Here is a 70,070-nt window from a genome sequence, read left to right as displayed (position 1 = left end):
AGAGGGAGAGAGAAACAGACTCCCCTCCAAGCAGGGTGGGAGGAGGGGCAGAAGGAGAGAGAGAGAAACAGACTCCCCTCCAAGCAGAGAGCCCGATGCGGGCGGGGCTCGATCCCAGGACTCTGGGACCATGACCTGAGGCAAAGGCAGACACTTAACAGACCGAGCCCACCCAGGCACCCCTCCAATTGCTTTGTTCCACTCCTTTCTGTGAGCTTAGATGGGAAGAGGGATGCTGTGTGTGTGTGTGTGTGTGTGTGTGTGTGTGTGTGTGTATTTCATACTCTTCCACAAAGGATTTGAGTAAATTCGTAAAAAAAAAAAAAAGTAACACACCAATACAAAAGTATAAATAGTCAAAAATAGAATCTGGGAAATCTAAGAATAGAAGGATGAGACAATATAAAGGCCATAGAAGGAATACTTCTTTCTAGCAATTTGTCAGCCTTCAGTATCCATTCATTTGAACAATATGTATTGGACAGCTACTATAAGCTAGATGGCAATGATACCAAAAAATGTAAGATGGGGCCCATGGATAAAGATGCTCCCAATCTAGAAGAGGGGAGCAAGGACACAAAGTATAGTGATGTGCAATAAAGGGTTGCAGACATTTCAACAAGTCTTTGTAGGTTAGTAGGTATACATATAACCAGAATTGTGTACCCATGTTCACCAAAGGACAGGGTTCCCTGCGGTACTATCCGTAATGGCCCCAAACTGGAAACTACCCAAATGCCCATCAACAGTAGAATAGAGAAAGAAACTGTTATCTTCCCACCGTGGAATACTATACAGCGGTGAAAATAAGCAGCCCATAATCACACTTAGCAATATGGAGGGATCTCCTAAACATGATACTGAGCGGGAGAAGGCAGACATCGAAAGGCACCTACCGTAGGATTCCACATATCCGAAGTTTAAAACTCGCCTTGGCAGTTAGAGGTCAGGATAATGACCTCTAGGAGGATATGCCTCTAGGAGGAGGGCATAGTGACCAAGAGGAGGCACAAGGGGCACCTCCGAAAGACCAGGAAAGTTGTGTTCCTTGCTGTCTGCACCACCAGTATGACAAGTCTTTTTGGTTTATGACACTCCATTGAGTGATACACTTATGATACATGTGCTTTTCTGGGTGTGTGCTCTCCTTCGATAAAACGTGCAAAAAAAAAAATCCACCCTTCCATAGAGTGGGTGGGCCGATGGGGGAGAAAAGTGGTTACTTCATCTTAGGGTGGAGAGCTTAAGAAAAGCTTCCTGGAGAAAGTGATGCAGGCCTCGCTGGTCTTCACAAAGGTGCGCGCATTAGCCTTGGGGATGAATGCAAGAAGGTGTTCCCAGAGGGTGGATATGGAAAAGCAAACCCAGGGAGGCTGGAACCAGCCTGAGCACTGGGGAGCTATAAGGGAAGTGTTGCGAGGAGAGAGGAGTCTGCTTCTGGCATGTTTTTATCATAGAAACGTGTCTCCCCTTTGCTCATTGGGTCGACTTGGGAGCTGGAGAGGACAGGCTTGTATTTGTGGTCTAGGAAGCGCCCCCGTGAGCAGGGCAGTGGGTGGGTGGGAGCAAGCATGACTGAAGACTGGAAGAACCTTCTGTGTGGTCCAGGCCAGGGGCCCGGTGTGTGTCGGGGGGGGGGGGGGGTGCGCTGACCGGCTGGTTCTGGGGACGGAGAGGAGGAGAGAGCACTAAGGGAGAGCGAGAGCTGCCGTAGAAGAAAAATGAGAAAGAACATCAGAAAGTGAGAAGAATGAAAAACGGGTATTTTTAAAGCTTCCGGTAAAACACATTTAAAAATACAGTCTGTTCAGCTGTCTATAAAAGCAACTTCACTGAATTCTTAAGAAGGACAGAATCAGTCATCAAAGGAATGCCCCGATTTCTCTCTGAAATAGGGTTTCTTAACTTGGGATCTGCAGCTAGAAATCCAGCGACTTGTGAACTTGGACGGGAAATCTTTTTTTTGTTCTTATCGTTCGTCTTTAACTGAAAGTTAGCATTTCCTTTGGCCGTGCGTGTAGGTAACGATTACAACTGTCTTAGTAGCATCTGTGACTTGGTCACCAATCAAAATCACAGACACTTTCATATCACATTACAGCTGATGCCAATATCTCAATATATTGATTACACTCATCACTAATGCGAAATTATGGTATTTGTTAGACCTGCTGCTAGATCTCTTTATTTAATTCCTAATTAAAGAGGCACATCAATTAGTGTTCTGGTTATCTTTGCTATGTAACAAATTGCCTCCAAATTTAGCGGCTGAAAACAGCAACAATCATTTCTTTTGCTCTCGAACCTGAAGTGTGGGCAGGGCTTGGCGAACTGTCTTGTCTCTCTATTCCAGGTAATGTCAGGGGCCTCAGATAGGATGATCCAAATGACTGGGGCTCCTTGGGCATTTGTCTGTGCCTCAAGCAGTATCCTAGAGTCTCCATGTGCTCTGTCCAAGCGAGCTCTCCATCATAGCAACCTCTGGTACGGGGACTTCATACATGGTGGCTCACAGCTCCAAAAAGAGTGCTCCAGGGGCGCCTGGGTGGCTCAGCCAGTTAAACGTATGACTTCGGCTCAGGTCATGTTTCAGGGTCCTGGGATGGAGCCCCATGTCAGCTCTCAGTGGGGAGTCTGCTAGTCCCTCTTCCCCACCCTCCCTACCCCCCTTCTCTCTCTCTCTCAAAAAAAAAGAGTGTTCCAGAGAATAAGGAAGAAGCTGCCAGGCTTCTTCTGACCAAGCCTTAGAATTTCCAGAATGTTGAGTGGGCGAAATGGGCCAAAGGGGTCACAAGATACACACTTCCAGTTATAAAATAAGTAAGTCATGGAGATGTAAAGTACAGCATGGCAACAGTAGTTAATAATACCGATAACTGTATTACATATTTGAAAGTTGCCAAGAAAGTAAATCTTAAAATTTCTCATCACAAGAAAAAAACAATTTTGTAACTATACAAAATGTTACAAGATGTTACCTAGACTTATAGTGGTTTCACAATATATACAAGTATGGCATCTTTGTGTTGTACATCTGAAATGAACATAATGTTATTGTCAATTGCACCTCAACTAAAAAAAAAAAAAGTTCCAGAATGTCCCTCGGGCCATGTTCTATTGCTCAGGCAAATCTCTTTAGGTCAGCCTGGTTACAGGCTCTCAATGAGGGAAGCATCAAAGAATTTGTGGTCACACTGACTATATCACAAATTTGTGGGGTTTTGGTTTTTTTTTTTAATCTATTTATTTATTTGAGAGAGAGAACGCAAGTGGGGGAAGGGGCAGAGAGAGAGGGTATCCAAGCAGACTTGTGTTGAGCACAGAGCCTGACACAGGGCTCCATCTCAGGAGCCGTGAGATCAGGACGTGAGCCAAAACCAAGAGTTGGATGCTTCACCAACTGAGCCAGCCAGGCGCCCCATGTCCCCTTTATTCTATTCACTAGAAGCCAGCTACCAGGTCTAGCCCACAGACAAGGAAAAGAGAATTTGGCCCTACCTCTCCAAGGGAGAGGTCTTAAAGAATTTGTAGACGTATTCTTTAAACCATCACAATTACCTACATGTACCTGAAAGCACATATTTTTAAAATAATGTATCAGTTGAGATGGTTTTGCCTCTTCAACTGTCACAACCCAAAACTCTCTTATTCAAATTTCCCACAAATCTTTGACGTTGGTGATTTCGTCTGCACTACACTGCGCCCATGACCTGACTCAGCTTCCCAGAGCATGGAGCGCCCCCTGCCCAACTGGGTAGTTTGAGACCCTCCACGTTCTGTGCGGAAATTTTATGCAAAGTTACTAGTACTCATTGCCCAACCGTTAGGCTTTGTCTTTCATGCTTTCTTTCTGTGTGCATTTGTGACCCCCACAATCGACCCCCCAACTGTTGCTTTCGAAAGCAAGCTTTAAAGGGCTTATTCACGACAACGTCCGATATTCGTACCTTAACCAGGAATAATGACTAAACCTTGGTTAATCTTCTTTGCCTCTGCAATGGACTGACTGTGTCTCCCTTCCGCCTCCTCCCGCAAATTCCTACGCTGAAACCTGACCCCCACGATGATGCCATTAGGAGCTGGGCCCTTGGGCAGCAGTTAGGTCCTGAGGGTGGAGCCCTCCTGAAAAGGATTAGTGCCTTCTTTTTTTTTTATAATTTTTTATTTGACAAAGAGAGACAGCGGGAGAGGGAACACAAGCAGGGGGAGTGGGAGAGGGAGAAGCAGGCTTCCCGCAGAGCAGGGAACCCGATGCGGGGCTCAATCCCAGGACCCCCGGGATCATGACCTGAGCCGAAGGCAGACGCTTAACGACTGAGCCACCCAGGCGCCCCGGATTAGTGCCTTCTAAGAGAAGCCCCCGCGGCGCCCTGTTCCCTTCTGCCGTTTGAGGTCGCAGTAAAAACATGACCACTGTCTATGAACCAGGAAGCAGGTTCTCACCACACTCCGAGTCTGCCAGCGCCTTGATCTTGGGCTTCCCAGGCTCCAGAACCGTGAGAAGTGTTTATAAGCCACCCAGGCTATGGTATTCTGTTAGAGCAGCCCGAGTGACTCGATGGGATCCGCCTTTACAAAGAGCTCTCAGGAAGCAGGATGGATGGAGAAGGAAGGAAGGAGACGGAGGGAGGGGGGAGCCGTACAGGTGGCCGGAGGAGACAGAGTGGGGGTGTTTAGGAGGGCAGGACAGTTGGCCATCAGTTGGACTGATTATCTGTGGGAGAGGACAAGCCCCTGGTTTATGGTGCGCACAGCTGGGAAGGTGGTGCAGCCGCTCATCAGACAGGGAGCCCCGGCGGAGGAGCCCTCCAGGAAGTACTACCATGAGGTCGCTGTTGACCAGTTGGGAGTCTGAGTTACCTGTGACCATCCCAGCAAGTCTTACAGCAGCTGGCGTGCCTTGAGCACCGAATCCGTTCATCATGCTAAGCATTGTCCTAAGCCATTTACTTACAGGATCCCAATTAATCCTTCAGGCAACCCAGGGCATTATTCTCGTTCTAGTCTACAGAGAAGGCCATTGATTTGAACTCAGGTCAGACCTGAGTTGAAATGCAGATTTGACCATATTCTCTTTGCCTTTTTTTCCGCTCCTATTCATTTCTTTTTTTTTTTTTTTTTTTGAGTACTGTAACAATGTTACTGTAGTTTCAGGAGTACAACACAGTGATTCAACTTCTATATTATGTTACCCTCACCGCAAGTGTAGCTACCATGCAAAATAAAATGGGACACTTCACGAATTTGCGTCTCATCCTTGAGCAGGAAACATGCTAATCTTTGTATTGTGCCAATTTTAGTATATGTGCGGCCAAAGCGAGCACTCTGCTACTCATTCTTAAGGTAAACTGCTGTATCAGTTAGGATTAGGGTCGGTTATGTGGCACAGAAAGGCTATAATAATAGTTGCCTGATAAGAGAGATGCTTATTTCACATAATCCATGTCAAACTTTGAAAGTTTCCTTGCTTTCTTGTGTAAGATGTTCCAGACTCAGCTTGTATTTTCTGCCCCAGGTCTGGAATCAGTCAGTTCTCCAAAAAGCCCTGATTCTTTTCAGTGGAAAATGGTATCTAGAGGCCACAGTTTAGAGACACCTGGCTGGCTCAGTCCGTAGAGCATGCGACTCTTGATCTCGAGGTCGTGAGTTCAAGTCCCATGTTGGGTGTAGAGCCTACTCCCAAAAAAAAAAAGAATAGAGGCCACAGTTTGCACAGTTTGGACACTATGTTTTCTAAAGAGGCACAGAATGCCCAGAATCAGGGCTGTATTTCCAGCCTCCCTTGCACCTAGCTATGAGTGTATGACTAAATTCTCATCCATGGCACATAAATGGAGCTGTTTGTGATGACTTCTGGGAGATATCTTACAAGAGGCAGGTGTGACTTGTTCCTTCCTTCTCCCTGCTATCTGGAATGTGGCTATGATGGCCAGCACTCTGGCAGCTTCACAGAACCATGAGGTAAAAGCCGTGTGTGGAGAGAGAGCAAAAGTTGGTATGGTGACACAGCACTGCTTACCTCTAGACTTCCTTATTGTGAAAGAGATTTAAACTTCTATTTTGCGGGGCGCCTGGGTGTCTAAGTCGGTTAAGCGACTGTCTTCAGCTCAGGTCATGATCCTGGGGTCCTGGGATTGAGTCCTACGTCAGGCTCCCTGCTCAACAGGGGAACTGTTTCTCCCTCTCCCTCTGCCGCTCCCACTGCTTGTGCTCTCCTGCTCTCTCTCTGCCAAATAAATAAATAAAATCTTTAAAAATAAATAAAAAAAATAAAAAATAAAAATAAATAAACTTCTATTTTATTTAAAAAAAAAACCTTCTATCTTATTTAAGCCACTATTATTTTATTCATGTGTTGTTTTTGTTCACCCTTTTGGTTTTGGCCCTCAAATCCAAAGCTGTTCTTTACTGGTAGAGCAGAATGTTGATTAAATACATCCTAGGACAATAAAATACCATGTCAACCATCAAAAATATTGACAAAGAAGTATAGTCATTCACATTGAAAGATGTTTGCCATATATTGCTTTAAAAGCTGCTTATAAAGCACGTGAAAACAAAACAAAACAGAGAGATGCACAGAAAAAGAAAATTGAAAGCATAATCACCCAAACCTTGCCTCCCCCCGTCCCCCCGACCCCGGCGCCATGGGCTTGCAGTTCATTTGTATAATAAAAAATTTAAAACTTTTAAATTAAAAGAATTTTTTAAACTCCTGCCGTACACTGGATTCACTTATTTATTTATCAGGAAATTAACCAAGACCCCAGGCTCGCCGGCCTCACTGCACTGTTTCTCTGGGGAACATTTGAGCCGGAGGCTCTTGAAGTGGTCTCTTCGCCCCCACACAGGGGTTGAATCATCCAGACCCGGCACAATTCTGGAAATCCGTGTGCCGTATTTTTGTGCGAGTGAAAAAAATCTCCAGGCCATACACTGGAGTTTGCAAACTGGTGAGCCCCGGAGCCTAACCGGGGTGGTTTTATTTGGCCTACACAGCGTTTTTATCAAAGTCATGAACGGCTGTGAAGGCTCACATAAAACCCGGATTACTGGCTTCTCTTCTGGAAAGTCCGAAGACGTGGCCATGGTCTGACCCAGGCAGCACTGGCCCCTTTGCACGGGGCCCTGTTCCGTCCGCGGGTCAGCCCAAGACAGGGCATGGATGGGCAGCGGGGCCCGAACTGCCCGCGCGGGTTGCTCCGTGAAACATCACAGCCCTCCCCAGGCACTTCAGTGGGGTTCCTTGGTTTCCACGCACTCAAGGATTTCCCGCCTGTAAAGATTTGGAGCATGTGCGGGGCAGAGGAAGCATGATGGCTTTAAAACATGCCTCCAGATTCTTTGACGCTCTTCCCACACAAGATGGAACCTAAACCATCTCTTTCTGAATACAGCCGGTCTCAGCTACTCGCTGGTAGCAAACAGAACGTGATCAGCAGTGGCATCGTGGGTCATGAAAGGAAACAACTTCTTTGTTTTGTTTTGTTTTTTTAAGATTTATTTATTTATTTGAGAGAGAAAGAGCACAACCAGGGGGAGGGGCAGAGGGAGAGGGACAAGGGGACTCCCCACTGAGGGCAGAACCCAACGTGGGGTTCAACGTGGGGCTCGATCCCGGGACCCTGGGATCATGACCTGAGCCGAAGGCAGATGCTTAACCGACTGAGCCACCCAGGCGCCCCAGGCAATCCCGCTTTTAAGGGATGCTTGCCTTTGGAACCCAGCCAAACCAGAAGTTCCTTTTTGACAACTTTATTGAAATATAATTCACATGCCATAAAATTCACTCACTCAAAGTGTATAATTCGAGGGTTTTAGTGTCATCACAGAGTTGTGCGACCATCACCGTGATCAATTTTAGAGTACTTTCATCACCCACCAAAAAAGCCCCATACTCCCCTCTCCCCACCCTCCCCCAGTCTCTGGCAACCACTAATCTACTTTCTGTCTCTGTAGACGTGTCTATTGTGGACCTTTCGTACAAATGGAATCGTACAATACGTGGCCTCGTGTGTCTGGCTTCTTCACTCAGCATCATGTTTTCATGGTCCATCCGTGATGTAGCAGGTGCCACTCCTTCCTTCCTTTTAATGGCTGAATCATATTCCATTGTGTGGAGAGACCTCATTTTCACATTTATCCATTCATTAGTTGATGGGCATCTGGTTTCTATCTACTGCTTGTCTCTTAGGAATCACACTGCTACGAATGTCTACAAGTTTTTCTCTGGACATATGTCTTCATATCTCTTGGGTACACATCTGGGAGTGGAATTGCCAGGGCAGGCTTACGGGAAATTTTCTATTTAACAATTTTTTTTAAAGATGTTATTTATTTATTTGACAGAGAGAGAGAGCACATGCACAAGGGAGTGGCAGGTAGAGGGAGAGGGAGGGGGGAAAGACAGGCTCCCCCCCCCACCCAGCAGAGAGCCCAACGCGGGGCTCAATCCCAGGACCCCAGGATCATGACCTGAGCTGAAGGCAGATACTCAACCAATTGAGCCACCCAGGCGCCCCTCTATTTAACATTTTGAAGCGCTGCCAAACTGTTCTCCAAAGTGGTCACATCATTTTACATTCCCATCAGTGGTGCACAGTGTTCCAATTTCTCCATATCCTCGCCAATACTTGTTATTGTCCGTCTTTTGATTACAGCCATCCTAGTGGGTGTGAAGTGGTAGCTCACTGTGGTTTTGATTTGCATCTCCCTGATGACTAATGATGTCGAACATATTTTCTTGTACTTATTGGCCACTTACATATCTTCTTTGCAGAAATGTCTATTCCAATCCCTTACTCATTTTTTTTTAAGTTTTCATTTATTTGAGTAAGCTCTCTACCCAACATGGGGCTTAAACTCATGACCCCGAGATCAAGAGTCGCACGCTCCTCCAACTGAGCCAACCAGGTGCCCCTCCTTTACCCATTTTTTAATTGGGTAATTTAATTTGTCTTTTTATTATTGAGTTGTAAGAGTTCTTTATATATTCTGGATATAAGTCCCTTATCAGACATATGATTTGTGAATATTTTCTCGCAGTCTATGGGTTGTCTTTTCACTTTCTTGATGGTATCATTTGCAGCACAAAAGTTTTTAATTTTGAAAAAGCTCCATTTCTTTTTTCTTCGATTGCTCGTGCTTTTGCTGTCATATCTGAAAAAGCATTGCCTAACCAAGATTCACTCCTGTTTTCTCCTTAAAGTTTTACCGTTTTGGTTCTCACACTTAGGTCATTGCTCCATTTTGAGTTAATTTTGGGGTACAGTGTGAGGTAGGGGTCCAACTTCATTCTTTGTGCGTGGATTCAGTTTTCCCAGCATCATTTGTTAAAAAGAGTGTCCTTTCTCCCATTGAATAGTCTCGGCACCCTTGTCAAAAGTTGGTTAACTATCTATGTGAGGGTTTATTTCTGGGCTCTCTATTCTATACTCTTTCATTGTTCTATATATCCTTATGCCAGTGTAAGCCATAACACTTGGGGGTGACTTTCGTTTTATTCAACCAGTCCCCGATTAAAGGTATGTGGGCTGCTTCCAATCTTTTGCTATTACAAAAACTTCTACAGGGGCACCCGGCATCCTAAAATCTTTTTTAAAAAAACCTGCTACAAAGTATAGCTTTCTGCATCCATCTTCTCATATATTTTGCAGTAATATATTTGGGATCAATTCCTAGAAGTGTGATTGCCGGACCAAAGGGTAAATTTGCTCGATGTTGCCCAATTTCCCCCTATAATGGCTGTACCATTTTGTATTCCAACCAGCAAGGTATGAAAACGCCTGTTTCCACACCGCCTCCCCCAGAGAGTATGTTGTCAAACTTTTGGGCTTATGTCCATGTGACAGGTAAGAAGGGGTAACATAGTAATTCACATTCTTCTTCTTATTAGCAAGATTGAACATCTTTTCACATGTTTAAGGGCCATCTGCATTGTTTTCTATGACCCTCCTAGTCACATCACGTATATTTTCCTATCAGGTTGTTGACCTTTTTCTACCCTGCTTTCCAAAAGAATGAGCTAACATTCTAAAGAAGGACAACAGGCACAACAACACAACAGAGAATTACAATTTCAATAAAATGTAATAAGATGGGGTGACTTTATGCAACTGTCACAACCAGAACAGGGGTCAGCAGGAAGGTGAGAATGGATAGAAGGAGTCAAATGAGGGGCGCCTGGCTGGCTCAGTCAGAAGCGCATGCGACTCTTGAACTTGGGGTCGTGAGTTCGAGCCCCACGTTGGGTGTGGAGCCTACTTAAGAAAAAATTTTTAAAAAATACAATATTAGAAGGAATCTTTAAAAAATACAATATTAGAAGGAATCGAGTGAAAGATGGGGAAAGAGAAAGGCAGCTGAAGGAAGGAGTGCTAGGAACCTTCCTTGCTTCTTTTATTGGAGGATTGAAATCCCGCGGTGTAACACAGCCACCAGGCCAACTCAGAAAGGTCTCGCCCTTTTAGCCCGAAGCCTTTGGTTGGGAACGTTATTAGCACTTGTATAGACCTTGCAAAGCCCGCAGAGTTGGGGGTCGCAGAGGCTGAGGCAAAAGTTAAGCCTTGGGCCAATCACCTAGCCTCAAAGTTGCCTCCAAAATGTATTCAGGGTCATGCTCCCGCCCGCCAGCAAGATTAATCTGTAGAGAAAAGCCGGGCAGAGAAGAGATCATTGCAAACTCTTAGGATTTTCCTTCTGGAATTGTAGACATAGGATGTGCCTGAAGACCAGAAACTGTTTACTTCTGTTATTTTTTTTTTAAAGATTTTATTTATTTATTTGACAGAGAGAGAGACAGCGAGAGAGGGAACACAAGCAGGGGGAGTGGGAGAGGGAGAAGCAGGCCTCCCGCCGAGCAGGGAGCCCGATGTGGGGCTCGATCCCAGGACCCTGGGACCATGACCTGAGCCGAAGGCAGATGCTTAACGACTGAGCCACCCAGGAGCCCCTACTTCTGTTATTTTAAGCATCACACAGGTTTCAGTCAGAAGAAACTTCTGCTTCTAAAGTTCATATCCTGAGCCTGCTCCCTTGCTCTCTTCTTTTTCTTTTCTTTTCTTTTCTTTTCTTTTTTTCTTTCTTTCTTTCTTCTTTCTTCCTTCCTTCCTTCCTTTCGTTTTTCTTTCTTTTCCCTTCCTTCCTTCCTTCCTTCCTTCCTTCCTTCCTTCCTTCCTTCCTTCCTTCCTCCCTCTCTCCCTCTCTCTCTCTCTTTTTCTTTCTTTCTTTCCTTTCTTCCTCTTGCTTGCTTGCTTGTTTTCTCTTTTCTCCCTCCCTCCCTTCCTTTTGTCCTCCTCCTCCTTCCCCTCTTTACCCCCCTCCCCCATCTGGTAACCATTTCCCTCCCTCTACTACCCCCCTAGGTGACAACTATCCTGAATTAGGTATGTATCACTCCTCTTCTTGTTTTTATATCTTTACTAACTAGTCAGAAACCCATTAAGACTATAACAGGGGATTGTGCCTGTTTGTAATGTTACATAAATGTGTCATGCCATGCACATTCTTCTGTAAATTACCTTCTAGTTTGATCAGTTACGTCTGGGCCATGCATCTGCCTTGGTTGCTGGAGCTCGGGTCTGGTATCTCACTGGCTGACTGGAAGCCGATTCATCTACCCACTCGTCTGCTCCAACACCCCCTCCCTGGAGAGGCCTTCCCTGGCCTGCCCACTCATCTAGAGCCGGCCTTTTCATTCTTTGTCCCTCTCTTCTTCTCTTTAATATAAGCACACCGAGGAAAAACACCAGCTTCCAAAAGCAGATCTGGCCCCTGCTAACCCTGCCCCCAGTCCTTTCTCACAGCACGTGGGACCCAGGGAAAGCGTGTGCGTGTTTAGGTGTTTGGGTCGGCCAAGAGGCAGAGGCAAGCTGGAATGGGACAGGAAAGCGAGTCTTGGGGGAGGAAGCAGGAAAAGGTGAAGGGGAGCCTTCACACCCTGGTCAGGTGGGCCACTTGCCGAAGGTGAGGGAAGGAAGGCGGGGTGCGTGGGACTCAGAGGGAGTGCATTCAGTTCAGCCAGGCGCTTGGGTCCTAAGCCAGGCCGCCCATTGCAGGAGGCCCACGTCTTGCCAGAATGAGCCTGCCTCAGCATGGCTGCTACGCTCAGTCACTGGCTGGGAAGGGCCCACAGGAAGTGTGGCCTTGGCCTGAACGTGGGGCCGGATCCAGGAGAGCAGGCGGCCTGGACCGTGGGTAGACTATACCCCCAGGGCAGGTGTGAGCCGTGCCTTCTCGTGGCCCGCTCTGGCCCGCGACTTGGCTTTGGCCGCCCGTCTGCAGGGACTTCACGAGGACCTCTCTGCTCGGGTGGAGACCTGGCGGCCCAATCCATCCTCAGAAATCTGTTTGTCTGAGCCAGGGGGCTCTGGGAAGGAGGGCGCTAGGAACTGAACGTGGGTGTCCCCCAGCCCCCACCCAAATTCACCTGTCGGAATCCTACCCCTGATGTGATGGTCTGAGGAGCTGGAGCCTTCGGGAGGTGACTAGGTCATGAGGGTGGAGCCCTCATGAACGGGGTTAGTGCCCTTATAAAAGAGGCCACAGGGCTGGCTGGCTACTTTTCCACCATACGAGGACACGGTAAGAAAGCAGCCATCCGGGGCGCCTGGGTGGCTCAGTCGGTGAAGCGTCTGCCTTTGGCTCAGGTCATGATCCCAGGGTCTTGGGATTGAGTCCCACGTCCAGTTCCCTGCTCAGCGGGGAGTCTGCTTCTCCCTCTCCCACTCCCCCTGCTCACGCTCGCGCTCACACACTCTCTCTCTCTCAAATAAATAAATAAATAAAATATTGAAAAAAAAAGAAATCTCCATTGTTTAGGAGCCACCCACTCTACGGTACTTTGTTATTGTAGCAGCCTGAATGAATTAAGACAGGGGGTGACTTCAGCGTGAGAAGGAGAGACATCCCTTCCCCAAAGCCAGACCCACATCCAACCCCCCCAAACTCTGAACCTGGGCTTCAGGAGGGGCCTTGATGGAGAGGGGCACAAAACCTCTTGGGCCTTCTGTTTTTGGCAGCATCCTAATACCTTTTAGAAAAAAGGAGAAGAGTGACAAGGTAATAAATGTTTTAACCCGCCTCTGTCTCATCTTTCTCTCAGGAAACTGCTTTGAGAGGCATTGAAAAAAAGGCTGAGATGAAAATTACAATTTTTTTCCTTTTTTTCCCTCAACTTATTATTTTGAAAAATTTCAAATCTATAGAAAACTTGAAAGAACAGTTTAATATACGCTTTACCTCGATACACAATTAGTAATATTTTGCCATGTTTTTGTTATCTGTGTGTGTGTGTACTTTTTGCTGAACCATTTGCAAGTAAATTACAGATGTCATGAAAATTCACCCTTGAACACCCTAGCGTACATCGCCCCAGAATAAGAACATTTTCTTACATAACCGCAATGCCATTATCACTAAGAAAATTTACATTTATTCAATAATACCCTCTAATTTATAGCCTTTATTTCTATTTCCCATTTAACTCTATAGTGAGAGAAACCACATCAGTGGTTGCCTGGGGTGAGGGAGTCATTGAAAGCAAAGAGGCACCAGGAAACTTTTGGGGGGGCGATGAACATGTTAGATGCTTGACTGGGAGTGGTGGTTACAGGGGTGTGAAATTGTCAAAACTCGTAGAACTGTACATTGAAATGGGCGTCTTTTATTGTATGTAAATTATATCTCATTAAGATTGATTTTTAAAAATTTCTCCAGTAGTCCCCAAAGTGTTTTATTTATTTTTTAAAAGATTTTATTTATTTTTAGAGAGAGCGAGAGGGAGAGTGCAAGGGGCAGAGGGAGAGAGGGAGAGAATCCCAAGCAGACTCTGTGCTAAGTCTTCTCTCCCTAATCTCACGACCCTGAGGTCATGACCTGAGCCGAAACAAGAGTCGGACGCTTAACCGACTGAGCCACCCAGGCTCCCCCTCAAGAGTTTTATAGCGATTTTTTTTCTGTCCTAGAATTCTATCTAGGTTCATGTGTTGCATTTGATTGCCTTGTCTCTTCATCTTCTCTAATATAGAACATTCCCTTCTGCTTTTGTTTTTCATGACATGGGTTAAAAAATAAAAATAAAGGAAGGCCAGGCCAGTTGTCTTGCAGAATTTCCCACATTCTGGATTTAGCTGTCTCCTCATGATTGGATTCAGGTTACACATTTTTTTTTTTTAATTTATTTATTTGACAGAGAGAGACACAGCGAGAGAGGGAACACAAGCAGCTGGGTGGGGGAGGGAGAAGCGGGCTTCCTGCTGAGCAGGGAGCCCAATGCGGGGCTCGATCCCAGGACCCTGGGATCATGACCTGAGCCGAAGGCAGACGCTTAACAACTGAGCCACCCAGGCGCCCCTGGGTTACACATTTTTGACAAGAACACTACGGAGGTGATGCCGTGTCCTGACTCAGCCCATGTGCCAGTCTGTCCCTCCACAGGCAAGGCTCACTTTGTAGGCTCCTTGCTAGAGACTCGGGGTCAGCCATTTCTTCAAGCAGTCCCTGGTTCTTGATGGTGGAGAATGGTATTTAGAAACCAAGAACTTGCTGCTAGATGTGCTCATTGTTACTAGAGTGTCAATGTTTTTTCAGCCTTTTTAGTGGACAGAACTTAAAAATCCACATTGTATTTGTTTTGTTTAAATCTTGAGTTGACAATTCAAATCCACATCACAGGGTACTTTCTCTTCCCTACATTCTATATTCATATTTCCCTTTTTACACGGTGGTTTCCAACATCACCAATATCTTTGCTTTGTCCTATGATACACGTAAAACACGTTCAGAATTATGATACAAATACCACTACAAAAGATCTGCTAAGTAGAGTTCAAGATATCTTTGCAGTTATTTTTGTCCTTAGAATATATTCCATATAGTTAGGCTCCATGAACCTACTTAAAAACAGAAAAGAAAAAAGAAAAAAAAAGGGCACCTGGGTGGCTCAGTCAGAATATATTCCACTAAGGATGTGTACTCCATGTACTCTGCTTGAAACTTACTTCAGTTAACTTTTTTCTGTGGGGTGATGTTGTCAATGTGATACAAAGTTTAATTTTTCCTGTTTACATTCAAATTCAGCATTTGCCCTCATCCATTTATTTTTATTTTTGGCTTTTGGATATTTAAACCACTTAAAACTATATATTCAGCATACCCAAGGAAGTCTGGCCCCTTCTGTGACCCCTCTAGCCTTTGCCATTGAGAACTAGCATCTGCCATGGTTTCTCTGCGTTTTCCCAGCAAACAGGTCATCTCACCAGATGGTTGAGATAAAAACACAAGTCCAGCTTGCAGAAATTTACAGATTGTGTGTGAAGGGGCAGGCTCATTTCAGGGTCTATTTTTTTTAAAGTATATGACTTTTTAATTTAATTTTATTAATTTTATTTATTTTAAGATTTTGTTAAAAAGATTTTATTTACTTATTTGAGAGAGAGAGAGTGCGCGAGAGAAGACAGCACGAGTGGGGTGAAGGGCAGAGGGAGAAGCAGACTCCCTGCTGAGCGGGGAACCCAACGCGGGGCTCCATCCCAGGACTCCTGGGATCGTGACCCTGAGCCGAAGGCAGACACTTAACCAACTGAGCCACCCAGGTGCCCCAAGATTTTTTTATTTTTTATTTTATTTTATTTTTATTTATTTATTTGACAGAGAGAGAGAGACAGCGAGAGGGAACACAAGCAGGGGGAGTGGAAGAGGGAGAAGCAGGCTTCCGGCTGAGCAGGGAGCCCGATGCGGGGCTCGATCCCAGGACCCTGGGACCATGACCCGAGCCGAAGGCAGACGCTTAACAACTGAGCCACCCAGGCCCCCCAAGATTTTTTTATTTTTAAGTAATCTCTACACCCAACGTGGGGCTCAAATTTAGAACCCCAAGATCAAGGTTCACATGTTTTACCAACTGAGCCAACCCCAGCACCCCAAGTGTTCAGCATTTTTTTTTTTTAAGATTTTATTTATTTATTTGATAGAGAGAGAGACAGCGAGAGAGGGAACACAAGCAGGGGGAGTGGGAGAGGGAGAAGCAGGCCTCCCGCTGAGCAGGGAGCCCAATGGCGGGGCTCCATCCCAGGACCCCGGGATCATGACCTGAGCCGAAAGCAGCCGCTCAACTGACTGAGCCACCCAGGCGCCCCTTAACTTTTTTTTTAAGTAGGCTCCACACCCAGCATGGGGCTCAGATTCACAACCGCGAGATCAAGAGTCGCTTGTTCTACTGACTGAGCCAGCCAGACGCCCCATACAATTTTTTTTTATTGTAGAAAATTTCAAATATAACCAAAATGAGAAAAAGAGTATAATGGAAATAACCCCCCATGTGCCCATCACCAGCTTCAACAATTACCCACCGATGATCAGCCTTGCTTCCTCTATACCTCTGTCTTACCCCTCCGGGATGACTTTGATGCAAATCCCAGATAGCTTGTTATTTCACTCATAAATATTTTAGCATATATTACTAAAAGGACTCCACCAAAAAATGTTCAGTGCTCCCATCTCCCTGGTTTTCACAAATATATATTTTTAAAATTCTTTTTTATTATTATTATTTTTTAAAGTTTTTTTTTTTTTTTTTTTGGACAGAGAGAGACAGCGAGAGGGAACACAAGCAGGGGGAGTGGGAGAGGGAGAAGCAGGCTTCCCGCAGAGCAGGGAGCCCGATGTGGGGCTCGATCCCAGGACCCCGGGGATCATGACCTGAGCCGAAGGCAGACGCTTAACCAACTGAGCCACCCAGGCGCCCCTCACATTATATTTCTATTGGGGAGCACGGCTTGATCAGTCTTCAGGTTCGAATTTTTGGCAAGACAACTTCATAGGAGGTGAAGTGTTTTCCCATCAGGAGGCTCACAAAGCCTGGTTGTTCCTCTTTGTATTTTCCTTTATTTTTGGTAATGTTGGCATTCATAAACGATCATTGCCTAGATCCACTGGTTCCTGAAGGGTCGTAAACTGGTAACATTCTGGAATTTCTTCAGGTACTGGCTGGGATACTGTCGTAGAGCAAAACATTTCCTTTCATATAGGAAAGGCAGGGGAAATGCTCAATTCTTTCCCTTTGTTTGCTAAGTTTTCAAATGATGAGGTTTTCCCCAACACTCCTCCAACAGGGGAATCAAGGGAATTTGGTTTTGCATACCTTTAATGAACTCACAATTTGAACATATTCATGCTTATTTATTCATTGCAGCTATCCTCACTGATGCTCAAAGCAGTCCATATTTATCCTATTGGAGGTTTCTCCAAGTTGGCTGCTGTGTCTTTTTGACAAAGCCCCACTAGCTTATTGTGTCTGTCCATACTCCCCTCCGTCTCCCTCCCCAAACTGCAATCAACCATTTCTCGAAGGAAGCTCAATTCTTTGTAGTAGGGTAAGGTATTTAGAAACCACAGTGTGGGACGTAGTGGTGCCCATTTCTATAGGTCATTGTTTCTAGGCCTTTTCAGCAGTGGACAGAGCTACGAAATATATATATATATATATTTTTAAAGATTTTATTTGACAGAGAGAGACACAGGAAGAGAGGGAACACAAGCAGGGGGAGTGAGAGAGGGAGAAGCGGGCTTCCCGCGGAGCAGGGAGCCCGATGCGGGGCTCGATCCCAGGACCCTGGGACCATGACCTGAGCCGAAGGCAGACGCTTCGCTTAATGACTGAGCCACCCAGGCGCCCCCGAAATATATTTTTAAAAGATTTTATTCTTAAGTAATCTCTGCACCCAACGTGGGGCTCGAACTTCCAACCCTGAGATCGAGAGGCGCGTCGTGCTCTGCTGACTGAGCCAGGCGCCCCGAAATATTTTTTTAAGATAAAATTCATCATGACTTCGTAGTGATACTACTTCTAATTCAGCTTCAGGACTGCGTCATTTGTATTCAACCTCACCAGTCCTACATTTGCATCTCCTTTCTCCTGTGCTGAAAATCTCAGTTCCCAACAACAACAGATACTTTTTGCTTTATCTCACAACACAAACAGGACCGGCTCAGAATAACAATGCGGACACCACCACGAAGGATAGGATTACTGAAAACAAATTTGAAATGTTTTTTGCCCTTTTCTGTCCTCAGGGTAAATCCACAAAGGATTATATAATCAATTGATTGTGTTCTAAAGTCTCTTGAAATGTGTGGCGGTGCGACCAACAGGGTACAAGCCCGGTTTGCTTCATTTTGCTTTTTGATTTGTAGGCATTGCTTACAGTTGAAAACTATGGGAACTCTAAAGTCAAATCTATACAATAAGGAAATTCAGAGATGTATAGCTTCCACCCTCTTTCAATTGCAGCCAGTTCTATTTTCCCCAGATGTAAGCATTCATTCTTTCAAAGGTGTTTCATTTTTAAAATAAAGCAGATATGTGTCTATGCTTAACTCCCCATCCCCATCTTAAATAGCAGGAAACCGTGCGTACTTTTCTTCACCTTGTCTTTTCATTTAATGATCTACGCTGAAGAACATTCTAAAGCCATTCAGAGAGCAGGTCCTCAGTCCCTTGCACGGATGTACCGGTTCATTTACCCAGAACCCGGCTGACAGAGACTTAGATGTCTTCGGTCCTTTACTATGAACAACTAGTAGGCCAATTTGCCAAAAGAGAACAAGGCTAAAAGAGTACCATGCCCAAGTTCACACAGGTGGTAAGCATATGAAGATCAGATTTGGCTGGAGTAGTAGAAAAAGTCAAAATTAACAGTGGCCTGCGTCGACATCACTTCCTAGTGTCCCACATAAAAGCCAGGCAGGGCGGGGCTGGGCGGGGGGCTCTGTCACACCAGGGCGTCGGGGACCCAGGCCCCGCCCCCCACACACTGGGAGCGCGTTTCTCGGTCAAGGGCGGCTGCTCTGGCCCTGGGGGTCGCAACCACAGTTCAGCCATGGGAGGGAGGACAGGACACCTTCAGAGACACCTTCAGAAGTGGAAGGAACCGCACTGCTGCCCTCCACCCGGGGTGAGCAGGGAGTGACTCACTCTCCCTGTGATCTCACTGCAGCCACGGGGGTCTCCGGGTCTCACACCGCGTCTTACATGGCATCTTCACGGTCTACACCCAGCGAGGTGTGCTCGACACCCACGTCCCCGCGATTCCCACAGGGGAGCTTCTACACCTGTGCCCCCTCCTCTCTACCCGTGGTCAGTGCTTTGGCCCTTCTTCATCCATGTTTCCACACGTGCAATACATGTTCTTTATGCTCTATGATGCCCCTCCAGCTGCAGGAAGCACCGCCTCCGATGTCTCCTGAACCAAGCTCATTACTCCCCCGTCTAGCCCGTAAACCTGGGGCTCCCACCTGTCTTCTTGGCTTAATTAATAGAAATGCCCTTCATCCGGGATGGGACCTCAGCTGGCCTCGGGCCCTCCCTTTGCCTCCAGCCCAAATACAAATACAAAGAGCTCAACGCCCTGGTGTTCTTCTTTGCTTTATTTTGGGCCCAGGGGAGCCCCTGGCTGCCTGCAAGAGTTTGAGCTCACCAGTTCTCTTTGCTTAAGTTACTCCTGAGGGTGTGTGTGACAGCTCTCGCTATCTGCTTTTTCCTTTTTGCCACTCTCACTGCCGTTTTTCCTAAAAAACAAAAATTCAACAAATGATAAAACAGTCGTTTTAATACCGGAGTGGGGGATGGGCGGAAAAGGTGGCTGGGGATGGAGAACAGGAACCTGTTATTTCTGAAATGTGTGGATTGTTTTTCCTTTCTTTTCTGGTCAAAACAACATTTATTTATTATCTTTTTAAAAAATTATTTATTTGAGAGAGAGCAAAAGTGGAGTGGGGAGGAGGGACAGAGGCAGAAGGAGAAGGAGGCTCCCTGCTGAGCAAGGAGCCGAAGCGGGACTCAGTCCCGGGACTCTGAGATCATGACCTGAGCCGAAGGCGGACGCTTAACCGACTGAGCCACCCAGACGCCTCTATTTTTTTTTTAAACAAAATAACTTTTTGGGGGGGCCAGTTTTTTTTTTTTTTTTTTTAATTATGTTCAGTTAGCCAACAGCGTGGATTATTTTCTTAACAATGAAAGTGGATTTCTTTTGGGGCGCCTGGGTTGCTAGGTCGTTAAGCACCTGCCTTCGGCTCAGGTCATGATCCCAGGGTCCTGGGATGAGCCCGGCGTCGGGCTCCCTGCTCGGTGGGGAGCCTGCTTCTCCCTCTCCCTCTGCCCCTGCTTGTGTTCCCTCTCTCGCTGTGTCTCTCTCTGTCAAATAAATAAAATCTTAAAAAAAAAAAAAAGTGGATTTCTTTCTAATTGGAAGAATTAATAGATCAAAACCACTTGTTGGCTGCCTTTTGTCTTCAGGACATATCCCAAATGTCGTATGGCACTCCAAGTCTTCCCCAACAAGGGGCTCTGTCATTCCACACGCCAGCTTATCCGGCGGTGCTGCATGTCCCCCTTCCCAGCTCCGCCTCGCTGTTCTCACCTGCTGAGGCTTGCCGACCCCACCCCTTGCACGCTTCAAGACCCCACCTGAGTACATCATTTCCGTGGCGTCCTCCCTGCCCCCATCTGCTCTGCCTTCGTGTTCTCCATGTTCGATGCAGGCCTAGAAAGCACTCGGGGCATTCTGAGCACCAATGGATTTGATACAAGGAATCACATGCTTATAAAATCTTTGGGAGGGACCACTGGGCTCCAGAACAATCTGCCAGGGTTGTCATCCAGGCGTCAGAAAGCAGCTGCCACAGCCCCGACTGCTTCTGAAGACCCGATGTTGGAAGGCTGGTCTAGTCGCTCCAACCGGCCAACATGTCTTGATGAGCTCTCGTCGGCAGCTCCTAGAGCAAGAAGTTGCCTCTCCCTCACTCTACCTTCCAAACTGAGCTAGTAGCTCTCAGCTTTCCAGGCTCCGCAGTGAAGGAAGGACGTGAAAGGACGTGGGAGAGAAACTGAGTGCTAACCGAGGGAACCCAGCATGGATACTGCTGGAAAAGGAAGAGCAGTAGAGTGGCAGGGTGGTCAAAACTACAGGCCTGGACCGTAAAAGGTAACAAAAAAACATGAGGTCTGGAGGGAGAATGGACGCGACCCCTCAGTTTCTGGAAGGATCGCTCCTTAAAGATGTAGGGTTGGCCATGATGGAGTTACCGTAGTCCGTCATGGCCAAAGACAACGTTAAGGGCGGACTTGGGCATCAAGAAAAAATTGGGAAGAGAAGGATCTGAGAGACATCAAAATATATGCCCACATACTGAGATTTTAGGATAAGACTCCAAACTGTGTTCTGAGTATCCTCGGTCTGCTTTGGTTTCCAGAGACTATAAATTCCTCTGAAGTCCTCTGTGGGGAACTGACCATCACCACTGCCTAAAAAGCATCTGTGACAACAGTAATGTTGTAGGAAAACATAGGACACAAGATACTTTGGTTTTCTCCTTTCCTCAACAGGTTTATTGCCTTTTAAGAAAATTTTTGTAAAATATAAATACAAAGGCAGAGAATTTACTTACAAAGTTAAAACACAGATTTCAAACATAAACACACAATTCAGAAAATTTTAGTTTTATGTACATTTTCAAGCAACCTCAACATATTATGTTAGTTTTCAATATTTTACAGGGTACAGAAAAAAATAGCTCAAAGTCTTCTTTAAATAAGAGCATAAAATGTTTAAACATATAAACAATCCGGTTTGATGCGTGAAAACTAATTTCACAGCTTTTAAATTAGGATATAAAAGTTTCATACAATTAGTTGTTGTGTGTGGATATGGTTTGAATTTATATTACACGCTACTGGATTACATCCAATAGCATTTACCTGGCCTGAGCAGGTACTCTGTAAACAAAACATAAAGTTACAACAATTACCAAGTGCCTTCACCCAATTCACGTCCCCAAACCAACCACGTGGTTCTGGCCACACTTGAAACAGCTTTGTGTGACACTGAGTCCAAGTGTGCAGCTCCTTTTGCTCATTTTTTTTTTTTCCTTAAAAAAGTGGAAAGAAACTAATGTTCCAAGTAAAAACGAACAGATCCCAAGGCAGGTGTGCATTTGAAAAGTAAAGAAACATTGTAACAACTTCATAAAGACGAGCTGAGAAGTTTGAAGAGGAAAAACAAAAACAAAAGAAAAACAAAAACAGAAACAAAAGAACAACATGTTGCTAAGTCCTTCTGACTGGAGTCATTTCTCTTATATAAAGAAGAGATATTTCCATATGTAATAGTGTCCTTTCTTTACAGAAATAGTCGTATTATGACACATATGCACAAAGATTAACACTATGACACACTGTACACGGCCGGCGAGCTCACCAGTAGTCGTCCGACGCCGTGTCGCTAGGGTGCAACCATTGCACGGACGAGCCCAGCAGAGTCTGCAGCTCGCTGGTGAACTCCACCAGGTCCAAGAGCTCCTTGCTTTCTGGGCTGAAGGCCTCCAGGTCTTTGGAGCAGGAGAACAAGAGACTTGCCGACACTTGCCGGTATAACTCAGCCTCGGCGATGGTGACAATTTCCACATTCGGGAAGTTGCAGCGGAAGATGCGGGAGGACATTTTCAGCTTCTTGAGCACATCCGAGAGCAGTAGCCAGTTTCGAGGCCTGCGAACGAGACGGGAGAGTGGCTCGAGTTTCTGGGCCAACCTGAAGGCGCTCGGGGCTAGGAAGCCCCACGCCGACGGGCCGGCCGGGACGGGGGACGGACACGACACGGTCACTTCTGCTGGGACACTGCCGCCCCGCCCCCGTTTCTCACCATCCCTAGAAGATCTACTTTCGGAGGCGAGAACGCGGGACGCGACCGGATTTGTTAAGCGACCACCGACAGAGGACCGGCCGACTTCGACGGGAGCAGGGACGGCACCTCGGAAGGAGCCTCACCTCGGGGTGCCACGGGGCCGCCCGAGGCTGACAGGCAAACACCTGCTCACTCGGCTCTGGCCACAGCTCGGGTCACCACTGTCCAAGGCGGGCGCCTCGCTACTGTCGCTGTGGGAAGCCTTCTGCATCCCAGCCCCGGAGCCGCTCACCGAGGCCCCTTGGGTCGCTCCTGTCCTCTCCCCCGACCCTCCCGAATGGAGCATCATCAACGCGGAAGGCCGGCTGGCTTGCCTTGCCTTCCCTTCCCCGCGCCTCCGCCCCCATCCCTCAGTGCTTTGGGGAGTGACGCCTTTGAGGGGGAAGGTGTTACATTCCTTCCGTACACCCTGCCACACTTTCTGATTTCTATTACGAATAAAATGTCCCTGTGGCAGCATACGTGTTTACAACTTCGGAGCCTGAGGAGGATGTTACTCATTAAGCACCTGTGTCAACACACAGCCGAAGAGTCTCCTGTCGTGCACACGCCCCCAAGGGATTGGTCATCTGCGGCCCAATGGCCCAACCATGGGGGCAACACTGGGTCTAACCAAATCTGATGACACTCAAGATCCCAGGTACCATATAATGTCCTTCTCAGGCTTACACGACAAGGGGGTATATCGCCAGAGGCCAATAGACCTAAAGTGCCTTGGAAGGTCCCTACGGTGGCCTGTCGTGGGGGGCTCCTAAAGAAGACCCCTCCGAAAGAGTTTAGTGACCTAAGGATCCAAGCTGCCCCAACTCTTCTGTGAAATTCCAGCCACTGAATTCAGTGTCCTTTGGGCTTGGCGGGGGCGGTCCCTGATAAGGGCAGTTAGATCATGCTGTACTACCCCCCTCCACACCTTTTCTAGAAAGGATCTACTGCAGTATGTGGGGTTCGTGGGATTCATTCACCCACCCACCCTCATCTGCTGAAAGGGGTTTCTAACTCCTGCCCGCCCCACCCCCAGCAGCCCAGCTCGTTCTCAAGCACGTGATGGCCATGCTCACCCCTGAGCGACGGACACTTGGATGTTATAACATGGTAAGAGGGGGCTCTCCGAAAACTCAAATTCAAACACATCGCTGTAGGCCTCATCGTCGTCATCCTGGTCCTCTGGTCCCGGGGGGTTCGCTAAAACATCGTATCCACTTTCATCATCTGGTTCTAATGGAGGGCAAACAAGAGAGAAAGAAATCAGCAAGCTGCCGTGAGAGGCCAACTATTGTCAAAAGAGGACTCTTTAAAAATTCTTGCCCAACTCAGCCCTGCTTACGGCACCCACTGCCCGCCACCCCTCACCCACACCAGAGAGAAATGTTCTGTAACTCATTCACTTGCCACTGAACAAAAAAGGACAACTGCTCACCACACACGGAGCTGCCATAGAACTCCCAAGAGCCATTGGAGTCTTCGTCACTGCGACCCTGTAGGTCGTTTAAATAATCTGGAGAGAGAAAAACAAGATAAAGCCCTCTGGGGGGGATGAAACGCTGACCGCCGCAGGGGCATGTCCCTGTGAGGGCGGGCATGTCACTTCCTGTCTACCCCACAGCTGGGCGCGCTTCCAGTTCCCTGTTCTCAGCCACATGGGACCGGACCTACATACCCGTCCACCTGCCTTCCAGACAGACAGACCACCCTTACTGCCCCTGGCCCACCAAAAAGGCTAGACTGGCAAGCTAAGAATTTTCTCAGCCCTCACAAGACAGCACGTATCTCTGCTCTGAATTATGTATCCGTTCTTTGATAGACTAACTTTCCCCAGCAAGCGTCACTGGGGGCGAAGAAGGGTGGGCCCCGTGAGTGAGGGGTAGTCCCCGGACAGAAGTGTGTGAAGAAACCATCTGAATGGCTGGCCTAAGACCGTTTCTGGAACTTTGTCGTACCTGTTAAAAACTTTTCCATAAGTTCGCTGTGGGTCATTTTCATGATGGTTCTACCTGAGTACGTAGCCAAAGTGGGGTCAGCACCATAGGAGAGGAGCAAGCGGACAATTTCCAGGTGATCGTTCTCAACGGCATCATGAAGAGGTCTAGGAGAGACGCGTCGCGGGATTAAGCCTATTGCTGGCCTCTGACAGCGGGCGAAGCTGGATGTGCGCGCGCCAAGCCTCCCGGGCACACCCCTCCCCAACGAGGTGTGCCGCTGCCGATCCGGATAGGGAAACGGAGGCACGGCGAGGGGCCTGAGGTCAAGCCACGACTCACTCTGTTGTTAGGTCTACACGTAACCCTTTCCAAGGTAGGTGCAAGGGACTATTTCAAGCCCAATTCTCAAATGCAAATCTATTTTAATCCAGGCCCCAAGGACGAACTCAAGCTAAAAAAAAACTGTTTTCAATGAACTTAAGTAGTGACACAGACTGGGGAAAAAAGAATTTATGGCGGGGGGGGGGGGGGGGAGAGAACCACACCATTGTGGAAACCAAAACATCAAGCAGTTGTGCTACCGTTAAAAATAAATAAATAAAATCCTACTCTTTTTTAAAAAAGAAACGAGGTACAAAGAAAGTGGAGCCTCTCCAGAAAGCCGCACGTCAGCAGCTTAGAGATGAACGATCACGCCTCTGGCCCAGGAGCAGAGTCCCTGGGGTGAGGTCTCAGGAGGGTACAGGGTTCTCCGGCCCGTGTCCACTGGGGTCAGAAGGCTGCCCGCAGTCCCATCCTGAGGGAATGCTATTTGGAAACCATGAGACACCAAATACCTTGCGGTTTGGCTAATTGTATGCCTGTCAGGAAAGCCCTATGCCCCGCCTCCCGGCTGCATCCCACACACAACCAGGAAAGACGCTTGGGCTGACTCCGACCTGGGCCTCTGACCCGAGGTCAAGGACAGGGTAAGAGACAGGCCCAGGGATGTGGGTGGACACGGCAGCTCCTACGGAGCCAGTGGCCGTTGGCCCTCTGTCTGTATTCCTGAGACTATCAATTCACATGTATTTTAAATACGCCCATTTCCTAGATGCTGACCAAGGGTGCAGGGGTTAAAAAGCAACACCCTCAGTTATTCACACAGGCTCCGACATCTTCAGGGCCTTCTGTCCGGGGGAGCCTTAGTAATTTTTAAAGTTCCATCTACGTTTGCCGGAAAGGTCTGTTCGATTCCATTCTAGAAGACTCCACCATCAATGTGCTTAGGTTATCACTCTGCACCTTTCCTTCTGGGGTTTTCCGCGGGCCCCGAGAACCACCGTCACTGACCTGGTTCCGTCCTGGGCGCTGCAGTTGACGTCTGCGCCGTATTCGAGCAGGTGCCGCACGATGTTGAGCCAGCCCCTCGCACAAGCCTCATGCAGGGCGCAGTAACCCGCGTTGTCTCGATGGTTCACGTCACAAATCTTGTTCTCCAGGCAGTACAAGACCACCTCCTGTGGGGGGGGCATGCCATCAGACCACTGCACCAGGAACCCTGCAAGGGTGACCTCGCCATGGCCTGGCAGCGCCTGCTCTCAGAGGGCATGCACCCCCGGGGCCCAGAGCCCACGAGCAGCGTGGGCCGGCGGGGGGGGGGGGGCGGGGGGGGAGGCTGGCGTGCTGGTGAGGTGGCAAGAGCACGTGTGATGGAGTCAACGGGTCCATTCAGTAGGTGGTAGTGGAGAGAAACACAAGTCCAGATAAAAGCGTGGATGACCGATGCACAGAGATTAAATCAGCCGAGAACATTCCTTCACGTAGAGAGGGGAGGGATGGTGGGTTAGGTTAGCCGGGTCCTCCCACGCTCCTGCTTACAGGGTAAGTAGCGTACAAGACAGGCACTCTCTTTGCACCACATCGAACATCGAGAAAGGACACCAAGTGCTTCAGATAACCTCACCCTCTGTTTGACCTCGCGCCACCCCACTGGGAACAGAATCAATATATAATATTTTCATAGTTACTTAAGTTAATGACAGGGATCCGAAAAACCACACGCTGCAACCTACACATCTCGAGAACTAAATAAAACAAGTTCACCGTTCCCCCCACCGTCTCAGAAGGTATTCTGTGTCAACGGTTTGCATTAGAATCACTGTTATTAATCTGACTTCTTTGGCGTGTTAAAATATTAATATGAACCGCTCCCGGTAAGCAGAGCAGTAATTTATTCAATGTTTTATTACCTTGATTAAGAAAGTTTTCAAACACATAGAACAGCATTTGCCACCAGAAAACACACGACACTGTTTTCCCACCAGTCATGCCCAGCAGAGAGCTGTCAGGTTCCCAGAGCTGGGGGTAGGCGGGGCTGGCCTACACGCGGTCTACTTGCAGACGGAGAGGTGGACGGGGTCAGAGCAGGCCTCCCTGTGACAACTTTGAAATAACTCATCTGTTAAACCCCAAACAGGGGTCATTCCAGCCACCCGCAGATGTAACGTGGGCTCTGCAAACCTCCTGGGCCCTTCCTGGGACCCATCAATCAAAAGTGACCAGTTAGTTGGGAGCTAACTAGAATGTTCCATATGCTCACCCTGTGAACCTAATGTTGCATGCTGGTAAACCCGGCCACTGGTGTCCTGTTGCCTCAGGTCACCGCGGCAGCTCCCCTCCAAAACAGGAGGCGGAAGAAAGAAGGCATGCCCACACCACAGATGCGTTTCTTCTTTCGGAGCCCAACCTGCCAGAAAGCCCACAATCCTCCGGGCTCCCAGGCCACCTGCCCCGAGCCCTGGTATCCAGGATACCACATGAAGCTGCTGCTCTTTTCGCAGGCCCTCACTAGCCAGACTCGAGTGGACGGCTGCAAGCTAATGAGTTGTGTGCCCCAGCCAGGGAGAGGCCTCGTCACGTGGCTCTGGGAGCAGGTCTGAGCGCCACCGACTGCCGTGCGCAGATCAATTTCCCCGGGCCCCGGCGGCCTGCCTGGGGTCCTACCAACCCAGGGTTTATTTGCTCTGACAATTATGGCCTTCACCCGGAAACCTGCGTCGCTACAGGGCTGCTCTGAGGGTACCTCGAAAGGAAAGGACAGCCAAGCTGGTGGGTGAGTCGACTCTCCTTTCCTGGAGGGCGGCAAGAAAGGCAGCAGGCCCCGGCCGCCCACGGGGCCGCCCTAACTGCCCTGTGCTGTTCATAGCACTTCTCAGTTTCCCCAGATGAGGATGTCGCGTGTTACCCCACAGTAACCTGCGGCACAGCAGGAAGGGAAGGTGGTACTGTTCTCATTCCACGCTTGGGGACACTGAGGTCCAGAGAGGTTAAGCCCCAAGTTCAATGAACACTGAGTCCTAGACCTATAGCTCAAGTCTTCCGGCAGCCGGTCTGCGGGAAGATTCAGAAGGCCCAAGGGGGCCCCTGTGAGAGGGACCAATCCAGCTGCAATGAGCATCCCGCGAGGCCTAGTTTGTTAGGGTCAAGCGGGCTGGCCAAGTACACCCTCCTCGCTGAGGGCGGGGGGGGGGGCAGCGCCCTCTAGACCGGCCACTGCTGTCAGCCACAGAGACACTGGCGAAGGGGCTGGGCACATCTGTCGACCCACCACAGTTCGTGGCTTCTTCTCCACACTAGAAGTGGGAGTGTTTGAAGGGCAGCCCACCCATTTCCAAACAAAATTAAACTGTTTTCGTTGGACAATTCTCTGTTAAGCGGCTATAAGCCGAATGCCATTAACCGCAAAACGTAACCATAAAGGCCATAAACCCGACATTGTTAATTAATTAAATGCCTCATTAACTTTTTTAAAAACATGATTTATTCAATTCATAGAAAATTTAACCATCACCACTAAACGCACAAGCATGTGGTTGCACACTGGCATTTTAGCCTAAGAAACAGAAGCCTTTTTATGGGGAGGGAAAGCTTCGCGTGTCTCCAGCCACGCAGGTGGTCTATTTAACACAGAGGGTGTTTCTGAACCTTAAGGACCAGATAACCACAACACAAAGCTCGGACAGCCTTTTTATGACACACAGTATCTCTAGCTAAGCAGAAAATCACAGTGGTAAAGACTAACTTCTGGAAGACCCTCCCATATCAGTTCTTTCGTAGAACATGCCTTTCCGGGGTTAAACAAATTGCCCTTCAACTTTCAAAGATTTAGACTGCAAATCTTTAGACTGCGAATCTAACTGGCCATCATCCCAACAATTGAAAATTCTGCCCAACGAAATTCTAGAAAGTTGGGAGTTAAAAGTCACTAGTTAAATGTTCGGCGTCAAAACTGGCAATTACGCAACTTACATACTGAACTTCAGGCGGGAAGGGAACCCGCCCCCCACAGCTGTCCTGACATAAACATGTCCAAGGCTTCAGGTGCCATCAAAGGCATCAAATTCACGGATCGAGTAAGTGGTCCTTGGTCCAGGCCTCAGACCCACCGGTTCCACAAATCCACAAAAACCAAAATGGAAACTTCCTTAAAGGACCAACAAGCGTCTCCTGAGGTCTCCGGTCCCAAATGGATCAACTGTTGGAAATGCCAAGATCAGAGGCGAAGCGGGGAGCCCCGCCCTCCTGCTCTCCCGCCTCTCCTCCAGTGTTTGCCGGAGCCCAGGCCCCTCTTCTCAACCACGACCAATCACGAGCGAAGGAGCGATCGCTGGGCACGCAGGGTCTAGCTCAGCAGCGGGTACGGTATCCGCCCCGTCATCCTAGGTGCTGCAGCTCTCAGCTCACGGGAGGCCAACTGGCTGCCACGTGGATTTCACCTCCCCTAACTAAAAATCATTCCAGAGAGTTCTCTCCAGGCAATCCAGAGATCTCCAGAAGAGGCACGTTGGTACAAGCAATAGCACATTTAACCGACCACCGAAACTACCCCCAAACTAAGAAATCGCTACTGCTCCGAACTTCCTATCCAGTCATGCCCGGGGAGGGAGATATTGGCGGGGGGGGGGGGGGGCGGTGCGGCGCGCCTGGGGGTCAAGGCGGTCACACCAGGAAGGGCTCCCCCACACAGCTGGCCGGGGTGTGGGGGCCGGGACTCCGGGCCAATCCCGCGAGCCCTCAGGCCAGCACAGGCCCTGCCCCGGCAGCCCTCGTCCACACCTCCACACTCAGCCTGCTGAGCCCCCTTTCATTTCCACCATTCAACTCCCAGAGGGCTGATGCCAGCATAAAAAATGCCTTTGCCCCGTGGGCTATTACCTCACAATTTCATCTGACAAGTGTGGTGGGGGAGCGGCGCAGGGCAGAGCGGGTAATCCATCTCTCAGAGGGCAACTCCAGCGAGAGCCAGTCTGGGAGAGGAGCAGGGTGGGGGAGGGGGCGGTGACTCTTAGGCACAGCCGGAGGCCCTCCTCCCCCCTCCTCCGCAGCCCTCAGGCTCCCCCCCCCATGGCCCAGCCCTCTCAGAAAAAAAGACTCTTCGGGTCTGCCCCCCAAGCCCAACCCCTACCCAGACATCTCCCGCCCACTCCCAACAGGGGCACCGCTTTGCCCGAGAAACAGCACAAGCAACCCAAAATAGAGCTAATAACTTCTCTCCCCCTTGCTAATCAGAATCCAAAAGGGCTCATTAAAATTCCCCCAGTCGCCAAGCCCTGGGTTATGTCAGATTTTATATCAGAGATAAGTGAGCGAGACTGGAGGATGCCGAAGCAGCCTACCTGCCTGAACACGAAGTGAACATCAGAGAGGCCTTTCTTTTCACATGGCGACTGAACAAGCCAGCAAAGAGCCGGGAGCGGGGAGCGCGAGTGGGGCGAACACAAACATCCTGCTGGAACACCCAGCCCAGCCCCGGATAAGGAGGGGGGCTGCGCTCTGAGTCCCTGCCCGGACCCCCGCCGGATGGGGCGCCTCCACCCCCCCCAGCCCCGAGGAGCCAGGCCCCCCCAAAGCCCCTCACCTCATAGCCGAGCCTGGCGGCCCGCTGCAGAAGGGTCTCGCCTGCGTTCTTATTGACGATGAGTCTCCGGGCTTCTGGAGGCATCGGGCGCGACTGGGTGGTCTCTGGAGGGGAGCTTGAGCGTGGCAGCTGTGAGGACTGGGAAGCCGGCAGCAATTGTTGCAAACGGTCGAAGGGCTTCTGGTCCTGCTTGGCTGGTGACAGATCGTAGTCGGAACTGGGCTCGGGCCGCTTCCGGAACCTCCGGACGGTCACCTATCACAAAACCGGGCGGCGCGCACGGTTAAGCCCGGCTTCCCACACCGGCTTCTCTGGCCCTCCTCCCCAAGTGACAGCCCTGAGCGGAGGAAGGAACTTTTCCCTTTGCTTTTGTTTTGGGGGAGAAGAGGGGGTGGCGCGGAGGGGCCCTGGGCGGGGGGGAAAGGGGTTTCATTCTTACTAGTTTGAAACTTCATCGCCACCCTGGGGATTGGGGGGGGCCCCCGAGAGTGACATCTGGGGGAGGAACGTGGGTAAAGGGAAGCTCTGTCCCCAGAAGCGAAGAGGCTGCAGGCAGACGGGGTGTGCTGTCCCACAGGCCCAGCGGGGAGCAGGGGGGCAAAAGGTACCTTGCCGTCCGTGTTCTCCACATAGTAGTCTCCCGTCAGCGACAAGCCCTGCCTGGGCTCCTGAGGGATCAGATGCTTGGTTTTGCACAGTCTCTTCCCGGATGGTTTCTCGCTGCTGTCGGTGTATTTCTGCAGCAGGGAGGCCGCCTGGCAATCCTCTTCTTCGTCTGTGCACAGCACATCTGTCTTCTGGCTTTCTTTAATTTTCTGCTGTTTGGCAGGCGGCCTCGAGGCTGGCGTGCAGCTTGGCTGAGTCTGCTTTTTGCCGCTTGCATTGGTGGATGAAAGGCTCTTCATGGGCGGAGAGCCGGAGAACACAGGCAAGCCTAAATCCGGAGGGGGTGGCGGGCGGGAAGGAGGGAGGGCGAGAAGAAGCGGGCGTTACACAGTTGTAGCCGGTGCGGAAAGAAAAGCCCATTGTTAGCACTGATCACTGGAGCGGCTTCAGTTTTTAAAGATATACCAATTATGTTTCCAAAGCATTAATATTTTAATTATCCCACATTCAAACCGGCAAATAGGTTAACCCACAAAACGCCAAACGGCCCCAAGTTTCCTCAAAGGACCGGGACAGGAGGGCAGGAGTCAGCCCTTCCACATCTCCCACCCCCATCCACGGGGTGGGTGGGTGGGTGGGTGTGGGGAGTGGGTGCTCAGGACCCGAGGGAGCGGACACAGGCTCAGGCTGGACCAGGGCGCTGGCCAGCCCCGCGGGGTCGCCCGGACATCCCCTTCCTGCCCAGCCCCGGGCCCCAGGGTGAGCCGGAGCCAGGAAGACAAGCTCCCTGCTGAGTCCCTCACTGTACATTCCCCAGGGAAGGGCAGAGGCTGGAAGGACCTCAAAGGAAAGCACCCCCTGCCTGCCACATCCTGGTCCGTCCATTTCTCTAGCGCTCGGCTCCTCCCGGGGCCCTGCCCCACGGAAGGTGGGTGACCCGCCCTCCAGGAGTGGGGTGGCCTCTGCATACCTTGTTCATTGTCATTGGATTTGAGGGACTCCTCCGACCAGCTTCGGTTGCCTTTGGCCTCAGCCCTTTTCCTGCCAGGTTTCTCTTCGGGGCTGTTAGTGCCCTGGGCGGTGACCTCAGGCTGAACCGCCTGGGTCACTTCCTTCCTGCCCTGGCGGCCAGCTTTGCTCTCTGCGGCCGACACCTGCTGTTCCCAGCGTTCTCTAAGATGCAGCAAGTGCCGTTGCTTTTTAGGATGGAGCCCTGTTAATTCAATGCACACCTTCAGGTTGGTCAGCTCACTATAATGTGGGTCTTCTAAGTGGTTAGAGGAACTGTTTGTCATTTCCCTCTCAGGCCAGTCATCTAATGGAGAAATAACTACAAATTAATCAAAAAGCCCCCTGGGGGGGGAGAACAAATTGTCTTACGCATCGCTAATAGGGGTGGGGGAGGGGAGGGGGAGTGAGTGGTCCCTGCCTCTGCTTGAGCCGGTCACCAAGTCTCTCGGGAGGGGACTTATTCATCTTTGGCCATCTTTGGGCTCGAGCTCCTGCATCTGGCTTTGGGGACAGGGGAGGCGTGAGCGGCTTCCCCGGGGCTCCAGGGCGGGAACGGGGGACCTCCCCTGCTCCGCACGAGGGACTCCCCCTGGGCGTCCCCGCGGCTAGGGTGGGCAGCACAGCTCGGGTCTGGCCACCTCCGGCCGCATGCGCTGGCCACCGAAGCCGACCGAGCTCACCTTTGGAGACCCGTCTCCGCTTGGCCTTCAGGAGAGGGTCCTCCGGCAGCTCCTCCACAGTGGTCTCAGTGTGGTTGCTGTCACCTGAGACTTTACGCTTTCTGTCCAGCCGGAGTGGGGAGCTGTGTGGCATGTCCACGGCCGCCTGGTCAGCGGGTGGCTCGCTCACGGGCTGCCTGTCCATGAAGTATTTCTCCACAGGAAGATCTTTGTCCTCTGCTGCCTCAAAAGGGTCGTGTTTGTTGCCAGCACTGTATTCGCCTGGGGGGCGGGCGGGGGGGGGGGGAGACAGTAGTACAAGGAATGAAGGCCCAAAGGTCACTGTGAGAAGGCAGGACCTCTGTGCCCACGGTAATCTGCCACCAACAGACCCTTCTCTGGAAGACCGGGGGCCTCACACGTTGGAAGCACAAGGCCCGCCGAGACAGAAGGTCCCAGAGGAAGGGCAGCTGAAGAGCATCAGCAAATAAAGCAGAAAGTGGAGACGTCTACGACGCTCAACTTTCTCCTTCTACCTTTTTGTAGTTGGGGCTTGAGGAGAAATCGGAACATGAGGCATCGCCACCACTTCGATGACGCTTAGGTCCCTTCCGGGGCCCTTTCCCACAGGGGGCAGGTGACCCCGCGGCAAGAGCCAACCAAGCCAGGGCTGACCAAGAAATCGCTCGGGAAACATTTGCTGAGGGCGTTATTTTGAAATAAAAGGAAGGCCATGTAATAAAGAGAACAAATAGCTCCTACATGTCATCTGCGGAAGGGACCGCTTCCATGTCCCCTTGGGTCAACCGGGAGACAGTGAAGAAAGAGGGCTGGGGCTGGGTGTGTTGGCAGGCGGAGAAGCTGGGGGACCAAGGGCGACGGGAGGAGCCCGGGAAAGCCAAAGGAGAGGCTTCCTGGTGTGCACACAAGGGTCAAGGGCAATTTCGAACTCAACCTGATTACCACGCGTCCCCCTGTTTCTCACATCCGGGGAGGGGGAAAAAAGCACACGTTAGCCCCCCAACACCTCGGTGACACCGTGCACACGCATGGGGACGCCAGTTACCCCACCTGGCACTCCCTTCATGCCTTCCTTCACGCACAAGCATCCGAGGACATTCCACAGCACCAGGCCCCGCCCCCTACGGCGTCAGGTGTGTCTTGTTGTGCTAGGTGGGCCCTTGCAGAGCTGCTCGCTCCAGGGCTCCCTAAGCCACATGGGCTCCTCCCACTCTATCTAGCATCGATTCGGGACCTTTCCTTAATCGCCTCAGCTCGACATCACACGCTGCTGTTGTTCTAGCCTAAGAAATGGCCCATCGATGGTTCGGGTCACCTTCCTTCTAATACACAAGTTAACTCCACAGGCATCCCTGTGACGGTAAGGAGCGGGAGCCGGGGATCTGGGTAACTCTGAGCAGAACTGTGCGAGTCCATCTCTAGACGGAGTCAGAAACACACTCTTCATATGCCGACCCTATTCCTCCTCCGTTTCCCCCCACCACCACCACCCTCCTGGCCAGTTCAAATATCACTCCCGCTCCTGACCGGCATAGCTGGTTCCCTGACCGGCTTTTTCTTGGGGGGGGGGGGCATCACCCCATTTAGTGGTGGTCAGTTGTGTGTGTGTCTGGGGGCGGGGGTGGGATTTCTCCCTGGCCTTGGCTAGCCTGTGCTCTCAAGGGTGGAAGGACCCAACCGTGTGGGTCTTCTGTCACGGCTGCGTCCCAACACAAAGCTCAGGGGCAGCCGGGATGCCCGCCGGCCCGCGGTGGGCCAGGGCAGGCACAGGGGGCAAGCCGTGACTGCTCTGTGACCCTCTTAACTGCGCTGGCAGTAACAGCGCTCCTTTACAGCTCGGCCCCCTTCAGCTGTAAAGCGGGACGATTACTGCAAGCTGCCTCCCGGGGGTGGGCTTCATAAACACAAGCCGAGCCCAGCGAAGGGAAAAAGGCTGGGGAAATCACTTCAACGGACGGACGGACGCCAAGGCTGTCAGACTAGCTTGAATGTTAGCCCCACTGCATGCAATTTTAAGATGTGAGCCCTCCTGGTTAACACCATTTGGCGTCTCTGGTCGGCCTTCCCAGAAACCCCCGTGGGAGGCACTGGGGATCAGTGTACAAATATTAAGAACCACCGTGTGCAATTTTAAAGTTAATGCAGTGTACGCGTCGTCCCCTCCCCCTCAGGGAGGAAAGAGGATCCAAAGCAGGTGATTTGAAAGCAGGGGAGGTGATGGATGCCTTCTAGGGTCACAATCAGGCAGCAGCTTAGCCGGCGTGGGGCCCTGGCCATCTCTGCCCACACCTGAGATGCGCCCTGATCCATTTACGCCTTTCTCCACCCCGAGATTCCACTTCCACATTTTACACTTTAACTGCGCCTGGGTGGCTCAGTTGTTAAGCGTCTGCCATCGGCTCAGGTCATGAGCCCAGGGTCCTGGGATCGAGCCCCGCATCGGGCTCCCTGCTCCGCTGGAAGCCTGCTTCTCCCTCTCCCACTCCCCCTGCTTGTGTTCCCTCTCTCGCTGTCTCTCTCTGTCAAATAAATAAATAAAATCTTAAAAAATAAAAAAATAAAAAATTAAATTAAGAGGCACGTCTTGCTCCGGGAGAAGGCTTTCCGTGCGTCTTCACCCTGGCTGCAAACTTCAGACCGTGTGGTTCATTTCGAGCCCGCCTGCCTGGCCTTTCGCTGCGTCCCCTCGCTGCACCACAGCACCCCAACAGAAAGACAAGAGCCCTTCCCTTCGGTCTCCTCACCCGGTAAAAGCTGCACGAGGGCAGAGGGTACCCCCTCCTCACCCACCAAGATAGGGAGCAGAGAGCCACACAGGTGCCCGCCGGTCCCGCTCAGCAGGGGAGGGCACTCCTGTGCCTGACCTTCCAGACGGTCCCCTCCTGCCACCTGCCGCGTCCCCAGGGACCCCACGATGTGAGGTCTGTGGCTCAGTACCAGGAACCCTTCCGCCGCTAAAGTCATGGGTCAATGAAATCACCTGCCCACACAACATAGTTGAGCTGCTTTCTTCCCTGTTTTGCAAGAGGATCTTTCCCCACGCTAGGTGCCTCCCCATCCTTTCCACAACTCCCGAGCCTCTCAGGGCAAAGATCCCAATTCGACTCAGTGAAGGCCCGCCCCAGTCAGAATCCTGAAGAGCACCCACCGTGACTGCCTAAGAGACACATGGCCACCAGCTAAGGGGGGAGAGACTCCGTTGTGACACACCTGATCCAGAGCTCAGCGATGAAGCTGTTCTAGCCACAGCTCCCGGGTTACCCTTAAAAGCAGAGGAGGCAGAGAGCTAGACACACAAGGGTCCTAACCACCAGCTCCACCATGGCTGTTACTTTCAGCCCTTCTGCGAAGTGGGAAGGCACGTGCTCTCGGTTACTTGATGCAAGCAGATGTGAATGTGCCTGTGTTGTTCGGGGCTTAACACTTGCTCCCTGCAGCGTGGCCCCGTGATTCAATGCCTCCATCCCACAGTCATGGCCGTGCCATAGCGCCACCTCACAGAAACATTGCCACGGCAACATTCATGCCTCAAGCAGGGCAGCAAAGCACCCTCCCCGCTGCAGGGGGCCGGCCCCCCTCCCACCCCCCCGTGAGCCCTAAACAAGGCGGGAGGGTTCCCCATGATGGAAATTCCCTCCTCTGCACGTAACTATAGCGCCTTTAGCAAAGGCTAACCTTGTGGAAACTCATGCCCTCTACAAAAGGGGCACAGGGGAACCGCTGGTTCCAAACTCAACGTAGTTTACAAACATGCAGCTGCTTGGCCAGAGAGAAGTTTCCTGAAGTCCTCTGACTGAGGCTTCTTCCAGGTCCCGCCCAGGCACTGCCACGTAGTAGGTCCTGGGTCTGCCCCAGCCAAGTGGCTGCCAAGGGAGACCATCACTCCCAGTTCACGGGGGAAGGGACCGATGTCTCCTTGTCCCTCCCCACCTTCGAAATGCCACTGATGGTTCCTCTTTTGATAAACTTCCAAGTCCGAGAAGCCTCCTAAGGCATTCGTTGGACTTCTAAAATAAAAACTGAATCCGGCCACCCCGACTACCATAAAGAGCAGATGAAAACCCTGACTATTGTGCTTTCGACTTCATTCGCTCTTCTCAGGCCAGCCCCTCCCAACAAGGAGCACCCATGTCTGGGCAGCCCGAGGCCATGCAGGAAGCACCCGCCATCTTAGGAAGCTCCTGGAGTCTGCGGGAGGGGAGGGCTGCCCTGGAAGAGGGAAGGCATCTGGAAGGCATCCTGTATCCTCTTCACAGCCCCTGCCTACCCCCACCCCCACCCCAGCTCCCATGTGCTCACAGCTTGGCTCTCGGCCACATGGACCCCTGTGAGGAGAGAACCAACGTGGAGCAGGGCCCGAGCCCACGTGGGCTCAAGACATGAGGGCCAAAAGGACAAGAAGACCCATTAATTTGCAGCCGAATGGATCCAGCACCTGCTGTCCCCTAGATGAGGAGGTGACAGCAAGGACAACTGTTCCTCTAGGTTACCCCTCTTGACCAACCACAAACCACAAGCCCCCAGAAGACTGCGGATGGTGACCCACCTCCTTCACTGCCCCCATCTTCAAAAGTGAGCCCCCACCCCCACCTTCCCCAATCCTTCTCCTGCCCTTGGTGATGACCTATGCCTTGCTGGGCCGTGTCCTGGGTCCTCCAGGAAAAGAGCCCATTGGTCTGAGCCTGAAGGGACTCAGGGGAGGGGAGAAAGGAGGCCTTTCTGAGTCATCTGGGCTCTGCTCTCCATTGACCAGACTGAGTACTCGTCTCTAGGTTCAGCAGGAAAGATGGGGAGGACACAAACTTCCCTGGGAAGAAGGCCAGGCTGAGTGAGATGGACGAAGAGCAGCTACCTTGGGTCTGGCCATGTTACTGGAAACCCAAAGGGCAAGAAGACTCAAGGCTGGCTAACTTCATGCTCCCTTCCCTCCAGCCTACCTTACCCATTCCCTCTCCTCAGATAGGCACCTACCCGTTAACTTGGCTTTGCCCACGTCTACCAGATCTCCCTCAGAGGCTTCCCCAAGAGCTGGCATTATGGGCAAGTCAGAAAAAAGGGGCTGCCCACAGCGAGCATGAGCAAGGAAGAAGGCATTCGTTGCTGCTTTACGCAAGAGCGGCTTGGACCCTCCACGTCCCCCTATCAATCCCCCTGAGGTGGAAGACAGGAAATCTTTACTCTAGGTACATCAGAGTCCCCTCCACTGACTAGCAACAAAAACTCCCTTCTTTCAAGACTAAAGTAAAACAAACTGGTCCTGGCGTGGCTTACCCAGAAACCTGGCCACAGGCCCTTGTCTGACCCCAAGGCTGATGGTGGCGGGGGGGGGGGGGGGGCGGGGGGCGGGGGACACGGAGGGAGGAGGGGTCTGTGCCCTAGGCAGCGAGAAGCCGGGACCACAAATTCTCCCAAACTCCATCAGGCGCCAATGAACACCAAACCCATGACGTCCAATAGCACAGAGCTCACAAATGCACCTCCCATCCCTGACTGTCCTGTGTCAGGAGGATTCCGCACCCACTGTCTCCTTGACATCCAGCCAGACGCCCAAATTCACCATCACCAGTGAGGTTTCCAAGGTCTAGAGCGGCTTCGGGCCCCCGAGCGTGCACATTTAAGAAACGCAGAAAAAGACCTTCTCCGCTTGCTACCCACACACCTTTATCGACCAGGATGTCTCGCGAGCAAATCCCACAGTCCACACCACAGTGGGGGACCAGCTGCTGGGCCCGAAGAGTGACTTGAGAAAAGCACTAGCTTTCTCTCCATTTTGCCTCCCCAACAGAATACAAACCCCCCGTCTGGTGCGAAAAACCCCCTCTCGTTTATACCACGCCCCTGGATGGTGCTGTCGACATCTAACCACGACCAACAAACCCGCCACCGAAAATAATGATCTCATCTCTAGGGTGCCCTCATCAGCCTCTGTGCCATTTTAACAACACCTCTGCCTTTGGAGGGAGAACACGAGTACTCTCCGTTCCACGGGAGACTGTCACTGCGGTGGGTGGGCAGGTGCCTCTGGCTGGAAGTATCATTCCACTGGCACCAAAAAAGAAGGGCAGGGCAGGGCACCCTATCCGTACCCGCTACAAAACAGAACGCAGCGCACAGGGCCACATTCTGTCTCCTGCTGCCATTCTCCCGCTTAAATCGTATCAGACCGTTCCTGACTACAGGACCGGTGTTTCTCTGGAAAAGGAGCGGTATCCCAGGAAATCATCTTTCACGGCTGCCTCATCCCTGGATGCCACCACGTTCGAACGGACGCTCGGCCCTTCCCCACTCGGCCGGCGAGAGCGGCCTGTTTCTCTGGGCAGCCCACTGGCCCTAGGGCCTCGGCGGTGAACCGCTTCCCACCCCCTCCCCGAGCTCTGGGACCGGCGGCCCCCCTGCTCACCACACATGGGCTGCCTGGGTTTACTTACATCTCTCATTGTCATTCTGGTCGGCAATGGCCTCTTCCAGGGCGACCGACTTTGGCTTTTTGTCCTGATTTCCTTTCAACCTGTCCCAGTCGGCGGGGCTGAATTTGCACACCTCGGAGTCTTTGGCTGTTGGGTGGCCACCTTCTCGCTCTTTCATCTCCAGCTCTGAGAAGCGCATCATTGCACGCTAGAAAGAGAACGGAGACGGGAAAAAAAAAAAAACACAACACCTTACCATAAAAGCTATTTCATTTGCCTTACCTTAAAGGAAAGTAGTTTCAAAGAAAAGTTTGCCCAAAACCAACCACAATTTATGATACAACTGAGATATTTTAAAATGTAATAGATAAAAACGTAAGAGTAGCTATACGTAAGTAATCACACAGTCTTTACTCGTGAAGCCATACGTATATAGATATATATGCGCTGTGTATGCAAAGCCATGCATACACCATGGCACAGAGACAGTCTCTTTGGAAGGTAAGTAAAAACAAAACAAAAACACAACGCAAAGAAAACAAAACAAAAACACAACAGAAAAGAAAACAAAATGCACAATGAATAAAGACGACCATGGCCCACAAACTTCCCTTCGTATATTTGGAAATGAAATTTAACTCAAAAGGTTTATGTAAGATTCTAGTAATAAAAATTTGAAGAACTGACCTCACAGTAAGCAGCGGGTAGACATAAAATACTGTCCTCTTGTAATCCTTCCATCTATGTAATTAAAATGGGCACTCAATGGATCATTTAGATAACTTCATCCATTTTTATAAGCATAAACCAATTTTTTTCTTAACATTGCAACACAATTTGGCTTTATTTATCTTTTAATTAAAAGTAAAATATCTTAAGGAAATTCCTATACAACATCTATCATTCACTAGCAAGTTAAATACATAACTCTATCCCTTTAAGCGAGCTCTCTCTCTCTTTTTTTTTTTTTTTTTGGTGGAAAAAAAAAAATTGCACGAATCCCACAGACATGCGGCTTCTACACACCTCCACCAAGTATCACATAAGGCATTCTAAGCGGCACTGCTAGGCATTATTCATTAACGTACAGTAATGGCAGAGAAATCAAAAGCAACTGATAGGTAAACGTCATGCAGTCTTTAGCTATCCTTCGCCATCATTAATAGTTCTTTTAGCAGCGTCTGCGTGGAGTTCTCTTAGTATCTACAGAATAACGGCAAGTATCCAGACACATGAATCTCCTAGGTGCTACCACTCACGTCCCCTTACTGGACACACGTCAATATATTTACGTGACCATAAGCTTCATTAACCAAATCTGCCCGGCGCCCTGCCCTACCATACTCCCCCAATCCTCTTTCCACATTAACAAAACAGAACTGACAACTGGTAAAGTCACTGAAACTCGGGGGGTCGGGGGGGGGCGGGGGGGCGGCTCACCTGCAAGGCGCGCTGCTCCCGGCTGAGCTGGCTGGAATCTGCGTACAGTTCGGTAGTGACACATTTGAATCGGTCACCCACGTAACCAGCGGAATTCGCGATTCTCTTGGCCAGCTTCGATGGCTTCGGTTTGAGAACTTTGCCATCAGTGGATTCCGCCTCATCAGCTCCATCTTTGGTATAGGTGGGGGTGACGTCCACACTCGGTGGGGCACTGCCCACACAAAACGGTTTGGGATCCTCTTGGGTTTTACCAAAAGTTACAGCCGGGCCATCGCTCCCCAGAGTTGGTTCCAGGAAGGGAGTCGAGACTGGCAGCCCCAGGTTCTCCTTGTTGGTTCCGGCCGGAACGTTCTCCTTGCTTAAGCTGAAGACTGACTGGCCCGGGGCCTGTTTGAAAGCATAAGCTTCGTGGAAATCACTGATGCGCCCCAACTCCTCTCTCAGGGCGACGAAATCACGGTGCGGCTGCAGGGCCGGGTCAGCCGGGGGCTTGGTGGGCTCGGCGCTTGGGCCCACGCTCTCGGCCGCGAAGCCCGGCTTGGCCGCGTTCGCGTCCGCTTTAGCATCTGGCTCCTCCCGGAGCAGGTCGACATAGACAAGCTTGTCGCTCTTGACGACAGTTTTCCCTTGATTCCAGCTGGGGCTGGGCTTTAGGTTCTTGTCGGAGGGGACTTCTGGGTGCAGCTTGGTGCTGCTGGCCTCCAGCATCTCGGAAAACCGGTTCCGGAGGGTTGGGTCCTCGTAGCGTCTCTCGTGGGAGCGGGACCTCCTCTCGGGTTTCTCCTCCTTAGTGATCTCTATGGGCGTGTGAGGTATCAACATGGGATGCACCATGCCCAACCCCAGCGCGTCTTGGTAGGTCACAAACTCCGGCCGGCCCGTGGGCAGCCCGTAGGGCAGTCCGGGCTTTGGGGCAAGGTGCCCAGGGAAGAGACTGCCGTTGGGCAGCAACACGGGGTGAGGGTAGACAGGTCCCTTGCCGTGTAAGGAGAGGGGACTTATAGCGATGCCCTCGGGCGCCGGGTAAGGGAGGTAACTCCTGGGGTAGGGGATTGGTGGGGACCTAAACGCCTCGTTTGGAGACAGAAAGATGGAGCTTGGCGGGAGGCCGTTCTCGTTTGCTTTGAAGCTCGGCTCCGGGTTGCTGGCTTTGGCGCCCTTGCTGCTGCTGCTGCCGCCGTGCTTGGCAGGCGTGGCCGGAGGCTGGCCCACGTGCTGAATGACGGATGGCGTGGTGTCCATGGAGCTCCTGCTGCTCTTGCAGCCATCCGCGTTGGCATTGGGGGCCGGCGACGCGGAGGCCGGGCGGCCCGCGCTCGAGCCCGAGCCCGAGACGTTCGTGACCACGGCGTCCGTGCCGCCCATGCGGGGACACGATGAACTCCTCGGCTGCGGGATCGCCCAGTCCAAGGCCTTGTTTTTCAGCGGCAGGCTTTTGCCATTGTTCTCTTCGTTGGGGCTCGGCCCGGGCACCACCCAGGACGAGGGAGCCGTGCTAATGATTTCAGATCTATAGATAGCACAGCCGTTTCCAGGAGGAGACAGTGTTTCTTTCGGAATCTCACTTCCGGAGAGCACTAGGCCGCTGCCGGCCCGGCTGTGAACCAGGACCGTGGGAGCCATCTTTTTCATGTGGTCGGCTTTGGCCGCATCCACGTCCACCACTTTCGCAGACAAGTCCAGCGGCTTATCGGTGACGTCTTTGGTGACCGTCTGCTTCTCCAACAGAGGAGGGGAGCCCCCGTCTTTTCTGTCTTGGCCCGCCGCTTTCCGGGCGTGCCCGGGAACCGGCGGGGCGCTCTCGGCCCCTTCCGGGCCCTTAGGGTACTTGCCGTTGGAGAGCCTGGCCGAGGGGAACTCACTGCTGACCGTCAGGTATGGCTTCGACAGGGTGACGGAGGGCGAGGTGGAGATCCTGGCGTAGTGCTTGTGAAATTCGGAGTAGGTGTCCGCAGCGGGCTGGGAGGGAAGGTGGACCCGGGGCGAAGGCCGAGGCGAAGGGGGCAGCAGGAGAGCCGTGTCGCCGGGCAGGCCACTGGTGACCGCCTTGGCGGAGGGCACCCTCGGCTGTTTACTGTTCTGGATGTGGGGATAGGCATGGGAGTCGACGGGGTTCCCGGGACTGACGCCCATCTTCCAGGGCAGGCTTTTGTCGGCGCAGTGGACCAGAGGTGGGATGGCCGGGGAGGCCGAAGGTGTCGAGAGCCTCATGGGCGAAGCCAGGGACGACGGGATGTGGGGACTGACGTAGTGAGGCGGCGGCAGGTAGAGAAAGCGCTCCCCGTTGGTGCACACTGGAGAATACAGCGGCTGGGCCAAGCTGTAGGACTGCTGAGGTAGCAAGGCCTTGTACATGTTCAGTGAATACTTATTTGGCGAGTCGAGGAAAGGGTAGATGGCTGGCGTGGCGCCCTCCATGTAAGGATTGACCCAAGGCAGCCGCAGATAACTAGCACCATTGATGTTGAGAGGGCTCTGTTTGTCGCTGGCAGGCCTGTCCAAGCCCAGTGTTTCTGCTGTGGGTACAGCACTTTTTTGTATTCCGGGTGGTGTTTTGTAGATAGCACTGAAGCCATTTGGGGCTTTTCCGGAGACAGCGGAAGCCTCCACCGTCTCGGGGGTGTTCGGTTTGAACTGCATTTCTGGATTTCTCTCGGACGAGAACCCAAGACCACCTAGGGTGCTCGTGGCAGCCTCCCGACCTTTCTCCGAGCCCAGTCCACACAAGCTAGAATAGACGATGTTGCCGGGGACGCGCAGCCCTTCCCGGATCAGGCCAGTGCGGTCCATGCTCAGCGCGGCCAGGCCATCGATCCGATGGGCCGTAGTGGCATCCACCTTCGCAGAAGAAGAACATGGGTGTTACTCGCGGCGCTCCCTCAAAGCGGCAGGGCCCGTCCCGAGGAGAAACCGCCAACTAGTTCAATGTGACGTCAGCCTCAACATGTGAGCAGAAACGGTTAAAAAGAGAGGCTCCACAGGGTCCCCGGTCCCCTGCCCACTTATCCAAAAGCCTTTGCTGCCTGCCTTCTCACCTCGGTTCAACTAGTATCCTGAAAGCCTGTAAAAGGTTGATCCCTTTAGACTTGGGGCCCATACATTAAATTCAGCCATGTATTAACTCTGGAAAATTCACCTTCTCAGCAAAAATTCTCTGCCGCAACAGAGAGGACACCAGCTCCGCTACTCTCAGCACCACTCTCATGGGGTACCGACCTGAACGACCTGGACCTGAACCTCCCAGGCCCTTTAGGTTGGGGGGCGGGGTGGTGCTCACCGGGTTGGTTGGTTGGTTTGTTTTTCCTAGAGGTAGGGGAGCATGCTTATTTAACATAACAAGAAACAATCTTTGGTGGGATGGCAGGGAAGGAGGACTTTAGCGGTCTCATTTCTAAATCAATACAGAAGGCCATGGGTCAAACTGTGGCTGTGTCTTTTGACTTCCTCTCCCTGCTGTCTGTGTTTCATATTTTACTGGAAAAGGAAACCCTAAAGGTCTACTTGGAGGCTGGAAATTTATCCAGCTCCAGGGAGCATGGAGGTGGCGCGTGGCTTATCAAAGAAAAGGAGGCACCAGTCGCTACGGGACTCGGACATAAATGGCCAACGTGTCAAAAGGAGCGCGGGGGCCAAGGAGAGCTCGGGTGAGGGCCAGGTCCTGCAGAAGAAGGATCCCACTCAGCCCCACCCCGCCATACCCCTGCCCCACCCCCAAAAGGCCCTTTGGTGGCATGCAAATTAATGCACGATGGATTACAGACCATTGATGTTCAGACAGAAGCCATGAGTCTCTTACCACGTTGTGGTTCAAGGGATTTTCTTCCCTCAGTTCCAGTCTGGCCTTTGAAGCGTCACCATCATTTACAGGAATTTTCCTATGTAAAAAGGACACACCAAACTTCGTGAAAGCATTCCCCACTTAATCCATCTTTCACAGATCGCCCCAGAACAAACCAGTTTCTAATAACTCCCATTTCTCAAACCGCCCTCACCGAACCATTCCTCCCCAACGGCCCCGAGTGAAAGCTGTCCCCAAGCGGTGCTTCAGCTGGGCTGGGAGAAAACAGAGGAAAGGCAGGGCACCACGGGGACGGGAAATCCCAGAGAGGGCCCCAAGCTGGCCGATGCAGGAACGAAGATCCTGCGCCGTTGTTTTCTCTAGAGAGGCCAAGGAGGCCAATCTGAGCTCTGCCGTCCTAGCAGGCCCTCCGAAAGCTCTATGTGAGGACAGACATCAGGGAGGACGATGGCCAAAGGCCGAAGCGGAGACACAAGGCTGGCGTCTCGGTGCCGGCCGCACCAGTCACTTCCGTGCTCCTCACGAGGGCAGGCTTTCAAAACTTTTCCCCAAACAAAGTTAGGTCCCGTGTTCTACAAAACTGGTTTCCATGGTGATGATGAAGCCATATTTGAGTGCCTTTATCAGAATGACGGGGGACACACACGCACACGATACAAAGGTCAGCTGCTCCAGGCTGCAGAGCGAGCCGCACATCTGTGCCGGGCTGCTGCGGCCGCCCTGGGACTCGTTATCAGACAGCACCATAGAGAAAGCGCTCGGTGCCAACTTCCAAATCCCCAGGATCAGGTCGCTGACAAGCGGCAGCGGATACCCCGAAGAGCCGCTTCCATCATCTACTGCTCAGCTGCCGCTACCCCACACTCCAAAATTACTGATTAGGGGGCCCGGCGGGGCTGTCGGGCGACTGAAACCGGGAGCCGATGGCCTCGCCGCAGAGGACAGCGAGAAACCCGGGGCTTAAATGAAGTAAGGGGTGGCCGTCTCCCCATTTATTACTGAGCAAACTATTTGTTTTAAAAGCACATCGAATGCCGATCCACCTGGGCCCACACTCCTGACATTTAGAGTTAAAGCAGCATATAGACTGGGATTAATTCTCCTTCATAAATATGAAATAATAAATTAAGGACGAAAGTGCACCGAAAGGCCGCTTTAGGGGCTAATCTTTTAAAGGGCGGCAATGCTTCGCTGAGCCGGGTTGCCTGTTAAAACTGTAAATCAAGGGCCGCCAGCTAGGCGGGAGATCGTTCTCCCCCACCCCTTTTGGGCCCACTGTGGCTGTGAGAAGATGAGGGGGGCTTCAGCAAGGCTCTGCTCCGGAGCATGCGGGGGGCGGGGGAGCGGGGGGGCAGCACCCACCCTTCGCTCCCCAGGCCTCAGCCAGACAGGCACATTCACCTGTCTTCGTTGATCCCACACATGCGGACCCTCTCGCTGTTCATCCAGCTGTGAACGTTCCCATACAGGGGGGTTGCTGAAAGCATGTCGTCTTCTTGGATGGCAGCTTTTCTTCAAGCGTCTAGTCTGTTTAAATAAAAAAAAAAAAAAAATCCCAGGAGGTTGAATAAAGAAGAGCCAAACAGGGAATCAGAGAGGCCCTCTTTCTAGGCAATGCATACAGAATGCAGAGTCCGGAAGGCAGGTTGTGCTCCATGTTCTACTCCACGTCCAGGAGTGAGGGAACACACCTGACCCGAAGGGTACAGGGGCGGCCCGCAACTTCCCAGCGGGCGGGGAGGGGGGGGGGGTCAAAGGACCACATGCCACACCATCCACCATCCGAAGTAACCGCACACATCACCGCCACCCCCGGCCACCCCTGCCTGCCCTCTCCTTTCTCAGCCTTTGGGGAACACACTTGGCAGCGTACGGTGCTGCAATCTTGGGGAGCCACGCGCTGATTCTTCTGGGGTCTAAGAGGACCAGGGCTGGTGGAAGGCACAAGAGTCCAGTGTGGCAACCCAAACTACCAGGTGTCCCCGGGGCTGTGGTGTGGGCTACTTAACAGATGGAGGGTCACAAAGAGTCGGTGGGCTGGTGAGCCACCCCACCCAGCCCGCGATCAGATGAGGCACCGAACCCCGGATGGTTTGGCCTGGGAGCTGCAGAGGGAGGCGGTTGAGTAATTCCATGACGCCTGCTCGCTGGGGACAAGAAATCATTAGTGAGTGCAGAAGTCTCAGCAGCCCAGGCTGCTGGGCTCCGAGCCCCTGGCACGCTGGGAGCGGGCAAAAGCCACCCATTTTCCACCTACGGGGAGGGGGAGGCTGCCGGGGGCAGAGGAGGGGAGAGCACCTCTCCCCGCCCTTCCTTACCTTCTCTGCCCACCACCCCCACCCACATCACATTCTAGTTTGCTGCATGAGTGAAGGGTCAGGACAAGCTGCATTTTATTAACAGGATTATCACGGCGCGTGATTTATCCTCGTGCAGGATTTTAATTGCTCTTTGGAGGTTGAGCCGTTTCTTTTGACTGCGCTTCAGCCCATATCCTGCTGTTAAATGCTGGGTTAATAAGTAGGGGAGCCTTTAATGCCTGGGACCGATGGCCCTGGGCAATTCCCCGCGCACAAACACGTTGTCATTTCCCTGGGCCGGGCCGGGCTGGGCTCTCTTTACACGGGACCCAAGGCAGAGTGTGAAATCAGTGGTGTGCAGATCGTCGGGGGAACTTTTCTTTCTCCTCCCTCACACACCCACCCACACAGTTTCCGAAAGCCCAAATGTTCCCTAAGTCGACACATTTCCTTTGTTAGCAGGGAAAAATATGCAAATGCTTGCTTTTACACTTGAGCACAAGGAGCAGACTGCCAGGTCGGTGGGGCTGGAGGCACCAGGTCCGGGGACTCTTTCTGGGAGTAACTGAGGGTGGGGGTGGGGGAGCACCTGAATCCCAAAGCCAGGCTGGTCTATCCTTCTGCAGTTCTTTGTCCTAACTAGGCCTTTTGTCCACCAGTATCCCCGTCGGCCCCTATACATAGAACACCGTCTGTTAATCAAGAGCCACACACACAGACACGCGGCGCGGAGTTAGAGCCCAACAATGAAGCTGCTGGAGGAGGAGGAGGAGGAGGAGGAGGAGGAGGAGGAGGAGGAGGCAGAAATCTGCAGTTGCAGCAGGCCTGGTGCGATTCCGAGGGAGCGCCTTCTCCAGGAAGCGCCTCCTCCTCTTTCCAATGGGCTAGCCATGGTGCCCCGCAAAGACCAATTGGGGTCTTGAAGAAGGTTCCGTGGGGGCTCATGGGCTTCTCTTCTTCCAAACCTACGAATTGAGTTGGGCGGGGGGAGGCCACCACTAGCACAGGGACAACTCACAAGGCACATTCAAGGGACTGTCCCTTCCCTAACCCCTGCCGCCCCTTCTAACAAAGGGAAGACATTCTGGGTGGCCTGACGTGGAAGGTGGGGCAACATTCATTGGTGCAGGCGACCTGGTCATCAGCTTCGGCAGTGGGACCTGGGACCCACCGCACCAGGCCATCCCCGCGCTGCGCGCCATGAGGAAATACAGAAATCACACCGGGAGCAGAAACGGTCACTCAATCAACCCCTAAGAAAAGGATGAGGGAAGGAAAAAGTGTGTGTGTGCGCCTCTGAGACCTCAAGCTTCTGCTGTCCCCAAAGTGGCCTCCCCTTCAACAAGCTGCCACCTCCCCACCTCCTTTAGTAGCGGCCTTGTGACAAGGACCTGTGAGCACCTAAGAAACAGGAAGGGTGCGGTCTCCATCATCCTACTTTGCTCCCCCCGCCGCCGCAAAAAGGGCTTTTCTTGAGAAGGTGCAGCCTGGACTTGGAGGAAAGGGGAATGTGATGTAGGGATATCTGGGAGCAGTGGGTGCTTTCAAAGCTCTCCCCACCCCCCCACCTCTCCAGGGCCCTTCCTGTGGACTTTTCAACATTAATGCCATACACTTAGATGACACCCAGCATCAGAATGAAGTGGCTTGGCATGCGCGGGGGGTCAGATGGAGTGTTGGGGAGGGGGCAGAGGGAGGAGGCTGTACGCGAAGAAACAAGGGAGGAGGTACATTGTTGGATCCTGCTGACTACACACACACACACACACACACACACAATCTTTAGCTGCCCCATGAACTTTTTGTGAACTGTTTAAAAGTGGAGGTCTGTTGAACAAACAGCGGCGCCACCGCCAGCCATAATTTCATTGCAACAAGCTAAAGACTTTTAACTCTTCAGGTTCCTGGCCAAAGATGGGAGCTGAGCGGGAAGGGCCAGTGAGCCATGGCCCTGCCTGGCAGGAGGCCCTTCTCCAGGGTGACGGCCTGCTCGGGAGGAGGCCGGATGCCCGGCAGGAACCCCCAGCAGGAACATCCTGGGCGGCAGCAGAGGCCCTCTGCCAGGAGGCCCCGAGGACGGGCCCCCCCGCGCCGCCCCCCCCCCCCGGGATGTGGAGCTAAGGGGACACTGGGGTGAGAAACACAAAGAGACTGAGAGGCGGAGATACAGAGATGCTCATCCCACTCTGCTTCTAGAAGGGGCTGTGGAAATAGTTGGGGTCCTTTTTTTTTTTAACTCTAAGAGAAAGTGCTTCAAAACTGACTTCGCTGACCCTGGGGCCGCGGTGGAGAGGACAAATAATGTGATTTAGATGACAAACAGAACAGGCACTTTGCCGCTACGAGAGGCTTGTTTGCCCTTATTTTCCGCGTGCACCAACCTCCCCCTCCCCGCCCCGCTCTTCCACATGCAGGCTAGAAGTGCCAAGATGTGTGAAGTCACTCAAGAAAAGCACTTTACAAGCACCAACCTGTTTCCATGTGAGCTGCTAAGCTACATCCTGGCTACGGGGTTTTAACCCTTTTTCCAGTAGTGGAGAGAAGGGGGCCAAGGAGGCAGGACAGGGATGGAGAGGGAAGGGGAAGGTGGCTGAGAGAAGAGGTCAGACGGGGAGACTGAGGAGTGTCTGGTTTCTAAAGAACAGACCAGGAATTGGAGCGGTTGCCCTCTGGAACACCCAGCTCTGGGGAGAGACCTGGCTTACAAAATGCACCCCCCCCCGGCCCCCAGAGTAGACTCCGGCTCTCGGACTGGCAGTAACTGAAAGCATAAGAGAGCTTGGGTCTCCCTCAACAGACGTGGGCAGTTATCTGCTCTGGAAGCCAAGGGTTATGCTTAGAGTACTAGGCTTGGCTTGGACACCGGCGAAAGGTCCTGACTGGCAGACAGAGGTCAGAGGGACCAAAATTAGGAGCTGTCATCCCTGAGAAGAGGCACTACCAAGCCTCTGACAGGACAGGAGGGGCACACAGGCCCCCGAGCAGCACCCACCACCACCATTCCACGAGGACACCATTGTGCACTGAGGCAAAGGAGAGGGCTGTCTGGTTTGTCTTTTAAAGGCGATCTACCCTGGCCGACCACAAACAGCCGGTTGAAAAGGGAAGCGGCAGTGACTGAGAGGCTGGGATGAGCCAGGGGAGGGGAGGCAGCACCAGACCACGCTTGGCACCCCTCCTTTCTCTCCACTGGGCTCCTCCTGGCACCAGGCCACTTTTACTGCCTCTGCCCTTGAGGTGGTGCTCAGTTCAAGTCTGCACATCACACTTGTCAAGTTCACCGACAAAATGGAAAGCACCGCCATCGAACCATCCCAACTCCCACACGCCACGCAAGCACGAATGGTGCCCCTTCCTAGGGTCTCTCTGACCTGGCGCCCCTTGCGCCCCCATCAGGCGGTTATCCAGTCAGCGGCCAAGAAGGCCTGGGCGGGTGTGGGGGCGGGGGGAGCTTCTGGCTCAGAAGGCTGAGCTGCCATCGGGGAGACCAGACAGTCTGCGTGCAGGGCGTGCTGGGGAAGGGGCCTCCCTCATCGCAGAGCTGGAGTGAACATGGTCACCACCACAGCCTCCCAGCTCCCACCCTCATCCACAGCGTGTCTCCGGGCAGGTGGCCGAACCTCGTCAACCTTGGTCCCCTCATCTGTAAATATTTGGCACCGCGTTTTCCAGAGGATTAAACTGCACTACGGACTTGAGTTTTGCTAGTACCCGCCACGCTGAACCCCATTAAACAGCATCTGACTCCACCAAGCATGTTGTGTGACAACCCCAGGTCGCCGCATAGCTTTTGTGTGGCAGTGGGAAGGCTGAGGCAGGGACACAGAGGGGGACAGGCCAGGGAGGAGTGACCTTCAGCAGAGCTGCGCGGATTTCATCAAAGCCCAACGCGAAGCCGGCGGGAGCCCTTCCCGGGGCTGCCCCAAGAGCAGACTGAGTCGCACAGCAGCACTTCTCTCCCGGTGTCAAGGAAGGGAGGGGTGAAGAAGTTCCTATTTTAGGATGGGGGGGAAGGGGGGCTGCGTGGGGGTAGAAGATGCCAGGAAAACGCTCTCCCGGATGTGCACGGTTGGGGGCGGGCCCTCCTGGGCTGCTTCCCCCGGGGTGTGTAGCTGCAGGGCACAGGGCGAGGGGGACCCCAAGACTGCCCCCCAACGGGACAGGGCCATAGGCTTCCAGGGGTGTGGCTGAGGTTGGTGGCTGGCTCGGTCTACCAGCCCTCCAAGGGTGTTGGGGGGGGGGTTTGGGAGGAGTGATCCAGCCTGCCCAGGCGCTGTCTCTTGGCACACTCCAAGCCGGGGCCATTGCCTCCGGGGCCGTCCCCACCCACGCCCCAAGTTTTGCATTAGTAACAGACTGAGCTGCGGGGCAGGAGGGGAGAGGGAGCGAGGAGGATGGGAAACTCGTGCGGCCCTGACCTTTCGAGCAACCAGAACCTTCCCTGCCTCCTCCCAGGGCGCCTGGGTCAGAGCAGAGAGCCACTCGGGTCGGTCGGGGGGTGAACTTGGCCCTAGGCGGCCGCGGTGAGGGCGAGCGGAGGAAGGGCACCCCCTCCCCCGCCTCAGCCCCGAGCGCGATCGGTCGGCAACAAAGGGATTTTCTCTCCCACCACACACACCCGTGCCGCTCCGGGCTCGCCCGCCCCTCCTCGCGGCTCCCCCACACCGAGGTCCCCGCGCGGGGCCGCGCCACGCCACACGCCCACACCCTCGCGACGCGCCCCCGCCCGGCCTTCCAGGAACTCGGGCTCTCTCCGGGAGGCGGCCCGACCTCCCTCCCTCCGCAATCCCTAGTCTCCCGACCCCAGTTAACCCCTCCGGCCCTGCGGCCCGCGCGCTCCTCTGGGGTTCCCCCTTCCCGAGCCCCCCCCGCTGAATCTCTGACAAAAAGGAACTTTGGGTGCGCGCACGCAGACCCCTCCTGGCCATCATCCTGGGATCCTTCCGAGTAGACTGGAGTGTTATTCTCCATAGACGTGCCCCCCCCCCGCCCCCCGCCCCGCAGCAAGCCAAGCGCAGCCAACTGCAAAGTGGGGAGGGATTCAGGGAGGGGAGGCCCCTGCAAGGATCCACGGGGAGAGTGGCTGCCAAACCGGGGGTGGGTCCCTGCTATGCACCACCCCCCCAACCCGGGGTCGTCTGTTGGACCAACATGGGACACTTCCCCTTCTCCCCTGACACCGATGCAAGCCACCGCCTCAGGTTTTTGTTCCTTTCACTTTCTTTCACGGTGGTGCCACACACCACCACGTGGGCGAGAGAGGGCCCTTTTGGAAGCTGGTGTCCCTCAACAGGAGGCAGCCCAGGACAGGAAAACCTAGGTGGAATGCAATTAATCACCCTTACTCCCTCCCCCGCCCCCCAAAAAACCCACACCCCCTTGAGGCTAATCCCGACAGAGCCGGGTTGCCACTTGGGAGTCTGCACAGCCTGGGGGCAAATCCAGAATAAACCATCCATATCACAACTCCAGAGGGGGTGTCCATGCACTGCAATCTCCACCAGGATTTTGTAGGAATAAAACGCACTTCATGCCCCCCACCTCCCACCCCCGCAACGGAACAAGCTATACCGTAAGGCTATTAACATCGGCTATCGGGTGTACACAGGAGGCACAAAGGAACTTTTTACGCATAAAAGATGCATAACACACGGGGTCCTGTGATCTGCACCCAGGTTCCTTGGCTGGGTGTGTGTGCTGTCTGGGAGTTCTGGGAGGGCTGGGGGTGAGGGTCAGAGGAGGAGAGGGGCTCCCACTTTCTTGACAAGGAACAAAAGAAACCCCGTGTCTGCTACTCAATCTTGGAACTCGGAACACCCCAAACAAAGCTGCGGAACAACTACGGTGTAGATGGGGGCCCATGAATTTTTGTAGCTGTTCAGAGCTTAATTACTCCTCCTTGATCCGTGGGACTAGACACGACACCGCCAAGGTTAAAATGCCCCGAACAGCGCCGAGCAGATGTGAGCGAGCTGGCAGACGCGCAAATGAGGCCTGCCTCGAAGCACGATAACAAGTGACTAATACATTGCATATCGTTGAAAGAAAATTATTTTTCTCTAATTTGCATTTGCTTGGGGGAAAAAAAAAAAAAGCCAACCAGAGTCCCTCTTACAAGCCCGAGTCTAATCCTGGAAATACAGCCCGGCTGCTTTAAGAGAGCTGGAAGGAGGAGAAAGACTGCCAGTGTTTTGGCGTGGCAGGCTTGTTTATCTTTCCGCCTTTCCTCCAAGGCGAAACTCGTTTTGCAAGCAACATTCCTACAGAAAATGGCACACGTCATAAAAAGAGACCAATTTATAGAACTGGCACCGAAGTTCATGTATCACTCCAGAAGCATCTCCCAGCTCCCCACTGGGGAACCCAACTGGATATAGAAGTCCACGTTAAAACTCCGAGAGGGTAGACCTGGGAGGCTGGGGGCAATGAACTCAATTTGCAGATATCCTGGAGGCTGTACACCCAGGGACCAAAGTCACAGAGAAGGACAAGATACAGAATTAAATCAGCCCTAAATGATCCTCCAAACCGTGGGGGGGGGGGGGCAGCGCAGGGCTGTGAAGGCTCCAGTCTTGGGAGGGGGAGGGGAGCGACTCTGACACCCGTTTGGCCCCAGGACAGCCCAGAAGCAGGCCCAACGTGTCTGGCCATCCTGGCCATCCTGAACCCACCTGCTTGGGCCAGCCCTACCTCTCCAGGACTGGGGGGAGGGTGGGAGGGGTGACTGCCGCCACCAACTGCTCTCCCTCCCGCCCTGGCGCCTCCCCCCAGTGCCTGGCGGGCGACCAGGACCTCAGAGAAGGCCTGTGGCTGTGGGCATCTAGCTGATCTAAGTCACAGAGTGGGTGGTGCCGTGGGCACACCTCAGGGCCGCACCTTTGCGTCCTACAGCTGAAGGCGAATGTGCTCTTGGAAATGGGAAGGCTTGCGAGGGAAGGTTAAGGGGTGTGGGTAATCAAAAGCCAAAGTGCACCCCTTCGCTCCCCCCCCGCCCCAGTACACCCCCCCTTTGGGTCCTGAGCCTACACACCTGTGTTTCCAGCCCGGGGAAAGAGTGGTGAGTGCACAGAACACAGCGCCCGCCTGTCTCTCTAACTTGTCTCAGTAACAGAACCACTTCAGAGGGGCAACGAGGGCCACCAGAGCCTCTGCGACTTCCAGAAAGCCTTAGGTTAATAACACACTGTTTCCAACAAGCTTGCTCAGAGCTGCAAGTTACGTTCCCAAATCTTAAAAACCGTGCCTCTGAGCACCTGAGGACCCAGGTCCAGCGATCCTGGCCAAGCCCCTCTGGACAGTGACACTCGGGACCCTGTGGGCCCTCTCCCACCACGTCTGCAGGACTAGACGACACACCACACACCATCCTGCACCTCTGTGCCGATTCTGGGAGCCGTAAAGGTGTGTGTTGGGGCGGGGGGCGGAGGGGGGGGCGGTGCGACGCGCGGCTGACTTTTCCTCTCATCCGAGGACGAGGACGCCGTGGCCAGAAAGCGGCGGCCACCTCTGCAGCTCTCCGCGGGCCTGCACAGTGCACGCTTTGTGTAAGCGCAGCGCTGCTCGTGCACCAACAGCTGTCACATTATTTGCACTCGCTGTAAACAGCCTTCACATTCCCCCCTTACCACACAGTTAAAGCCAGACTAACAATCCCCAGTTCGAGATCAAACCAACAACAGCAGCATTGTGTCTGCCTCCGCTGCCTTCGCACCAAGCCCAGCAGCTGGCAGGTTTCTCCGGAACAAGGGGACCCCCCTCCCCCCACCCCCACCCCCCACCCCCCAGGCTCCAGCCAAGGCTAGCCAAGGCAGCGTGCAGTTTGTCGCGGCTGATTGTAAAAGCGAAAGAGCACAGCCCTGTCGCCGGGATTTCTGTGTGGTTTATCAGCCCTCTCCCAGAGTTTGCCCCTCCTGGTGGCTGGGGGGAGGCACCCCTCCCCCACTCCCTCGGCTGGGAAGAGAGGTGGTTCACACTCCCGGGGTCGCTTTCTCTGCTCGGCAAAGCCCCCGGGGCCGGGCATGGGGCTTGAGGCTTGGGGTCGGGGCAGGGAGGCCTGCCGCTCCCGGAGCCCTGGGGCGCAGAGGCCAGGCGGCTCCGCACTTTCCGCCGCCCGCCGCCTCGGGCGCCTCGAAAATGGTCCGACTCCCTGAATACTTACTGGCCGCCCCACTGATCAAAATGTCTCCTTTATGATTTTTGGTTAAGTCGAACATTTCCATAATCGTCATTATTAGCGCAAATTACACGCCTAATCGGTCCTTAAATAGATTTTAATTAAATAATCATACAAGGCTCATTTTATGACTTAAGAAAGGCATTACTTTTCGTTACAAACTTTCCACCAGGATATAGACTCAGGACAGCAGACAAATACTTATTCTGTGAAAATTGCCAATAACTGACGGGCAGAGAGGATTCTGAAATGATACTGTTTCACCTTCTGGAATCCCAGCAGAGACCAGACATAACCACATCTGTGCAACTTTCCTCTTGAGAAGGGAGAGGGGATTCTCTTCCTCCAAAGGCTCACTTGCGCTGTCTTCTCTTTCGGGCCAGTAGAAAGAAGCCCCAAATGCTACTTTTCCTTACCCATCTGCAGAGACTCCTCCAGCTAGCCGTCTCCTTTAGAGACCACTCCTCCCCACCGCCATCCATCCAGTCCCCCCCCCCCCCCGTCGGCCGAGAGACGGGGCGCAAAGCAGGCAGGGCTCTGCTTGTTAACTGCTGTGTAAAATGCTGTTAATAAAATAATAAATACAAAGGATGGAGGCTGCTGGTTCCATGGCTGTTTTGACTGGAAATGCCTTGGCACTTGTCATGTGTTTATGGGAGGGCAGACAACTCCAGGATTTGCATAGTTTGGACATTTCTGTACTTCATTTATTCTGTCCTAAATGACGTAGGCCTAGAGCTATTTCAAGTTTGCATTTGTACAGAACTGTTGAGTGCCTAAGAGCTTCTCCAATTAGACCAAGTTTTAAATCAGACCCAAAGCTGGACCGTCCCTCCTCCCTGACTCGGCCCCTTCTCCACCCTCTGCCTCTGTTGCCGGAGAAAAACAAACAGACCCTCAACAACGACCCCCTGTCCTTGCTCTCCCCACCTTCACCCCCTCTGGAGGCATCTGGGGCAAAGGTTAAGGTGTCTTCAGATTACAGGCAAGGCCCTGGCTCCACGGTGTGGAAATCACGGCAGTTAGGCGCATCCTGGCCATACTCTACCTCTAAAATAGTGAGCTAAGATGCGGGGAAAACTGCTGGCCTGGTAAAACCCACTGTTCACAAAACAATGTCAGCAAAGGCTGGGAGGCATTCTTTAGAGAGGGACCAGGGATTCGTGCCTACTGAAGCTCTTTCAGCACAAAGGCTTTTAGGGGAAGAAGGGAAAAAGAGGGAGGAGGAGGGGAGAGAGGAGGAGAGAAAGGGAGGGCTCCTGTTTCAGAGCAGGCATCCCCTGAGAGTCAAGAACCAAGTGTAGCTTCAATCAAACGCTGACTTCCCCTCTGGGAGTCGAGTAGGAAACCTGATCACAGTAGCTTACTACCGGCCTGGATCCATACAGGTCTGGTTTTCTTCTCATGCTGGTAATTTTTTAAAATACATATCGATATAAAAAAAGGATGCAATCCCTGGCAGACTTTATTGAAAACCACACTGAGACCTCGTAACATCCGGACTTAATCCCTATCAACCAAACCACAGCACCTCTAGCCTCTGCAGCAGGCCACCCCCTCACCTCTTCCAACCAGGTCTCACCCCTCCAGCCCCTAGTTCCTCTCTCCCCTGAAAGAAGGACGGGGAGGCTTGCCAAAGAGCACCTAGATGCCCGGTTCTGGAATCAATTCCTAGCCAAATAATGACCCCACTTAGGGGGGGAAAAAACCCAAGCCCTTTCATATGGAACCCTTTAGAGCGCAGAATGCAAAGAACTGCAACAAAACAAAGAGGAGCCCACGAAGGCAGACCAGAGAAATATCCTCGGAGGCGAATTTAACCTGCGTCGTTCCCGGGACACTGGCCTGGGCAGGTCTCGGGAGGGCGGGGGGGGGGGGTGGGCAGTGGGGAACGGCGGCGCACCTATAGGAACCTGATTAGTCATTCAAAGCAATCCCTAAATCCTCAGGGCCTACTATGTGCCAAGTAGTCTTCTTTGATCCTAAAAGGTGGATAATTATTCCCAGTCTTACAAATGAAGAAACTTACTGAGGCTCAGAGGCCATAAATAACTTGCCCCCAAGGTCACACAGCTAGTAAAAATGGGCCACGGTCAAACTCAGTCCTGGAGTTGCGGAGAGGAGCCAATTATTGGTCTAATTGTGCCATTTGAAATCCCCAAGAATTTCGGAAAGCTTCCTTAGCCCTTGTCTTCGAAGACAGGCTAAGAGGAAAGCATTGATGTAACGTATAACTTAGTCAACAAGGAGACCAGAACCCAGTTTCTCCTACACCCAGTAACCTCTTAGTCCACTTGAAGTCTTTCCCAATTTCCCGAGACTTCCTACACATCTCCCTACCCTGGAATACCCTGGTGTGAGGTCAGGGCTTCCAACAAAGCTCCACTTTCCCCTCCTCCAGGAGTCCAAAATAGGCAGGGGGTTGGTGGGTCGCTACTCTCAGGGCCCTGTAATAAAGTGCTGACTCCTGGTACTGGGGCTGGGCCTGTCACCCTAGTTTTGCCACATAAAACAATAAATCAAATTATCTAGATAGAGCAAAAGCCCTTTGGAAAGAGTGCGCCTACTCCTTTCCTAGGGTTTTAAAGAAAAACCCCAAGGACCAAAATGGGGTGGGGGAGGAAATTATGAGGGAAGTGGCTCGTAAGACCCCAGGCCCTACTGGACTCCCCTACCCGGGGGGAGGGGTGTTCCCACAAAAGGCCAAGCCTTCTGAGACAAGCTAGGGACTGGATTATCTTTCATTTCTCCAACTTCTCATCCCAGAAGCGGGGGTCGGGGCCTAACATCGCCACCCCGCCCCATCCCCAATTTCCAGATCTGCCCCAGGCTTTCGGATGCTCCGGGAACTCTCCACACCCGACGACCCAGGCTGCACAGGACCATCTCCCGCTCGGCTCGGTGGCCACCGGGAAGGGCAGGGGCACCGGACAGTCGGCTGCCCCTGCGGGCTTCCCGGGGCTGAGCCCGTGGCTCCTCCAAGAGGCGGGGGCTCCGGATGTGCGAAATGGCTCCAGGAGCGACTGGGCCGGCAAGGGCCTCGGCAGCGGGAGGGATCGAGGCAATGGCGGCGCCGGGTCCTCACCCGACTAGCCAGCCGAACACGCCCCCGCCGCCCGGCCGCCCCTGGCTCCCGGCCAGTGGCTTTCTCTCTCTCTCTTTTTTAAACTTTCCGGCGTTGGCGATCGGGGCAGGGTTTCCAGCCTCCGCCCTCCCCCACCCCCCCCCGCCCCTAGCTCCGAGCAGGCCCTTCCAAATCTCCGGGGAGGCGACCCCCGCCCCGACACCGCGAGACAGCGGGCCCGGCAGACCCCCACACACACACCTTGAGCCACCTGGAACCACCTGGAGCGGGCGGCTCCCCGGAGCGATCGGCGTCCGGCCGAGCGTGGGGCTGCTGCGTCCGGGGAGGAACTCCGGCAGGCGCCCAACGGTCCCCGCTTGCCCGCGGCGCGCGTGCAGTGCGCCCCACGCTCGCCCGCGCTCCTTAAGAACTTACGCAGGGGGGAGGGGTGGGAGTGGGGCGGGCAGGGCCGCGGGCTTTTTTTTTTTTTTAAACTCTTTAGTTGTAAGAGTTTTGGGTGTCCCTGGCACGATTGCGAGCGCTCGGGTAGAACAATAGAAATAGGGGCTTGCCGGAAATGGTGCAGGAAGACCCCTATAACCCTATAAACCTCTCCTCCCCCTCGCCAGTTACTATTAGCATTAAAAGACCCCAGTGCCTTCAATGCAATGGTGCCTGTTTATAACTTTTTCCCGCTGAGTCCCCATACCCTAAACAAGTCCCCCTCCTCACATTATGAAATCACAAGGGCAAAGATCGCTCCCAAATCTGTGACCTCTGGAAGCTCTCTGGGACTTTCACCTGCTCTGGCCCTGGCACCCCGACCTGACTCACCCCCTCCCCCAGTAGTTTCTCTGGTTTGCACCTAGACAATAAATTTAGTTTAATTTAGCTTCCGGTCTTTAATTTTAGCAGGTCTCCTTTTTGCATGCAAATCAATATGGCAATTACCATCTAAAAGCTCGCCCAGCCCCGGGTCAATGTAAATTGATCATTGTCCGCCTTCCACAAAATAACACCGGGAGTCTGTGGTGCATAATGAGATTATACTGGAAACTGTCTTTTAGATCACAAATTATATTTTATGCTGTCAGGATCTTCTAGCGGACTTCCCCGTTAGTCTAATCACGGGGAGCCGAGCCTGTAGGTGCTGGGGGGGGGGGGGGATGGATGGCTTGGGGAGACATAGCTCTAAAAATTAACCAAGTGAGGGACCCCCATTTCCGAGACCCTCGACTGAGGACAGGCACAGATGAGCCTGTGCTGGGAAAGGGGACCTTCTACAGAAATATCGCAGAAAAGCATCGTTCCTTCATTCCCATCCAACACAAAGTCAGATATCCCTCCCAGAGGAACACGTTGGGGGCAACTAGCAAAAAGCCGTCGGGCCGGGCTGGTGGTCGGGGGAAGTCTCGGGCCAAGTGCTCCCGACGAAGGCGGCTGGGCTACCACCCGGGCGGCCCGAGGAGGCTGTCCACTTCTGCCCCAGCAGCTTCTCAACCCCGCCGCCGCCACCTAGGCCCCAGCAGTGCAGCCTGCTTTGCAAACAGACGGAATCCTGTGGGCCATACACACTGGCAAAGCAGCTGGGGCGGGCCTTGGCCGGCCTCGGCCTCCCCTCCCCGAACCGTGTGAGCGGGCGGCTGAGGCCTCCGAGCAAGGATAAGGTCCTTTCTCGCCGAGAGCACCGCTCTCCCGCCCCTCTGCGGCCCCCAGGGCACGGGTGTGACCCTGGGGCCTAACAAAGGGCCTTCTGAGCTCCTTTCGGCCTCGGGCTGGCGGGGGGAGGGGTGGGGCCAGCGGGAGGGAGGGGTTGGGCTCGGAGGCCGAAGTGGACCCTCCAGGTCCCCCACCCCGCCCCGCCGCGCCTGGCTAGCTCGGCCGGGCCCGGCGCCCTCGAGGAAACCACCGAGGTGGTATCGTCAGGGCTGCCTTGCGCTCCTGAGGACCGTCCCGGAGTTCGGGCAGCACTGCGGCCTGCAAGCCTCCCGCCCAGACCGCTCGGCCCAGCCCTGCCCCGCCCGACCCTGCGCGGGCTCCACCCGAGTGCGGTCTTCCCAATAAAAGCTGGAATTCCCGGCTGGGCTCAGACAAAGAGGGACCGCGGCAAATCGACGCCGCGGGCAAACCAAACCCTAGCCTAGTTTACGTGAGCGTCTGGGGTCGCACAGGCGCCTGCTAATCCACCCTACACAGACCGTCCCCGCAAGGTCTCCTCCAGAAAAGAAAAAGAAAAAAAATTAAAGCATACCAAAATGAAAGCATACCTCCCCTTTATTGCTCCCGGAGGCCGAACTTCGCACTTCTTTCGGTTCTATCTTTATCAGTCCACCAGGCTGACAGCCACATCAGCAAACAGGACTTCAGAGGAGGGCCACCATCTATCTATTCCTCCTGACCTACTCTTCTTTTTCCTCCACCATCCATCCACTCAAGGTCAAGAACTCAGAATCTCTCAGAGATCCTCCTACCAGCTCCACACATACCCTCTCCCCTGCCCCAGAAGGGAAGAAATTATAACCAGAAGTACTACTGGTGAGCGAGGGCCATTTGCCCTTAGCTAGGCCGCTTTGCCCTCAGTTTCCTTCCAGCCTACGACAGTTTTTCCCTGCCAGTGAGTGCACAAAGGTGGTTAGGCGGCCCACACTTCCGTGCCCACATTGCTCTCCCCCGGCAGGAAAGTCTTCGTCGGCCAAGGAGGAGTTTTTGTCATTCAGCCAGTGTATCTAAGCATGGATGTATGCATATGAATGCTTTTTGTGTTTCCAAGTGACCCTCTTCACACCTTTAAATGGGCTTTTGTCTCTGGAACGCACTTACAGAAATTCTGCCCCAGTTTCCAGCTCAACAAAGTCTGGGATTTTTCTCTTAGAATATCACTATAGGTCCCTGTATTTGCACACCCGTGTTTACATTCTCCTCGGCCAGTTCTTTATCTCTTATGTATCTCTTGTTCCATGTGGGCATCGGAGACCAAGTGTCTTGATTTGTTTCAGCACATGTCATCCAGGCGCACATCTTAATCTGAACATTCCTGTCTAGCTCCTACACCTCCCCACTACTTACATTCTTGCTTTGCCCGTAATATGTGGCCCATTCCCAGGCTAGACCAACATGGGTTTGCAGTTTAAATATAACTAGAGAATCCCCTGAACCACAAACCCTAAAAGGAAGAGGATGGGGAAGGAGACAGAGGTGTGTTCACTAATGACTTATTTATATATAGGGTAACCCACCCACCAATTTCAACCTCTAGAAAGAACTAGACCACTCTCTGTGAGGTTATGTTTAAATTTTTGGACGGGCTCAATGTCGACCCCACGTTTGTGCATACGGATGCTCGATCTTGTACACATCCCTAACCAACTCCTGTTTAGAGGCTGTCTCCTTGCACATATCTGATTCTAACTCCCCACAAGTTCATGGTTAAAAGTGCCGTCTATTTATACAGACAACTCAAGGACCTCTTTGCTGTCTCCAACGCATACCTGTACACACTGGCCTGGCATTTCAGTCTCAGGTCTTCCGTCTGCAGCAGTCTTGGTCAGAGGCCCCACCCCACCACAGCTCTGAGCCGACCTTCCCATTACTAGATCTTCTGCACGAATTCTCTCTGGGAGGTCTAGATCTGCATCTCCTAAACCCGGTTCCTTAAGTGAAGGTGCCTACTGTGTGTTCACGCCTCCCTCCCGTTGAGAAGTCCTGGGTCAAACTAGACCATCTAGCAGCTGCGTTTGGTTTGTCGAAGAATCGAGTCCAATGCACCAGGATGTGAGCGTGCAAGCACAGAAGAGAAAGGAAAACCCTAGGCCCAGACTCCCGCCCCGCCCCCCTCCCTCCGGGGGGCTACTCTGCCTCCAGGAATTTCTACAAGGATCTTTGCCCCCACTCCCGCATCGCACTCCCCCATTGCCTTTAAAGGGTTAAGAGAAATCCTCACAGCCTTCCCTCCACCCTGCTCGCAGGGCCCGCAGGCTTGTTCGCTCACTCGCTGCTCACGGGAGTCTGCCGCCGCCTCCGCGGCCCGCCCCCCCCTTCCCGTCCTTCAGCCGGGAGGGAGCCTGCATGCCTGTCTAGACCGATCTATCACAGGCACACCAACAACACCCGCGAGAGCGCGGAGACCCTGCCCAGGTCCCCCTGCTCGCACGGTTCCCGGCGGACAGAACCCGGGGAGCGTGACCGCGCCTGCAGGGTGGGGGTGGGAGCCTACGGGCGCGGGCCGCCCCGAGCGCACGGCGGGTTCTCGCCGGCCCTGGCCCCGGCCCCCGGCGCTCCCGCCAGCCCGGCTGCCGGGGCAGTCACAGCTCTGCGCGCTGGGCAGTCCTATTTTTATCTTGTCTAATCCCAAACTGGGCGGGGAGCACAGGCGTCGTGCTTAGAGAACAAGAGATAGGCGAGGGAGGCGGGGAGGAGCCGCCAGGCAGCGACGCGAGCAGGAGCGAGTTAAAGACACAGTCGAGGCGACCGAGAGCAGGAAGAAAGAGCGGGTTGCGCGGGCCTCGCGGCGCCGCACGCAACGCGCAGCCCGGCGAAGTTACACTCGCCTCTCCACCGCCCCTTGCTGCCGGTCCCTCCCCACTTCCCAGCCGCGCTCTCCGAAGCCCGGGCCGCGGGGCCCCGGCCTGTGTGGGAGGCAGAGGCCCGGCCGGCCCTGCAAAGGGCTGGGGAGAATCGCTAATGAGCTGTGCGGCCCATTGATCCGGAGAACACTTCCTAATTAACTCTCAGTCACCTACTGGTGACAGCGCCTCAAAGGACAGCGCTGGGGCCGTACGAGCCCCAGCCCCAACCTGCCTGCCGAGCGCCTGGCGCCCGAACCCCGCGCGCTCCCCTAACTACCCTAGGCAATCCTGGCGAGGGACGGCGGATACCCGCACACTGAAGGCCAGCCTCGCATTAAACCTGGACGGCATATTAATCACCGCCAGCTCCCCCGCCCCCCCGCCAACGTCCCTCCACGCGGTGAAATCGTGCCCAAAATAAACACGAGAACCAACACTGCAAAGCCCAGACCAGATAACAGGTCGGGGGTGGAGTGGGAAGGGTCGAGAAGCAAACGTATTCTCCAAGTGCCCACGTACAGAAGTCTCCGAGGCCGACAATTAAAATGCCTTCCACACAAGCAATTCCGCTGGCAAACCCGAATCCAACACCTCGTAAGGATTGATTTCGGCCCGCGGTGTCCGTTTCCAGTGCCACAGGAAGTGTCAGATGGCTAGAAATACCCAACTCTGTCTGCGTTCGCCACCCACTACCTTCTGGGGTGGGCCATTTCCTCCCTGTTTTCACTTCCAGGCCATTTTTAAGGATTTTTCGACAAGAGGCTACCCCTTGCACCAAATACCACTACCCCTCCCTTCGCCTTCTCCCTCTCAAAAAAAAAAAGAAAAGAAAAGAAAAAAGAGAAAGAAAAGAAAAAAGAGAAAAACCAGCTAAAACCCTGAGCTGTCTGGTCTAGACACAGAGAGGCTGTGAGAATACCTATTTGAAGCGCGCTGGTTTCTTTTTAAGGTTTGTTTTTAAATACACATAACCCTCCCCCCCCCTTCCTTCGCTCTTCAATTCCCCCACCCCCACCCTTCAGACGCCGGCGGCGCGCGCCCTCACGCGCAGGCACTCACAGCCTCTAGCTGGAGATCGCGGACTTTCTGGAAAAGATTCATTAACAGCAAATTAAGCCTCGCCCGGCCTCGGCCTACACGCGGCCAGACTCCGCCGTCTCAGGGACCCGGGGAAGTGCCCACTCGAAAGTGCGAGCGGCGGAAAGCCCGCCGGGACCACGCGTGCCTTGAGCCGCCCTGCTCCGCACACGGCGCCCCAGGGCTCGCTTGGTAAACAGCAGGCGCACGTCGCCGCCGCCCTGAGCCCCCGAGTTGGCGGAGGCTCTGCGGCGCCGCGGCCCGCCTGCTCCGAGCGCGGGCCCCGCGGTGCGGCGGCGCCTCGCCCTCCTCGCCTCGGCCGAGGATCGCGCCCGGGTGCGCAAGTTCCTCTTCGCCCTCAGCCTCTGCGCCGCACGCCCTCCGAGTGAGACCAACTTCCTCCGGCCACAGACACGCACACGCCCAAACAGCTTCCCCACCAGACTCCCCGCTGCCCAGTGGAGGGCCCAGGTCTCGCCCCCCCCCCCGCCGCCCGCGCCCTCCCTTCCCGCCGCCGCCCCCGCACATTCTCCCCCCGCCCCCGGGGGCTCACAACTTAAAACCTACCCCGCAACGTCGGGGAGGGCGTGGGGGGTGGGAGGGAGCCTCGGATTATAATTTCAGAAGAACATTTAAAAAACAAAGCGTCTGACCTGGCTGGCGGGCGGGCGGGCCGAGTCGGAACCCCTCGCTCGGCTCGATTTCCTAGTAGTTTCTTTTCTTTCTTTTTTTTTTTTTAAATCCACGTGATTCGCGCTTTGGGGCAAGCCAAGAAAAAACCCGGGACTCCCCTCCCGAGTTGCGCGGCGGCGGCGGCGGCAGGTCGAGCTCGGCTCGGCCCGGGGCGCCCGCCACACACCCTTGCGCACGCACACGCCGTCGTTCCACTAGGAGGAACGACCGGCCCCTGGAGAGGCGAGACGAGGCGGCGGCGGCTGGGGGTTTTTACAGTTCTTTCCCGAGTCGAAAAAGAAAGCAGACGGGAACCCGCCGCCCTCCCCTTCCTGCTCGCGAGCTAACGCCGAGCCGAGCTTCCCAGCTTCCAGCCCAGCCGCCCCCCCCCCCCGCGCCCGACTCGCGGCGCTCAGCGGCGACCGCGCTCCCGCGCACAGACACACACAGGCTGCAAACTTCCACTCCGCGAACTCCCTGCTCTCCTCCCAGCCCCCGGGGAGGCGGCAGGCCCCTCGCCGCGTCCCTCCCTCCCCGGTGCCCACGCGGGGCCGCTTAGGCTGGCTGCATTTTTAATAACTTACAGCTAGGAGATAAAAACGAAAGCGAGCCAAGCAGCCAAAGGGAAGCGCGAGGCGAAAGCTTCGAGCTCCACGGGGTACGCGAGAGACTCGAAGGAGCAACCCGCTGCGGGAGGGGGCCCCGAGGGAGGGGGCCGACTGCAGCCCGCGACGCGCCCGCCCGCCCGCCCGCCGCCCGCGCGGCCTCCCCGGGGAAAGGTGTTCCGAGCACTGACCTGAAATCCCCGGCCGGGGAGTAAGCAGGGAGCCTGCGATCCGGCGCTTTGAAGTTTTCCTCTCCCCCCCCCCCAACCCCCGAGCAGAGTCGAGGCGGCGAGGAGGAGCGAGGGGCGGATGGCTGGGTGGGGAGAGGTGTGCGGGGTTGGAGGAAAGTGGGGTGGCGACGTTAGCGAGCGGAGAAGGAGCCGGGCCGGGGAAGCGCGGCGAGCAGCAAAGTTTGCCGTCCCCGGCTGCCCGCAGCCCGCTCGCGGTGCCGCGCTCGCTCGTCTCCCTCGCCGTCTGCTGCCAGCCGGCTGCCCTCGGGGTCGGCCCCGCGGAGGGGTGGGCTCTGGGCCGGGTGGGGGCGGGGCGGGGCGGGGCGGGCTCAAAGCCTCCGGGCAGGTGGCGACGGCCCCGCGCGATCCTCCGGGCTCCCGGGGCTGGGCCGGGCTCGGTCGGGCTCAGCAGCTCCCGCGCCGCCGCTGCTGCCGCCCGCGCTCGGGCAGGAGCCCCAGCGCCATGTTGACGGATCGCCGCGAGCGCCCGCTCGGGCTGGGTGTATGTGAGTGTGTGTGTGTGTGTGTGTGTGTGTGTGTGTGTGCGCGCGCGCGCGCGTGTGTGTGTGTGTGAGTGAGTGTGTTGGCCAAGTCGTCCCTGCGCGGCGACAGCGCGGCTTGGGCTCCCCGCCCGGCGGCTCGCGGGCTCCCCCTCCGCCGCCGCCCGCCTCGCTCCCGCTCTCGGTCGCGGTCTGGGCTCCGGCGCGTCTCCCCCGCAGCCGCCGAGCTCGGCCCGCGTTCAACGAGGAGCGTAGCTCTTCCTCACCTTGCCGCTGGGAGCCCGGGCTCCGTCTGCCGCCGCACGCCGCGATCCCAACGCGTCCCCCTCCCCGGTTCCCTCCTCTTCCTCCTCCCCCTCCCTCCGCCCGCCCGCCCTCCCTCCCTCCCTCCCTCCCAGCAGCCGCCTCCCCTCCCCCCGCAGGCGCTGCGCTCGGGCGACAGCCGCCCGCCCGCCGCCGCCGCCTCCAGCTCTCGCAAGTTTGAGCTCCCCCAGCCTCCGCTCACCCTCCGCTGCGGCGCCTCGGCGGTGGGGTTGCGGAGGGGTGATTCCCCAGGAAAGGTTTGCCCGAGTTTCCCCAGCCGTCATCGATTCCCGGCCGGGCGCGTTTCACCTCTCTGGGTCCGGAGCCCGGACCACTTGGGTGGCTCCCCCCCCCTCGCCCCTTGCCCTCCCCTCCCCCGCTCGGACCGAGTTGGCTGCGCACACCCGGCCCGGGCGCGCGTCCTGGTTGAGCCAGAGACCGGCTCGGGCGGCGGCGGCGGCTCGGGCGGCCGGCTGATCCCGAGCCGAGGGGATGGGGGGCGGCGGGGGCGGCTCTCCCAGCCGCGCGCCGAGACTCCCCTCGCTACCCAGAAGGCCAGTGGAGGACCGCAATTACCATAAAGCGCCTCGCACTCCGCGCAGCCAAAGCTGTCAAACCCCAGCGGCAGGCGCCGCTGCCTCCTCTCGCCACCAGCGCTGCGCTCTCCCGCTCGCGCGTCCCCTCCGAGACCCGGCAGAGCCTGGCGAGTGCGCGTCGGCGCCCACCCTCGCCCTGCGTCGCCCCTTCCTCCGGGAGGAGCCCTGGCCCATCCTGGTGCCCAGAGAGCTACCTGCAAACACCACGCCTGGCCCCGGTGGCCGTTCCGCCCGAACTCCGCACCCGAGTTCCCCGGACGTTTCGATTGTGTGGGAATTGTTTGGAGAGGCGGGGGCGTGGGGGTGGGGTGGGGAAGGCAGTCAGTGGGGCACAAGGAAGCGGGGGTGGGGGCGGCAGGGGAGCGGAGATCCGCCAGAATTTCTCCCCGTTTACGGGCATTTCGTAGTCCGCACCTCAGACGGTTGGAGGCTCTGTCCTGGCCCCTCAGCCCCCGGCCTCGGGAGATTATCTCCCGCGTTTTATTTTCCTTGGCAGGGAGCAACTTTTGGCTTACACCGTTCGCCCCATAAATTTCCACTCGGTAACGTCGTGCTGATCGGTGCTCGGCGGCGGCGTACAGCCTGCGCCCGCAGCAGTTCAATTCAATTGACACGTATTGAGCTTCTCCAGCGCACCCCGCGCGGTACTGGCCGCGGGGGGAGGGCGGGGGCCGGCGGGCGGGAGGGGGAGGCGGAGAGGCGAGGTTCCGGCCTCCCCGGAGCGCAGAGCCTCTAGGGCGAGCCGTGAAGCCCCAGTTCGTGAAGCTGGCGGGAAGGGGTGGGAGTGGGGGAGGGGTATTCCGGCCTAGCCGCACCCAGACCGCGGGCCCGGACCTCGCCGCAAAAGGTGATCCTACTGGGCTCTTCGCTAGAGTCTTTTTATGCTGGGGGTGGGGGAAGTCTCTTTCTGCCTTAAGGACAAGATGGTGCAGGCTCGATGAGAACATCAATCCGAAATGGAGGTAGCTTGTAAATCCACACGGAAAGTTTTAAAATATCCTGGAGTGTCTCCATGCCAAAAATAATCAAAAGCATCTCAAGTTGATTACGAAGTCAAGGTCAAGGCCAAAATCAGCTCTAGCTAGCAGAGCCCTTTTAAAAATTAGACTCAATACTGACTGCGGGACTGGTGTTAGGTGCGATGTTATTTATTCTGTTTTAGTTCTCAGTACATAGTTATAAAAAGAGCCCTTTTCAAAGCAGAAGTGAAACATCTCTACCGTTTGAAACCCGAAACTTCTGGCAGAATTAAATCTTCAGGCTCCAGAGCTGCTTATAACAACTGATGTAAAAGACAGGCAGGCAAGTGCCCCCCCCCCGAGAACAGTGCCCAGCCCTGCTGGGCCGTCACCACTTCCAGGACCCGCGCCTGCATAATGGAATGCACGCCTTTTTCTTCCCGGTCTTTCTGGAGGTGGATGTCTCTGAAAGCTAACCCACACATTTTTTTAATCTCCGGTAACAAGCAGAAAGACACCTGGACTATTACGCTGTAAAGCTATTTTTTATAAAGACATTTTAGGGCCAGACATTAAAAGTTATTAGACTGAACGCATGCGAGTTACAGACACAGCTGGAGAAAAGGCCTCTGGTTGTGTGTTGTAGCAACATTTCTTTCTGAAGCGACTCCTTTTATTCAAAACAAGTCTAAAATAACCAGGAAGGCTGAAGTTGGGTATTTGTGGGGAAACTCTCTGAACGTGGTTCCAGGCAAGGAGGCCGCCGTGCCACTGTGGGCCGCGCAGGAGAGCTGGCCTGGCTGAGTGTGGAGCCGTGCCAGGCTCTTCCGGCTCGGTTAGGCCGCCGCAGAGACCCTGGCACCGTGCCCGGCCACCTTCTCTCCCCTTCCCATGCCTCCCCAACTCTTCCCCCCAGGCACAGGCTTTTCCCGGAGTTAAGAGTTGCATGTAACCGTCCAGAACTTTTGGAAAATCCAGGAACTAAGCGAGACAGGGAGCCTGCTGCCTCTCAGAATCCTGTGGCCTCCTGGGGCTGCTGACAAAGGGGCCTGTTTGTCTAACTTTAAAAGTCCTAGAGTTAAAATGAATTGGGGGGGGTGCGGTGCTGTAAATGCGAGGGGGCCGCGAGGAGGGCTGACTGTGGGAGAAATTTGATGCTGGAGACAAACAGGCCAGTAAATTCGCCTTTGACGTAATTTGCAGCCTTCACCACCACCACCCCCCCCCCGACTTTTTTAAGGAGCCGGGCCTCCATAGTATCCCCGTGCGGGCTGGTGGGATTAAAGGGTTTCGCTTCCATCTCTGAGGGATACATTTTCCAACTCTGTGGGATTTTAAAAATATCTTATTAAGGGAGTCCTAAGAGGCATGAGTGTGTGTGTGGGGAGGGTGGTTCGTGACTCACTGGGAATTAAAATGTGAGATTTTCCGGAGGTGCTCTAAGGCAGGGGAGGGTTGGGAGTTTACACCTATTGGCCCGGTTAGTTGGAATTGTTCCAGGGAGGAGGAGAAGAAAGCTCACGCAGGGCAGTCCCATCCCGTGTCCCCATTCAGGAAGGGACTCCGGGAGCTGGGGACACCTCGGAGCCTGCAGAGCGTTCATGCAGCCATGGCCTTCCTGGGCTCCCTCCTCCCCTGCCCTCCCAGGAGTCCCCCGGGGGGGCGGGGGGGTCAGGCTGCTCTACCCAACACTCAGCAAGGGGAGGATTTCAATGAAAGCAGGGGAGGAGGCAGAGAGAGGCAGTGGGTGAGCGCGGGGGGGGGGCAGCACAGGCAGTGGAGAAAGAAAGAAAGGGGCTCAGAAAGGAGAGGTGCGGGGCCACACCTCTCCCACCCACCTCTTGTCCCCTTGGAAAGGTCTCTCGGTTAGAACATATGGCTGGACCTCAGGCTCTCAGGCACTCTTCTGCTGCAGATTCTATCCCGGCCCCGCAACTAACTAGGCAAGCAGGTTGGTACCTCAGGGAGCAGGCCTGGAGCCTGGCCACACTTTTTGGCCCAGGCTGATGGTGCAAGACCTGCCAGGGCCCCTTCCACACCTTCAACCACCACCCAAGTCTGGGGGAAAGGTCACGCATCCCATGGTGAGGTCCTTACCTGGTATTTGGTGGACCGTGGGGTTCCAACATTGTGGGTGCAGTTCATTTGTAACATATGTGTACGATCTAAAGCATAAAGCTCTGTAGGTCCCTGGTGACGCTCTTCAGAGGCTGTTCTCACATTTATGCCGCTGATTATTGTGATAGGTGGGATCTGGGTGATCACAGATAGTGTATTTTTACTTCATATGGTATGAGCTAGCCTCTTAATGGTAACTATTTTAAACAACACATACTAACAGTCTTCCCTGGTTACTGCGTAAAAGAACTCTGGGCTTACCTAGTGGCCCGGAAAAGATTTACTAGCCTACCCCCTCCAAGCACGGGGCATCCTTGTTCCTGGGATTTCAGTCATCCGGAAACATCTAAAGGTACCTGCTTTCCACGGCAGAAGTCTCCTAGACTTAGGGGTCGCCAGGTTGA

General features: G+C 53.7%; 1 protein-coding gene and 1 non-coding gene across 9 annotated transcripts; both read right to left on the bottom strand.

Moving 5' to 3' along the window:
• Positions 1 to 5,220: 5,220 nt before the first annotated feature.
• LOC118525878 (U6 spliceosomal RNA) lies at positions 5,221 to 5,324 on the bottom strand. The gene has a single exon (XR_004912354.1). It is a non-coding gene; the product is annotated as a U6 spliceosomal RNA (small nuclear RNA).
• Positions 5,325 to 21,360: 16,036 nt separating this feature from the next.
• Positions 21,361 to 66,320, bottom strand: BCOR (BCL6 corepressor). 8 transcript variants are annotated; one of them, XM_078064731.1, is made up of 15 exons: positions 66,196 to 66,320; positions 45,906 to 46,031; positions 44,502 to 44,580; positions 40,703 to 43,543; positions 39,950 to 40,003; positions 39,284 to 39,470; positions 32,856 to 33,116; positions 32,135 to 32,479; positions 31,167 to 31,492; positions 30,559 to 30,813; positions 25,992 to 26,158; positions 24,678 to 24,823; positions 24,158 to 24,235; positions 23,799 to 23,955; positions 21,361 to 22,544 (listed from the first exon to the last, which is right to left on the bottom strand). In XM_078064731.1, exons 2-15 carry the CDS (start codon positions 45,989 to 45,991, stop codon positions 22,253 to 22,255), a joined length of 5,274 nt encoding a protein of 1,757 aa, XP_077920857.1. In that variant the 5' UTR covers positions 45,992 to 46,031; positions 66,196 to 66,320; the 3' UTR covers positions 21,361 to 22,252. The 8 variants fall into 8 exon arrangements, with proteins under 8 accessions (XP_077920857.1, XP_035932691.2, XP_035932689.2 ...); XM_036076798.2 differs by lacking the exon at positions 66,196 to 66,320 and adding an exon at positions 65,957 to 66,016; XM_036076796.2 differs by lacking the exon at positions 66,196 to 66,320 and adding an exon at positions 65,152 to 65,928.
• Positions 66,321 to 70,070: the final 3,750 nt, after the last annotated feature.

This window comes from Halichoerus grypus, chromosome X (genome assembly GCF_964656455.1).
Source record: "Halichoerus grypus chromosome X, mHalGry1.hap1.1, whole genome shotgun sequence".
Taxonomy (NCBI): domain Eukaryota; kingdom Metazoa; phylum Chordata; class Mammalia; order Carnivora; family Phocidae; genus Halichoerus; species Halichoerus grypus.
The sequence above is the reverse complement of the archived record's forward strand: the minus strand, read 5'-3'. Positions and strand labels throughout refer to the sequence as shown.

What these genes read in the sequence shown, in the direction of transcription:
- BCOR (XM_078064731.1), bottom strand. Translation starts at nt 45,991, where the DNA reads ATGCTTTCAGCAACCCCCCTGTATGGGAACGTTCACAGCTGGATGAAC. An exon ending in GCGGAGACGGGTCTCCAAAG is followed by an intron (nt 32,480 to 32,855) that starts GTGAGCTCGGTC and finishes TTTCTCCATTAG; the next exon opens with ATGACTGGCCTGAGAGGGAA. An exon ending in CAAGTGTCCGTCGCTCAGGG is followed by an intron (nt 22,545 to 23,798) that starts GTGAGCATGGCC and finishes TCTCGTTCGCAG; the next exon opens with GCCTCGAAACTGGCTACTGC.